The sequence below is a fragment of the Drosophila pseudoobscura genome, chromosome X (assembly GCF_009870125.1).
Source record: "Drosophila pseudoobscura strain MV-25-SWS-2005 chromosome X, UCI_Dpse_MV25, whole genome shotgun sequence".
Taxonomy (NCBI): Eukaryota; Metazoa; Arthropoda; class Insecta; order Diptera; family Drosophilidae; genus Drosophila; species Drosophila pseudoobscura.
The window spans coordinates 32,453,559-32,525,647 of NC_046683.1; the positions used below are offsets into that span (position 1 = coordinate 32,453,559).

Consider the following 72,089-nt stretch of genomic DNA (forward strand, 5'->3'; position numbering starts at 1 on the left):
CAGGAGCAACCATTAGTTGTTTGGGTGGGAGAGCAGCAACCTTTTTAGAACATCACCCAAAATCTCAGAAGTGTTCGGGAACCGTACGCACTGCCAGCAACGAAGCTTGTACCGTAGTGTCCAAATTGGTGGTTCCGATTGAATTCCGTAAAACAGTTAAGGAAGTAGAGTTCTTTATCATCCCAGCTTTAAAACAAGATGTTTATTTAGGAGTTGACTTTTGGAAAGATTTCGGTCTTCTATCCCAATTATTGGCCCGAGAAGGAACTGTGAGCTGTTTGGAGAATAGAGACGACACGGTTATGAAGGAAATGCCTAAAATGCACTCTCTAAATGAAGAACAAAGGAACCAATTAGAGGCGGTAATAAGAACCTTCCCGTCATATGAATGCGACGGACTAGGTCGTACACACCTGATACAACATTCTATGATAATCAATGCCGAAGTACCCGTCAAACAACGACATTGGCCCATATCACCCGCGAAAGAGAAAGTGATGTTCGAAGAAGTAGAGAAGATGATTAAGCTGGGCGTGATAGAACCTTCAAATAGTCCATGGAGTAGCAATTGCGTCCTAGTAAAGAAAGGGAACAAGAATAGGTTATGCCTTGATTCTCGAGAGATCAACAAATATACCCGAAAAGATGCATACCCCCTTCCCCATATAGATGGGATACTCAGTCGATTGCCACCTGCCAAATACATAACGGGACTCGATATGAAGCATGCGTATTGGCAAATTCCTCTAGAGGAGTCTTCACGCCAATACACCGCGTTTACCATACCTAACCGACCGCTGTATCAATACAAAGTTATGCCTTTTGGTCTAACCAATGCCTCACAAACCCTCTGTCGTTTAATGGATAAGGTAATACCTGCTAACTTACGTACGAGAGTGTTTGTTTACCTCGATGACTTACTAATTTTATCCGATGATTTCGAATCCCATTTAATGTTACTGAGAGAAGTTGCAGTACACTTACGAAAGGCTAATCTTACGATAAACATTGCCAAATCGCACTTTTGCATGCGTGAGATTAAGTATCTGGGGTTCATCATTGGATACGGACAGGTAAAAACGGATCCGAGTAAAATTGAAGCTATTAAAGAATTTCCCGTTCCCAAGACAGTGAAACAATTGCGACGATTCCTTGGTCTTGCAGGGTGGTACCGTCGTTTCGTCGACAATTATGCAACGGTAAGTTGCGCCCTCACTGAACTATTAAAGAAACCGAAAGCGTATGCGTGGAACCCTTTGGCCAATCAGGCATTTGAAAAACTTAAACAGTGCTTGACGTCAGCTCCCATTTTGTCTACGCCGGATTTCTCAAAACCCTTTTTGCTGTTATGTGATGCTAGTACTGTAGGAATTGGTTGTGTGTTAGCTCAGAAAAACGAAGAAGGAGAAGAATTACCCGTAGCATTCATGTCCGAGAAGCTATCTAAAGCTCAAAAAAACTACTCAGTTACGGAATTAGAATGTTTAGCGGTGATAAAGGGAATTAAGAAGTTTCGTGCTTATGTAGAAGGTCAAGCATTCGAGGTGATAACCGATCATGCCTCATTACAATGGCTTATGCGTCAGAAGGAGTTGTCTGGTAGATTAGCTCGATGGGCCATAAAACTACAGGGATTCTCTTTTGAAATAACGCACCGGAAGGGTTCACTAAACGTGGTAGCGGACGCCCTATCGCGTAAAGATGAAGTTACTGTTTCTGAAATGGAAGAGCAGGGTCCGATAGTTGATCTATCTGCCGCAGAATTTAAATCACCCGAATATATGACCTTAATTGACAATATTCGCGCTAAGCAAGATAAATTACCAGATTTGAAGATTCTCAATGATTATGTCTACAAAAGAACCGAACCTGATCAGGGAAATAAGGGTGTAGATAATCTATCTTGGAAATTGTGGATTCCTAGAGAACTCACCCAAGGTGTAATCTCGCGGGCCCATGATCCGCCGAATGCCGCTCATAGTGGAGTAGGGAAAACCATCGAAAAGATTAAAAGATATTTGTTTTGGCCAAAAATGAACAAGCAAATACGTGAGTATGTAACTCATTGCGAAGTGTGTCGTCACACCAAGCACCCGAACACCGTGTTGAAACCACCCATGGGAAAACCAATGGTGTCTGATCGTCCGTTTCAAAAACTTTATATGGATTTGCTGGGTCCATATCCCCGATCCAAGAAAAGGCATATTGGTTTACTTATTATCGTAGACCACTTCACAAAATTTCATTTCCTATGCCCCCTTAGGGTGTTTACTTCCAATCGGGTGTGCGAATACCTTGAAAATTATTTGTTCTGTACATTTGGAGTCCCCGAGGTGATATTAACAGATAACGGCTCTCAATTCGTTTCTGGAGCCTTTCAGGCTTTTCTAACCCGCTTTGGAATACAACATGTTCGGACGGCGATATATTCAGCACAGGCGAATGCCAGTGAGAGACTCAATAGATCGGTGTTAGCAGCTATAAGAGCTTACATAAGCCAGGATCATTCCACTTGGGATACCAAATTACCGGAAATCAGTGCTGCTCTCAGATCCAACATTCACCAGAGCACAGGGTACTCGCCCTATTTCCTAACCTTTGGACAAAATATGATTCTGAATGGCAAAGACTATGAGTTGCTTCGCCGCTTAAAACTCTTATCGGAGGATAGCCGCATTAGTTATCCGGAAGCACTACAAATCATTCGCGAATCGGCAAAGAAAAAGGTGAAAGAGTCACATGAACAAAATGCTAGGAGATATAATCTACGCTGTCGAAAAGTTGAGTTTAAGGTTGGAGAGCCAGTACTTGCCCGCAATTTCTGCCAAAGCAATGCTAGTAAAAAGTTTAATGCAAAGTTAGCGCCGGTTTTTAATTCAGCCGTGGTATCTAGACGAGTTGGCTCATCCTATTATCAACTGGAAAACGAACAGGGTAAAAACATAGGAATATTTCACCTCAAAGACATACAAGTTCAACCCTAGGCAACTGTCCTTCTTCTGTTTAGGCCTCGCCAGTTAAAACTAGCGCTTCCTCAACTGTGGTGTAGTGGCCAGTTGTGACTCTAAAACTCCAGCGAACAGTTTGGGAAGTATTGCCCTCGCGTTCAACATTAACTCTTCTTTTTTAAAACAAGATAAGAGATTGATTATAAGAGAGAAGTAGTTAAAGCTTTCACTGAAGAGCTTAAGATATAATTGAGAGAAGCGGCGTGGTTCTGTGGGAGTTATGTTTTAAAGCTTCACTAGAAATCGTACGATTTCTCCGTTAGTCGTGGAAGCTATGTGTAAGCTTTGCTTAGCATCGTACGATTTCTCCGTTAGTCGTGGGAGCTATGTGTAAGCTTGGCTTAGCATCGTATGATTTCCCCGTTGGTTGTGGAAGGTAAAGTTCCGATCGCAAGGGTTAATGCTAGTGATAAAACTTCTAGATGGATCATTGCTTTAGTGAAGCTGTACGAACTCGGAGGTATTTTTCTATGCAAATATATATAGTTAAATATCAGCAACTCGATTTTAAGTTTTTAAGAAAATACTTTTATTTTACAAACTTAAATATCTTTATGTCACAAGATTTAAATGAATTCCCCGACTTGACTTTGGGTCTGCTTGTCTCAAACGGAACTGATCTCTCTGCTGCTGGCTAGTTTCCATGAGCCCTTCTCTTGGAACTCCCGACTCTGGCTTCGGGCGTTGCTTTCCTCGGCTGCATCTTCGTGTCGGTGGCGTACGTGCCTGGATCGATATTTGGGGATGCGTCGGCTTTGATGAAAGGCATCCACTGCTGGCGATCGGTGTTGCATTACATGACGGAGCTAGGAATGTGATACTCCTTGGTTTTATGTCTAGCTTTGATTGGTCCTCATGAGTGGCGTGATTCTAAAGAATCGATTTCTCGAGAGTGGCGTGATTCTAATGTTGCTGAAACAATGTGGTCCATTGTTTATATTATGGGGGGCCCTAGCTTGGAGTATGGGAAGAAACAGTTATTGATTCTTGAGTGGGGTCCTGTTACTTGTGTGGATGGGGTGGATGAATTGTACATAAACATAATGTGTATGGGATGTGGGGAATTATGGATATGTCACTCCCCCAACGTTTGTTATTAGCCTGTCCCTAGGCGATTACCCTCGGGTATAGTGACGGGGTGTCAAGTGCGGTGGCTGAGGTTGGTTCCTCTTCTGCTTCTATTATAGGGTTTATACATTTAACCGTGACTCTTTTAGAAGTTTTCGTAAATTTAACAGCTACATAACTTAGTAGTACTAATATAATTATGACAAATGAAATTAGTAGACTTATTTGTAATAGGTTACTATATGTGGTGTATTGCATAATTATTTCATTAGTTTGGACATACGACAGTGGTTTTATTTTAGTTATGTTGTTGTTGACATAAACATTCTGGGCAAAATCTAACATTGTGTTTGATATTGTAAATTCATTTAATTGGATTGAACAGTTGTAGATTTTTATAATGGTATTTCCTTCCGCTATGATTTCTTGGTTTACACAATTCTGATTTAGCGTTGTTTTTGGAAGATTCCACGTGATTAGTATATTGGGTTCAATAAAGTTTATTTGAAAGTTTTGAAATGTTTTGGAATATGGACATTTAGTGGGAGTTTGCATTAAAATTCCTTTTATACAATTGTCATTGGTTTTCAATCTAGTTTCTTTAACAAATACTTCTTCATTTTTTATGTAGTACTTGTCGTATGTCATATCTGTTAACATGTTATTTAATTCGTCTGGATACGGAACGATTTTATAGATTGGTACTTTTGTAATGTCTTTGGGAATGTTGGAAATTATTAGAATTTCGTTGGTATCGGATTTTAGCCATGTGGAGGTTTTTATATTTAGTATTTTCTCAGAATTTATTTGTTCCAGGTAGTCTTGTTTTAATAATTTTGGATTAAATATACCGAGCCTAGTTAATTGCATACCTAGTTCTATATCTTCGATATATTCTGTGAAATGTTGTAGATTGAATATCAAAATTTCTATTTGCTGATTCCATTAACTTCCTCGGTTTCTCTGGAATTATTATATTTGCTTCTATTAGATTTCTTCTTTTTCTTGAATTTTGATTTATAATGAGTTATTTTCCTACCCCTATTCTTTTCTTCATAATGTTTTTCGTCTACCTGTCTAATTTCACCCGTCCTTTTGAAAGGATTTGTTACCTTAGACTTAACTAGAGGTGATAGTTTATAGCGGGTATCTACTTCATACTCTATGCGGTTTTTATTTAATTGAGTGATTTTATTCACTTTATTTAGTTGTGTGTCATAATCAGGTGAGCCTGCATAAATGAATATATCAGCTGGTGTCCTATTTGTTGTATTATGTTTGGTTTTATGATTATAAGTATAAAGAATTAATTCAAACTTCGTGAATCTATCTTCTGTGTTATCCTCGCTAGATATTATTCTTAATTTTTCATTTACTGTTTTATGAAATCTTTCTACGTCAGATATTCCATTTTTGCTGGAAGTGATCTCTATTTTGACGTTTTCCGCATTCAGCCATGCTTGCAATGCTGTGCACATAAAAGCTGAATCTTTATCGGCTTTGATTTCAATTGGTTTGCCCATCTCGTTAAAAACTTTCATGATGGCTCTTTTTGCTTCTAACCAGTCACGACTTTTTACTTCTACAAGAGTGGCAAACTTCGAGTATACGTCAATACATGATAGGAACTGTTGGTTACCAACCATATAGAAATCCATGACGTATTTCTCTCTGATGTTCAGTATTTCCGGTGTAGTTTCGAATGCCAACTTCGTATTTCTATGCTCTGTTTTGGCAATATTACAAGTAGGACATTCGTTTATGATGTTTTGGATTAGTTTTTGATAATCCGGGTAATAGTATTTTCCCCTAAACCAATTGACGGTTTTCTCTATCCCTGGATGGAGTAAGCCTTTATGATTCTTTAATATGGTTTCTTTAAATTCAGCATAATTCTGAATATCTAGGAGTTTCGTGCTTGATTTAATAGCTTTGGTTATATTGTTAGAATTAATGATTTCTAAATAGGCTTTTTGGAATGGAGGAAAATCTGTTTCGTTATGGAAATATAATGCGCTCTTTTTGGTGCATAGATATTCCTTTATTATATCCTTCGCTAAGGTGTTAGTCATTTCCTTATACGTGATCTTGATGATTAGCTTGTGAAAATAACGAATTGTTTCTACCTTATCTTCATTGCCTTTTATTAGCTCAATTTGCCGATTGTAATAGTTAATTGGTCTTTCCGTGATAGCAATGTGATTTAGATTGTCTTCCTGTGCGCTATGTACAGTTGCACCAACGCTATTGGAAGCTTCTCCCAGGAGATTTTCATTAATCCTTACCCTTGATAAGGCATCAGCTACATGATTTTCTTTGCCTGGTAGATATTTCATTTTAAAATCAAACTCATTCAGTTTTATTTTCCACCTTTGTAATTTCATATTTGGCTCCTTGAGGTTGTTCAACCAAATCAAGGGTTTATGATCGCTTTGTATCTCGAATGTTCTACCGAACAGGTATGAACGGAAATACTTGGTTGCCCATACGATCGCTAATAATTCCTTTTCGATGGCTGAATAGTTTATTTCATGTTCATTTAGGGTTCTGCTAGCGTAGCAGATCGGTTTGTGTTCTTGTGACAAAACCGCTCCCAATGCTATGTTACTAGCGTCGGTTGTTACCGTGAACATTTTGTCAAAGTCTGGGAACGCAAGGATAGGGTCTGAGGTGATGAGTACTTTTAGTCTCTCAAATGCCTCGACGTACTTTTCTTCCTTGGGGTCTATGACAGCTCCTTTCTTTAGTTTGAGTGTCATGGGTTTTGCTATGTTTGCAAAATTAGGAATGAATTTCCTGTAGAACCCGCACAGACCTAAGAATGACTTTATTTGTTTAGTCGTTTCTGGTATTGGAAATTTGACAATGGCAGAGATTTTGCCTGGATTTGGTACTATTCCTTCAGTAGTGACTACATGACCTAGGAATTCAGTTTCCTTTTTCATGAATTCACATTTATCCATTTGTAGCTTCAAGTTGGCGTCTCTCAACTTTCCAAATACTCTCCTTAGTGACAACAAGTGTTCTTCCAATGAAGTGGAAAATATAATGATGTCATCTAAGTATACAAAGCAATCTTTGAAGATTAACTCTTCTAGCAGATTGTTCATACATCTTTGGAAGGTAGCTGGGGCAGTGGTTAGCCCAAAGGGCATACGAGTGAACTCGTAATGTCCATGCTTAGTGGAGAACGCAGTTTTGGGGATTGAGCTAGGTTCCATGGGTATTTGATGGAAACCTTTTGCTAAATCGATTGTCGTAAAATACTGACATTTACCTAGTTTGTCTAGGATTTCATCCATTCTTGGAGTTGGGAATTTGTCCTTAACTGTTATTTCATTTAGACTTCTATAGTCTACTACCATTCGATATTTTTGCTTTCCTGAAGCATCTATCTTCTTCGGAATCATAGATATGGGCGAGCAGTAAGGAGAATTCGACTTTCGAATTATTCCCTGCCTGATCATATCTTTGATTTGCTGGTTTACCTCCTGATCATGTATCTGGGCATATTTGTATGGTCGTCTGTAGACCGGGTCTTCATGTTGAGTTTTGATCTCGTGCTTGATTGTACTTGTGAAAGTCAAATTGTCACCTTCTCTGTACTGCACATCCTTAAACTCATATAAGACCTTCTTTAACTCTTCCCTCTCTTCGTCGTTTAAGTGTTCCAATCTTAATTGATTACATTCCCTTAATTCACTGTCTAGAGCGGAAGCGAAGTATTGATCTCCCTCTGGAGATGGGTCAAGGCACTTAGGTGCGATCTTCTCTTCTTTTGTAGAGGGATCAGTGCACTTCTGTGCGGTCTTGCCGGCTTCAATAGCTTCTCCACTCTGAATGATTGGGTACGACCTAGCTCCTAGTGTTACAGTGTCATTTCTGTAATCGATGACGGCTTTACTTGCCATCAAGTATTCTCTTCCTAATAAAATATCATAATTTTCGGAAAAGTTATGTATGTAGAACTTTTGTTCGGACGGACATGTTTTGTTCGCATTCCTCATTATACTCTTAGTTAAACGGACAGGTCCATTGATGGTATGGACCGTAAGGTTATCGTCTTTTATCTCGGAATCTGTGTAATTTTCTTTCATGATGTTGATCGATGATCCCGAGTCAGCGATACACCTTAATATTCTTTTATTAATGGTAATGTTTATATAGGGTCCTCCTCGGTTTCTTCCGAGGCGGCTTGATGAAAATTTACGTCCATCTTCGTTTGGCCACTCTGGCTCTCCCTCCCTCTTTTAGTAGGTTGGTTGGGTCCACTCCCACTAGCTTGGTTTTGAAATATTTGCTGATTGAATGGATTCTGAGCCCTACCTTGATTCAAGGAATTTTTGAACTCATTGTATAATCCAGGATTTTGGGAATTTTGATTTTGATTTGTTCGATTCGTCTGACCTGTTCCAGATGAACTCTGAGTTTGATTGTGATAGTTAGTAGTATTATAATTTGGATAATAGTTTCCAACATTCTTTCGATTTGATTGAGACGATTTCGATTGATCTTTATTTGTACCTGCATCTGTTGTACTAGATTCGTACAATCCTTCTTCTTGTGCTGCCTTCTTAAGATTAGACAATGTGGTAATATCTTTTCTTGCTAAGGTCATGAACATTCTGTCAGGAAGTTTTCGAGTAATGACATCTTTAATTGTGTTGTTCAAAGCGTTTTTATAAATGACATTATTTTCTGGTATGTTTTCTAAGTTTAGCTTATTGTTTATTAATAATGCTTTTATCTCTAATTCTTCTATAAACTTACGAAGACTGCCGTTGAATCTGGTGGTGTATAGTTGTCGTAAGAGTTCTTCATATGGTGTGTGATTTTTGAACTCGTTGATCAGCGCCGTCTTCAGTTCGAGCCACGTGTTGGGTTGTGTCATTTGCGATATGCGTTGTGCCTCTCCTGACAGTTGGATCTCGGTCGCTCCAAAAAGGATCCTTTGTTGGCGAAGATCTTCAGTTGGATATAATCCGCATACATATTCGATTCGTTTGATAAATGAGCTTAGCTGTCCAGATGAACCGTCATAGGCAGGTATTTGTCGGATCGACAGCAGTGCCTGGTTCAAGTGGATTTCGCTCAATGATAGTGGTGGTAACGCCATGTTGTTGGTGTTGATTGGGTTTTGTTTTGTTGTAGTTTTTAACTTTATTTTGGTTCACTTGTAAGTTTTTTTTGATTTTGTATTAAGTGTTTCACTGTCCTTGGTGATTCACTATCTCCGCTTACTTCAGTTCACTTAAATTAGTTTTGCAAATCGTATGTGCTTGCAGCACATAGGTTCTTTGGCGGATTTCACAATTTTATTAACAATTCCGGGATTACGTGATCACAGTAATTATAAATTACACAAGCTGACCATTACCGAAATATAGGTGTTAATTTTAAACGAAATCCTACCGACTGCGCCAGTTAAATATCAGCAACTCGATTTTAAGTTTTTAAGAAAATACTTTTATTTTACAAACTTAAATATCTTTATGTCACAAGATTTAAATGAATTCCCCGACTTGACTTTGGGTCTGCTTGTCTCAAACGGAACTGATCTCTCTGCTGCTGGCTAGTTTCCATGAGCCCTTCTCTTGGAACTCCCGACTCTGGCTTCGGGCGTTGCTTTCCTCGGCTGCATCTTCGTGTCGGTGGCGTACGTGCCTGGATCGATATTTGGGGATGCGTCGGCTTTGATGAAAGGCATCCACTGCTGGCGATCGGTGTTGCATTACATGACGGAGCTAGGAATGTGATACTCCTTGGTTTTATGTCTAGCTTTGATTGGTCCTCATGAGTGGCGTGATTCTAAAGAATCGATTTCTCGAGAGTGGCGTGATTCTAATGTTGCTGAAACAATGTGGTCCATTGTTTATATTATGGGGGGCCCTAGCTTGGAGTATGGGAAGAAACAGTTATTGATTCTTGAGTGGGGTCCTGTTACTTGTGTGGATGGGGTGGATGAATTGTACATAAACATAATGTGTATGGGATGTGGGGAATTATGGATATGTCACTATATATATATCCAGTGAATTTGAAAACGTTGTGCAATCAAACACGTGCCAATTAAATTGAAGTTCTGGTGGATTGTATTATTCGGTTTGGTTTAAAGAAGACAAGAGGTATTTGAATCGTACAATAGTGAAACAGTTTTAACAGTCTCGTATCCTAGGACTGGAAATCTTACTACGTTCGACATCGGGAAAGAGAAAAAAGTACCAATTGACCCCTCCAATAACGAAGTCGTCAAAGTCCATCGATTTCTTAGTAGTTCTGGGAAAGACCTCGGATTTCCCAGGGACCAGCATCTACATAAACCAACGATAACTACAACCAAATAAACTAGCAAAAGCCGTCCGAAGATATACTAGAGTGAAATTTGAAGTTATGTGGATGCATACTTAAACTGATGTACTTCTTGGAGTAAGACGACAAGAATGGTTTTCTTGCGAATTCGGAGAAACTAATATGCCGCACTCGTCACCCTTCTCGCTTACGAGTTAAGCGCGCGGCTAAAGCTTTCGCACGTAGTTTCTTCGTTGTGTGTGTAGTGATTTCCAAACTGGGGAAATAAAAACATTATTCTGCTGCGATCCACACTGCCGTTTAACAGTCGTCGTATCAAAATGTACCCAAAGTATCAATTTTGAGTCTCTTTATGAGATTTTCCATTTTCTTTGTTTTATTAAAGATTAAATTCCGTACTAGCTATTCATCTTAGTTCTGTATTGTATAGACGTTAAGAGAAAAACAAACAATGTATATAATGACCCATAATTAAAATCTGCGCAAGTGAAAGCCACATAGTTTTAAGATCAGCCGTTAAGTTGCAAATCGTCGTCGAACTGGTATGGAAATGATATAATCGGTGTTTCATCCGAATTAGAAGTGAAGACATGTATATTCATAATTTTTCTCCTTTCCTCAGAATATGTTCCCACGTCGCCCCTTGAGCTCAACGGACACGCCGGATATTTCGTATAAAGTATGAGTGAGTTACGAGCTTCCTTAAACGGAGATCTCGAGTATTTTCGAAGTATATATATACGTCTTGTAAAACTTCTATTGCGGTATGTTGAACAACCATATACATACGTGCGATAATAAAAGCCGATCGGCTAGTAATTTTTCTTTCACGTTTGCCTTCTTTTTATATTATTATCCTATTTTTTTTTATTCTTTCCAATTTAATTTCTTTTACGCCATATTCTCTACACCTAAGTCCTATATACATATACATATACATTTATAACTAGATATAAATTGTTATTATTTCCTCTTTCTTTATCTGATTAAGTTGTATTAAGTTTATGCATATCCAGAAAATCATGAAGTCCAAACCCGTAAATTTTGAATTATTAAATAATAATTAGTAGATAATAATGGAACATTAAACCTTTTGTGTTTGTCCTGAGTAGAGCCTGAGGCAGTCCGATGATCAAATGGAGATACGCTTGATTAGGGTTATGCTGTCGATTAAACGGCATACTAAAGGTAGGGAGGGTAGAGAAGGGGTCAAAGTCATCTGAGTTCCCCGAGAGCGGCGGAATATAGCCTGACTATTTGTCGGTAGTCGGTTAGCCAGTTAGTTAAAATTCCCATTCTTTTCTTTTTTTTTTTGATTTCTTTTATAGAGTTCCTTTTGAACATTAAATCAAGTGTACCTAAAACATCTTTGCGAATGTGTTCGTATGGCAAATAGGAGAGTAGGAAAGATCCCACGACATTCCGGCGAGCTAGTTAGAGCATAGCTAGAGGTACACGTTCCGAAATCTTGCTATACTATTGGTGTCTGACCGTCAAAAAAAGTAGGTACAACCTCCATCCGTACATACAATCTCACACCTCTAAGAATAAGAATTTCTTGCATATTACATAGTGCTATATTGATGCTAGTGCCCAAGATGTCCGATCCTGCCACATTTCCTGGAGCGTGGGTGCTATACAGGTGCGGTGGTTGAATATACGTGCAAGTGCTGGATAGGGAAGGGTTCTATGTAAGTGCAGGTGCCATATATTTGCGGAGGTTGCACGTTTTTGGGGTAATAGTGCCATATTGATGCTAGTGCCCAAGATGTCCGATCCTGCCACATTTCCTGGAGCGTGGGTGCTATACAGGTGCGGTGGTTGAATATACGTGCAAGTGCTGGATAGGGAAGGGTTCTATGTAAGTGCAGGTACCATATATTTGCGGAGGTTGCACGTTTTTGGGGTAATAGTGCCATATTGATGCTAGTGCCCAAGATGTCCGATCCTGCCACATTTCCTGGAGCGTGGGTGCTATACAGGTGCGGTGGTTGAATATACGTTCAAGTGCTGGATAGGGGAGGGTTCTATATAAGTGCAGGTGCCATATAGTTGCGTGGTTCAACTTTTTTTGGGGCTATATTGCCATATTGCTGCATATGCCCAAAATATGCAATCCCGATACAATTCCTGGAGCGTGGGTGCAATATAGGTGCGGTGGCTCAATATATATGCATGTGCTAGATAGGGAAGTCTCCTATATAAGTGCCGGTGCCACATACATAGTTGCGGAGTTCAACTTTTTTTGGGGCTATATTGCCATATTGCTGCTTATGCCCAAAATATGCGATCCTGCCACAAATCCTGGAGCGTGGGTTCCTTATAGTTGCGGTGTTTCAATATACGTGCAAGTGCTGGATAGGGAAGGGATCTATATAAGTGCAGGTGCCATATAGTTGCGGGGTTCAACTTTTTTTGGGGCTATATTGCCATATTGCTGCATATGCCCAAAATATGCGATCCTGATACATTTCCTGGAGCGTGGGTTCCATATAGTTGCGGTGGTTCAATATACATGCAAGTGCTGGATAGGGAAGGGTTCTATATAAGTGCAGGTGCCATATAGTTGCGGGGTTCAACTTTTTTTGGGGCTATATTGCCATATTGCTGCTTATGCCCAAAATATGGGATCCTGCCACAATTCCTGGAGAGTGGGTTCCATATAGTTGCGGTGGTTCAATATACATGCAAGTGCTGGATAGGGAAGGGTTCTATATAAGTGCAGGTGCCATATATTTGCGGAGGTTTGCACGTTTTTGGGGCAATAGTGCCATATTGATGCTAGTGCCCAAGATGTCCGATCCTGCCACAAATTTCTGGAGCGTGGGTACTATACAGGTGCGGTTGCAATATATGTGCAAGTGCTGGATAGGGAAGGGTTCTATATAAGTGCAGGTGCCATATAATTGCGGAGGCTCCACGTTTTTGGGGCTATAGTGCCATATTGATGCTAGTGCCCAAGATGTGTGATCCTGCCACATTTCCTGTAGCGTGGGTGCTATACAGGTGGGGTGGTTCACTATACGTGCAAGTGCTGGATAGGGAAGGGTTCTATATAAGTGCAGGTGCCATATAGTTGCGGGGTTCAACTTTTTTTTGGGCTATAGTGCCATATTGTTGCTAGTGCCCAAGATGTCCGATCCTGCCAAAATTCCTGGAGCGTGGGTGCTATACAGGTGCGGTGGTTCAATATACGTGCAAGTGCTGGATAGGGAAGGGTTCTATATAAGTGCAGGTGTCATATAGTTGCGGGGTTCAACTTTTTTTGGGGCTATAGTGCCATATTGTTGCTAGTGCCCAAGATGTCCGATCCTGCCAAAATTCCTGGAGCGTGGGTGCTATACAGGTGCGGTGGTTCAATATACGTGCAAGTGCTGGATAGGGAAGGGTTCTGTATAAGTGCAGGTGCCATATAGTTGCGGGGTTCAACTTTTTTTGGGTCTATATTGCCATATTGGTGCATATGCCCAAAATATGCGATCCTGATAAATTTCCTGGAGCGTGGGTTCCATATAGTTGCGGTGGTTCAATATACATGCAAGTGCTGGATAGGGAAGGGTTCTATATAAGTACAGGTGCCATATATTTGCGGAGGTTTGCACGTTTTTGGGGCAATAGTGCCATATTGATACTAGTGCCCAAGATGTCCGATCCTGCCACATTTCCTGGAGCGTGGGTGCTATACAGGTACGGTGGTTCAATATACGTGCAAGTGCTGGATAGGGAAGGGTTCTATATAAGTGCAGGTGCCATATAATTGCGGAGGCTCCACGTTTTTGGGGCTATAGTGCCATATTGATGCTAGTGCCCAAGATGTGCGATCCTGCCACATTTCCTGGAGCGTGGGTGCTATACAGGTGCAGTGGTTCAATATACGTGCAAGTGCTGGATAGGGAAGGGTTCTATGTAAGTGCAGGTGCCATATAGTTGCGGGGTTCAACTTTTTTTGGGGCTATATTGCCATATTGGTGCTTATGCCCAAAATATGCGATCCTGCCACAATTCCTGGAGCATGGGTTCCATATAGTTGCGGTGGTTCAATATACGTGCAAGTACTGGATAGGGAAGGGTGTGCAGGTACCATATATTTGCGGAGGTTGCACGTTTTTTCGGTAAAAGTGCCATATTGATGCTAGTGCCCAAGATGTCCGATCCTGCCACATTTCCTGGAGCGTGGGTGCTATACAGGTGCGGTGGTTGAATATACGTTCAAGTGCTGGATAGGGGAGGGTTCTATATAAGTGCAAGTGCCGTATAGTTGCGTGGTTCAACTTTTTTTGGGGCTATATTGCCATATTGGTGCTTATGCCCAAAATATGCGATCCTGCCACAATTCCGAGAGCGTGGGTTCTATATAGTTGCGGTGGTTCAATATACGTGCAAGTGCTGGATAGGGAAGGGATCTATATAAGTGCAGGTGCCATATAGTTGCGGGGTTCAACTTTTTTTGAGGCTATATTGCCATATTGCTGCTTATGCCCAAAATATGCGATCCTGCCACAATTCCTAGAGAGTGGGTTCCATATAGTATCGGTGGTTCAATATACATGCAAGTGCTGGATAGGGAAGTGTTCTATATAAGTGCAGGTGCCATATATTTGCGAAGGTTTGCACGTTTTTGGGGCAATAGTGCCATATTGACGCAAGTGCCAAGATGTCCGATCCTGCCACATTTCCTGGAGCGTGGGTGCTATACAGGTGCGGTGGTTCAATATACGTGCAAGTGCTGGATAGGGAAGGGTTCTATATAAGTGCAGGTGCCATATAGTTGCGGGGTTCAACTTTTTTTGGGTCTATATTGCCATATTGGTGCATATGCCCAAAATATGCGATCCTGATACATTTCCTGGAGCGTGGGTGCAATATAGGTGCGGTGGTTCAATATACGTGCAAGTGCTGGATAGGGAAGGGATCTATATAAGTGCAGGTGCCATATAGTTGCGGGGTTCAACTTTTTCTGGGTCTATATTGCCATATTGGCGCTTATGCCCAAAATATGGGATCCTGCCACAATTCCTGGAGAGTGGGTTCCATTTAGTTGCGGTGGTTCAATATACGTGCAAGTACTGGATAGGGAAGGGTTCTATATAAGTGCAGGTGCCATATAGTTGCGGGGTTCAACTTTTTTTGGGGCAGTAGTGCCATATTGGTGATAGTGCCGAAAATATTCGATCCTGCCACAATTCCTGGAGCGTGGGTTCCATATAGTTGCGGTGGTTCAATATAAGTGCAAGTACTGGATAGGGAAGGGTTCTAAATAAGTGCAGGTGCCATATAGTTGCGGGGTTCAACTTTTTTTGGGGCTATAGTGCCATATTGTTGCTAGTGCCCAAGATGTCCGATCCTGCCAAATTTCCTGGAGCGTGGGTGCAATATAGGAGCGGTGGTTCAATATACGTGCAAGTGCTGGATAGGGAAGGGATCTATATAAGTGCAGGTGCCATATAGTTGCGGGGTTCAACTTTTTTTGAGGCTATATTGCTATATTGCTGCTTATGCCCAAAATATGGGATCCTGCCACAATTCCTGGAGAGTGGGTTCCATATAGTTGCGGTGGTTTAATATACGTGCAAGTACTGGATAGGGAAGTGTTCTAAATAAGTGCAGGTGCCATATAGTTGCGGGGTTCAACTTTTTTTGGGGCTATAGTGCCATATTGTTGCTAGTGCCCAAGATGTCCGATCTTGCCACATTTCCTGGATCGTGGGTGCTATACAGGTGCGGTGGTTCCATATACGTGCAAGTGCTGGATAGGGAAGGGTTCTATGTAAGTGCAGGTGTCATATAGTTGCGGGGTTCAACTTTTTTTGGGGCTATAGTGCCATATTGTTGCTTGTGCCCAAGATGTCCGATCCTGCCAAAATTCCTGGAGCGTGGGTGCTATACAGGTGCGGGGGTTCAATATACGTGCAAGTGCTGGAAAGGGAAGGGTTCTGTATAAGTGCAGGTGCCATATAGTTGCGGGGTTCAACTTTTTTTGGGTCTATATTGCCATATTGGTGCATATGCCCAAAATATGCGATCCTGATACATTTCCTGGAGCGTGGGTGCAATATAGGAGCGGTGGTTCAATATTCGTGCAAGTGCTGGATAGGGAAGGGATCTATATAAGTGCAGGTGCCATATAGTTGCGGGGTTCAACTTTTTTTGAGGCTATATTGCTATATTGCTGCTTATGCCCAAAATATGGGATCCTGCCACAATTCCTGGAGAGTGGGTTCCATATAGTTACGGTGGTTCAATATACGTGCAAGTACTGGATAGGGAAGTGTTCTAAATAAGTGCAGGTGCCATATAGTTGCGGGGTTCAACTTTTTTTGGGGCTATAGTGCCATATTGTTGCTAGTGCCCAAGATGTCCGATCTTGCCACATTTCCTGGATCGTGGGTGCTATACAGGTGCGGTGGTTCAATATACGTGCAAGTGCTGGATAGGGAAGGGTTCTATGTAAGTGCAGGTGTCATATAGTTGCGGGGTTCAACTTTTTTTGGGGCTATAGTGCCATATTGTTGCTTGTGCCCAAGATGTCCGATCCTGCCAAAATTCCTGGAGCGTGGGTGCTATACAGGTGCGGTGGTTCAATATACGTGCAAGTGCTGGAAAGGGAAGGGTTCTGTATAAGTGCAGGTGCCATATAGTTGCGGGGTTCAACTTTTTTTGGGTCTATATTGCCATATTGGTGCATATGCCCAAAATATGCGATACTGATACATTTCCTGGAGCGTGGGTGCAATATAGGAGCGGTGGTTCAATATACGTGCAAGTGCTGGATAGGGAAGGGATCTATAAAGTGCAGGTGCCATATAGTTGCGGGGTTCAACTTTTTTTGAGGCTATATTGCTATATTGCTGCTTATGCCCAAAATATGGGATCCTGCCACAATTCCTGGAGAGTGGGTTCCATATAGTTGCGGTGGTTCAATATACGTGCAAGTACTGGATAGGGAAGTGTTCTAAATAAGTGCAGGTGCCATATAGTTGCGGGGTTCAACTTTTTTTGGGGCTATAGTGCCATATTGTTGCTAGTGCCCAAGATGTCCGATCTTGCCACATTTCCTCGATCGTGGGTGCTATACAGGTGCGGTGGTTCAATATACGTGCAAGTGCTGGATAGGGAAGGGTTCTATATAAGTGCAGGTGTCATATAGTTGCGGGGTTCAACTTTTTTTGAGGCTATATTGCTATATTGCTGCTTATGCCCAAAATATGGGATCCTGCCACAATTCCTGGAGAGTGGGTTCCATATAGTTGCGGTGGTTCAATATACGTGCAAGTACTGGATAGGGAAGTGTTCCAAATAAGTGCAGGTGCCATATAGTTGCGGGGTTCAACTTTTTTTGGGGCTATAGTGCCATATTGTTGCTAGTGCCCAAGATGTCCGATCTTGCCACATTTCCTGGATCGTGGGTGCTATACAGGTGCGGTGGTTCAATATACGTGCAAGTGCTGGATAGGGAAGGGTTCTATGTAAGTGCAGGTGTCATATAGTTGCGGGGTTCAACTTTTTTTGGGGCTATAGTGCCATATTGTTGCTTGTGCCCAAGATGTCCGATCTTGCCAAAATTCCTGGAGCGTGGGTGCTATACAGGTGCGGTGGTTCAATATACGTGCAAGTGCTGGAAAGGGAAGGGTTCTGTATATGTGCAGGTGCCATATAGTTGCGGGGTTCAACTTTTTTTGGGTCTATATTGCCATATTGGTGCATATGCCCAAAATATGCGATCCTGATACATTTCCTGGAGCGTGGGTGCAATATAGGAGCGGTGGTTCAATATACGTGCAAGTGCTGGATAGGGAAGGGATCTATATAAGTGCAGGTGCCATATAGTTGCGGGGTTCAACTTTTTTTGAGGCTATATTGCTATATTGCTGCTTATGCCCAAAATATGGGATCCTGCCACAATTCCTGGAGAGTGGGTTCCATATAGTTGCGGTGGTTCAATATACGTGCAAGTACTGGATAGGGAAGTGTTCTAAATAAGTGCAGGTGCCATATAGTTGCGGGGTTCAACTTTTTTGCGGCTATAGTGCCATATTGTTGCTAGTGCCCAAGATGTCCGATCTTGCCACATTTCCTGGATCGTGGGTGCTATACAGGTGCGGTGGTTCAATATACGTGCAAGTGCTGGATAGGGAAGGGTTCTATATAAGTGCAGGTGTCATATAGTTGCGGGGTTCAACTTTTTTTGGGGCTATAGTGCCATATTGTTGCTAGTGCCCAAGATGTCCGATCCTGCCAAAATTCCTGGAGCGTGGGTGCTATACAGGTGCGGTGGTTCAATATACGTGCAAGTGCTGGAAAGGGAAGGGTTCTGTATAAGTGCAGGTGCCATATAGTTGCGGGGTTCAACTTTTTTTGGGTCTATATTGCCATATTGGTGCATATGCCCAAAATATGCGATCCTGATACATTTCCTGGAGCGTGGGTGCAATATAGGAGCGGTGGTTCAATATACGTGCAAGTGCTGGATAGGGAAGGGATCTATATAAGTGCAGGTGCCATATAGTTGCGGGGTTCAACTTTTTTTGAGGCTATATTGCTATATTGCTGCTTATGCCCAAAATATGGGATCCTGCCACAATTCCTGGAGAGTGGGTTCCATATAGTTGCGGTGGTTCAATATACGTGCAAGTACTGGATAGGGAAGTGTTCTAAATAAGTGCAGGTGCCATATAGTTGCGGGGTTCAACTTTTTTTGGGGCTATAGTGCCATATTGTTGCTAGTGCCCAAGATGTCCGATCTTGCCACATTTCCTGGATCGTGGGTGCTATACAGGTGCGGTGGTTCAATATACGTGCAAGTGCTGGATAGGGAAGGGTTCTGTATAAGTGCAGGTGCCATATAGTTGCGGGGTTCAACTTTTTTTGGGGCTATATTACCATATTGGTGCATATGCCAAAAAAAAAGGCGATCCTGATAAATTTCCTGGAGCGTGGGTGCAATATAGGTGCGGTGGTTCAATATACATGCAAGTGCTGGATAGGGAAGGGTTCTATATAAGTTCACGTGCCATATAGTTGCGGAGGTTCCACTTTTTTGGGGCTATATTGCCATATTGGTGCTAGTGCCCAAAATATGCGATCCTGCCACATTTCTTAGAGCGTGGGTGCTATATAGGTGCGGTGGTTCAGTATACATGCCAGTGCTGGATAGTGAAGGGTTATATATAAGTGCAGGTGCCATATAGTTGCGGAGGTTCCACTTTTTTGGGGCTAGAGTGCCATATTGGTGCTAGTGCCCAAGAAGTGCGATCCTGCCACATTTCCTGGAGCGTGGGTGCTATATAGGTGCGGTGGTTCAGTATACATGCCAGTGCTGGATAGGGAATGGTTCTATATAAGTGCAGGGGCCCTAATAGTTGCGGAGGTTCCACTTTTTTGGGGCTAGAGTGCCATATTGGTGCCAGTGCCCAAGATGTGCGATCCTGCCACATTTCCTGGAGCGTGGGTGCTATATAGGTGCGGTGGTTCAGTATACATGCAAGTGCTGTATAGGGACAGGTTCTATATAAGTGCAGGTGCCATATAGTTGCGGAGGTTCCACTTTTTTGGGGCAATATTGCCATATTGGTGCTTACGCTCAAAAAATGCGATCCCGCCACATTTCTTAGAGCGTGGGTGCTATATAGGTGCGGTGGTTCAGTATACATGCCAGTGCTGGATAGTGAAGGGTTATATATAAGTGCAGGTGCCATATAGTTGCGGAGGTTCCACTTTTTTGGGGCTATATTGCCATATTGGTGCTAGTGCCCAAAATATGCGATCCTGCCACATTTCTTAGAGCGTGGGTGCTATATAGGTGCGGTGGTTCAGTATACATGCCAGTGCTGGATAGGGAATGGTTCTATATAAGTGCAGGGGCCCTAATAGTTGCGGAGGTTCCACTTTTTTGGGGCTAGAGTGCCATATTGGTGCCAGTGCCCAAGATGTGCGATCCTGCCACATTTCCTGGAGCGTGGGTGCTATATAGGTGCGGTGGTTCAGTATACATGCCAGTGCTAGATAGGGAAGGGTTCTATATAAGTGCAGGTGCCATATAGTTGCGGAGGTTCCACTTTTTTGGGGCTATATTGCCATATTGGTGCTTATGCCCAAAATATGCGATCCTGCCACATTTCCTAGAGCGTGGGTTCCATATCGTTGCGGTGATTCAATATACATGCAAGTACTCTATAGGGAAGGTTTCTATATAGGTGCAGGTGCCATATAATTGCGGGGGTTCCACTTTTTTAGGGCTATATTGCCATATTGGTGCTTATGCCCAAAATATGCGATCATGCCACATTTCCTAGAGCGTGGGTTCTATATAGGTGCGGTGGTTCAGTATACATGCCAGTGCTGGATAGTGAAGGGTTATATATAAGTGCAGGTGCCATATAGTTGCGAAGGTTCCACTTTTTTGGTGCTATATTGCCATATTGGTGCTAGTGCCCAAAATATGCGTGGGTGCTATATAGGTGCGGTGGTTCAGTATACATGCCAGTGCTGGATAGTGAAGGGTTATATATAAGAGCAGGTGCCATATAGTTGCGGAGGTTCCACTTTTTTGGGGCTAGAGTGCCATATTGTTGCTAGTGCCCAAAATATGCGATCCTGCCACATTTCCTGGAGCGTGGGTGCTATATAGGTGCGGTGGTTCAGTATACATGACAGTGCTGGATAGTGAAGGGTTATATATAAGTGCAGGTGCCATATAGTTGCGGAGGTTCCACTTTTTTGCGGCTAGAATGCCATATTGTTGCTAGTGCCCAAGAAGTGCGATCCTACCATATTTCTTAGAGCGTGGGTGCTATATAGGTGCGGTGGTTCAGTATACATGCCAGTGCTGGATAGTGAAGGGTTATCTATAAGTGCAGGTGCCATATAGTTGCGGAGGTTCCACTTTTTTGGGGCTAGATTGCCATATTGTTGCTAGTGCCCAAAATATGCGATCCTGCCACATTTCCTAGAGCGTGGGTGCTATATAGGTGCGGTGGTTCAGTATACATGCCAGTGCTGGATAGTGAAGGGTTATCTATAAGTGCAGGTGCCATATAGTTGCGGAGGTTCCACTTTTTTGGGGCTAGATTGCCATATTGTTGCTAGTGCCCAAAATATGCGATCATGCCACATTTCCTAGAGCGTGGGTTCTATATAGGTGCGGTGGTTCAGTATACATGCCAGTGCTGGATAGTGAAGGGTTATATATAAGTGCAGGTGCCATATAGTTGCGAAGGTTCCACTTTTTTGGTGCTATATTGCCATATTGGTGCTAGTGCCCAAAATATGCGTGGGTGCTATATAGGTGCGGTGGTTCAGTATACATGCCAGTGCTGGATAGTGAAGGGTTATATATAAGAGCAGGTGCCATATAGTTGCGGAGGTTCCACTTTTTTGGGGCTAGAGTGCCATATTGTTGCTAGTGCCCAAAATATGCGATCCTGCCACATTTCCTGGAGCGTGGGTGCTATATAGGTGCGGTGGTTCAGTATACATGCCAGTGCTGGATAGTGAAGGGTTATCTATAAGTGCAGGTGCCATATAGTTGCGGAGGTTCCACTTTTTTGGGGCTAGATTGCCATATTGTTGCTAGTGCCCAAAATATGCGATCCTGCCACATTTCCTAGAGCGTGGGTGCTATATAGGTGCGGTGGTTCAGCATACATGCCAGTGCTGGATAGGGAAGGGTTTTATATAAGTGCAGGTGTCATATAGTTGCGGAGTTCCACTTTTTTGAGGCTAGAGTTGTAGCGTGCAGGTGTGGGATAGCTGTCGTTTACCCATACTAGTATGAAGAGATTTCGTATGCACCTCTAGCTATGCTCTGACTAAGCTCGCCGGATTGTCGGGGTTCGTTCTACTCTCTCCTATCACATACTGACACACACTCGCATAATGTTTTAGGTGCACATTTAAAAATAAAAAAAAATAATAAAAAAAAAGAAGAAACAAACATAAAACTAACAACAGAATCCAGGTTTAACCGGAGCCAGGAATTGGTTATGGGACTAACAAGTTGGTTGTGGAAAGTGTGGACATAATTATCAATTACTCTACTCAAATGATGAGAAACTTCGGTGTTAGTGAGTATCTCCATCTTCTCTACCCTCCCGACCTATGCTATACAGGTAACCTGACCGTATAGACCCTTGAATAACGTTAAACAGTTATCATCCCACCACTTCGATCATGCCTTTCTGAGGGCGGAGTCCTAGATTTATAACATATTAGGGTTGTACTTCAAAATCAATATCATTATATATATATTTCAATAAATCCCTAATCATATAATTAAATTCTTGGGGGGGGTATTCTTAACTTATAATTAAATCCATTTTTGTTGTGTCTCGATAGCTTAATATATTAGTAAGGAATTGCGAAGAAAAATTAAGAAAAATAAAGATTTAAAAATGACCATCATATATGGGTAACAGATTCTAAAGGGGTGAGAGGTACCAATACATTATGGTTACGGATTTATAAAGGTGATATCAATAGAAAATTACATGTAACACGCAGGTTACTTCCCAGCTCAGGGCATATATGTACTTGTTCTTATTTACAAACTCACAGCGCTTTTGGTAGGCTAGTACTGCTTATTCCATCCGTGATCGTTGAGCTCAATGATGACGTTGGTGCATAATTCTAAGGAAAAGAAAAGATATTTAACACGAGTATATATGCACATGAGCGTACTAGAGTGTACTGCTTTGTAATCTCAAGGAAAATTAATGTTGCTCTCATACCCATTAGTTTCCAAAAACCATTATGTTGGCTCTGTTACATAACTAACTATAAAACTGTATACATCGTGTGACGAAAGAGAATGGTTTTAGCCTGGCACATGAAATCTAGAGGAAAAAGGGGCGTGTGTTACATCCACGAGTAACTATGGTCCTCTATTGCCGTGTGTAGCGTGCAGGTGTGGGATAGCTGTCGTTTACCCATACTAGTATGAAGAGATTTCGTGTGAACCTCTAGCTATGCTCTGACTAAGCTCGCCGGATTGTCGGGGTTCGTTCTACTCTCTCCTATCACATACTGACACACACTCGCATAATGTTTTAGGTGCACATTTAAAAATAAAAAAAAATAATAAAAAAAAAGAAGAAACAAACATAAAACTAACAACAGAATCCAGGTTTAACCGGAGCCAGGAATTGGTTATGGGACTAACAAGTTGGTTGTGGAAAGTGGGGACATACTTATCAATTACTCTACTCAAATGATGAGAAACTCCGGTGTTAGTGAGTATCTCTATCTTCTCTACCCTCCCGACCTATGCTATACAGGTAACCTGACCGTATAGACCCTTGAATAACGTTAAACAGTTATCATCCCACCACTTCGATCATGCCTTTCTGAGGGCGGAGTCCTGAATTTAGAACATATTAGGGTTGTACTTCAAAATCAATATCATTATATATATATTTCAATAAATCCCTAATCATATAATTAAATTCTTGGGCGGGGTTTTCTTGGGGGTGTCTCGATAGCTTAATATATTAGTAAGGAATTGCGAAGAAATATTAAGAAAAATAAAGATTTAAAAATGACCATCATATATGGGTAACAGATTCTAAAGGGGTGAGAGGTACCAATACATTATGGTTACGGATTTATAAAGGTGATATCAATAGAAAATTACATGTAACACGCAGGTTACTTCCCAGCTCAGGGCATATATGTACTTGTTCTTATTTACAAACTCACAGCGCTTTTGGTAGGCTAGTACCGCTTATTCCATCCGTGATCGTTGAGCTCAATGATGACATTGGTGCATAATTCTAAGGAAAAGAAAAGATATTTAACACGAGTATATATGCACATGAGCGTACTAGAGTGTACTGCTTTGTAATCTCAAGGAAAATTAATGTTGCTCTCATACCCATTAGTTTCCAAAAACCATTATGTTGGCTGTGTTACATAACTAACTATAAAACTGTATACATCGTGTGACGAAAGAGAATGGTTTTAGCCTGGCACATGAAATCTAGAGGAAAAAGGGGTTTGTGTTACATCCACGAGTAACTATGGTCCTCTATTGCCGTGATCGAGAGACATGTCAGCCAGGCTGAGTAGGACTGCGCCTCCGGAAGAATCCAACAATAATGTAATCAATTCGAGTTCATTATTGGGTGTCGCTGGCGCAGCTAAATCAGTTGACGATGGGGTAAATTAACTCCTTAGCTGGGCTTCAGGTTTCCGATCCGATTCGACGTCGGTCTGCGGACTACACTTTCATTGGAGGCTCGATAAACGGGTGGCGTCAATGACGCCAAAAATAAGGGTCCGGAGGCGCCTATTGGTTTTCGCCGTGCATCCACACGGTTGTTGAGGCTTTCGACGGACAACGTCAAGCTGCAGGTTTCGCTGCTCGGTGCCTCCCGCGGGTTTACTACTTGTCTTATCAATCCACCGGCAACACACCTCTCATAGACCACACCGTATATGCACTCCTATGCGACTGATGATCGCACGAGCGGTACCGTGGCTACGGGCCGCCGTCCTATAACACAAATTCTTATATATATATTTTACCACGAACACTTTCCAAATTAATCACGGACATACCAGCTATGTTTTCTTTTCTTTACACTGCTTTCCTGGTTAATTACTCCTGATTCTGGGTCTTAATTGAAACTCGGTTCACGAGGTATGGCGTAGGTGCCAGAACTGTTCGTTGGCTAAATATATATATATATATATATTTATTTATTCCCGAGTATAGCACAAACACGTCCGCTTTAATCAATCGATTCTTTGTCAATACTCCAGCCCAACTTCTGCAAGTTCAGCCAAGCGGTACCGAACCAAAAGCTCGAAGATCGGATGATATTTGGGGAATTTTAACTGCATAATCGGATGATCTTAGGAATTTTAACTGCATAATCGGATGATCTTGGGAACTTTAACTGCATAATCGGATGATCTTTCGCCCATTTGAGCGAAATTTTGGTCAAGCTTTTAATCTATGCTCTCCCTACGCTACGCTACTCTCTTGGGTCAAGGTAAACGTGACGTCTTTCGCTTAAATGCGTGCGCTGCGCGCCGACTCTCTTTAGAAAGCTTTTCGGAAAGCTTGCAGCTTACGATCCACTTTCGGAGTTACTATGGCTCTGCACTTTTAAGCATTACCAAAAGAAAACTATGCTTATCCGTGATGTTCTATACTCGTTCCCTAAATTCGGCCACTACACCACAGTTGAAGACGTAATTGTTCTTACAATGAGACTTAAACTGAAGAAGGCCATTTAAGAAGAAGGTTTAAGCTGAATATCTTTCAAGTGATAGACTCCAAAGTTTTTCTTATCTTCGCTAGCTAATTGGTAATACATTGTCCCCACTCGGCGAATAACCTTGGCTGATATAAACACAGGCGCCAGCTTAGCGCTGAACTTTTTTAAAGCGTTGCTCTGACAAAAATTCCGGGCATACACGACGTCTCCGACTTTAAGTTGACGGACCCGGCTACGTAAGTTGTATGTCCTCGCATTCTGCTCGTGTGATTCAGCTACCTTTTGTTGGGCGGCTTGTCGACATACTTGTACTACATCTGGATATTCGACTCTGGTGTCATCCGATAGGAGATTTAGTCGTCTAAGTAGTTCACAATCCTTTCCGTAAGGAATCATATTCTGCCCAAAAGCAAGAAAATATGGCGAATACCCTGTGCTTCTATGGATATTGGCTCGTAACGCTGCACTAATTTCAGGTAACTTTTTGTCCCAATTAGTATGATCTTTGCCGACGTACGCTCTTATAGCCGCTAACACGGATCGGTTTAACCGTTCACTGGCATTGGCTTGCGGTGAGTATATTGCAGTGCAGCGGTGGGTTACCCCGAATCTGGTAAGAAATGACTTGAAATTCCCAGAGACAAACTGCGAACCATTATCGGTAAGTATAGTCTCAGGGACCCCGAAAGTACTAAATAACATATTTTCTAGGAAGTCACACACCTTACTTGAGGTAAACTTCTTGAGCGGACATAAGAAGTGAAATTTGGTGTTGTGATCTACAATTATTAAGATACCAATATTCCCTTGCTTGGAACGCGGATACGGGCCCAACAAATCTAGATAAAGCTTTTGAAAAGGTCTTTCTGAAATCATTGGCTTACCCATTGGTGGTCTTAGCACGACATTAGCACTTTTGGTCTGGCGACAAACGTCGCATTGTGATACATAGGCTCGTATTTGTGTAACCATTTTTGGCCAAAACAAGTACCTTTTCACTTTTTCAACGGTTTTCCCAATACCACTGTGGGAAGCGTCTGGGGGGTCATGAGCCCTGGAAATTATATCGCTGGTAAGGCCTGATGGGATCCAAAGCTTCCAAGTTTGTTTATCTGCTATCGCGTCCCCTGAAGATGGTTCGGTTCTTTTATACACCAAATTATCGTCAATTTTCAAATCGGGTAACTTAAGTTGATTAAGCCTTATGTGTTCTATTAGATCCATGTATTCGTTCGATTTAAACTCTGTAGAAGTAAGGTCGACTATGGGTCCGTTGCCGTTCAGCTCTCTTACCTCGGGTTCATCTTGGCGTGACAACGCGTCAGCCACTACGTTTTCGGACCCTTTACGATGTGATATTTGAAAATTAAATCCCTGTAATTTTATAGCCCAGCGGGCCAAGCGACCTGACAAATCTTTTTGCCTCATAAGCCATTGTAGGGACGCATGGTCCGTTATAACTTGGAAATCCTGTCCTTCTACGTAAGCTCTAAACTTCTTTATTCCTTTAATCACTGCCAAGCACTCGAGTTCAGTGACCGAATAGTTTCGTTGCGCCTTGGAAAGTTTCTCGGACATAAACGCTATAGGTAACTCTATCTCTTCCTCGTTTAATTGAGCTAGTACGCAGCCCAAACCAAAGGTGCTTGCGTCACATACGAACAAAAAGGGTTTCTTAAAATCAGGGGTGGCTAGGGTTGGAGCAGATGTTAAGCAGGATTTGAGTTTATTGAAAGCTTCTTCAGCTGATGCGTTCCACTTAAGTGGTTGATGCTTTTTTAGTAGTTCCGTTAAGGGGTAGCTGACGGTGGCATAGTTATCGACAAAGCGTCTGTACCATCCAGCAAGTCCTAGAAATCTCCTTATCTGTTTCACCGTTTTTGGGATCGGGAACTCCATTATGGATTTTATTTTCCCCGGATCTGTCTTTAACTGACCATAACCTATTATGAACCCCAGATATTTAATCTCCCGTATACAAAAGTTTGACTTGGCTATATTAATCGTGAGATTTGCCTTACGCAAATGCATCGCTACCTCTTGTAACAGCACCAAGTGTGAATCAAAGTCATCTGAGAGCACCAGTAAATCGTCCAAATAGACAAAAACCCGATTCCTGAGGTGTGCAGGTATCACCTGATCCATAAGTCGGCACAACGTCTGAGCGGCATTAGTTAAGCCAAACGGCATTACCTTATACTAGTAAAGCGGCCTATTGGGAATGGTAAAAGCTGTATAGTGCCGAGACTTTTCTTCCAAAGGAATCTGCCAGTATGCGTGTTTCATGTCAAGTCCCGTTATGTATTTGGCTGGTGGTAATCTACTAAGAATGCCATCAATATGTGGTAAAGGGTAGGCATCTTTGCGAGTGTTCTTATTAATTTCTCGAGAATCTAAACATAATCGATTTTTCGTACCTTTCTTAACTAAAACGCAATTGCTACTCCAGAAGCTATTCGATTCCTCGATCACGTCTAATGCCAGCATTTTCTCCACTTCGTCAAACATTAACTTTTCCTTCGCGGGTGAAATCGGCCAATGGCGTTGTTTGACTGGTCTATCGGGTACCATTTCAATCGTGTGTTGGATAGCTTTCGTACGTTCTAATCCTTCCCTTTCAAACGAAGGAAACGAATGGATCACGGATTCTAGTCTAACCTTTTGGTCTTTGCTTAGATCGTGTACTGGCGGTGATTCCGAAGCCCTGGTTTCATTTCCTACGTCTAATTCTTGTACCACAGATCTATCCGTTAAAAGTCTTGCTACAAGACCGAATTCTATCCAGAAATCAATCCCTAAATACACATTTTGTTTCAAGGCGGGTATTATGAAAAATTCTTTCTCCTTAGTATGATCGCGAAAAGTTATGGGAACTGTAATTTTCGCTACTACTTTACAAGATTCATTATTGGCCGTTCGAATATTTCCGGAGCATTTCTTTGCCTTGGCGTGTTGCGCGAACGACTTAGCGGCTTCACTTCCAAGACAGCTTATCGTCGCCCCCGAATCTAGCAAGGCCATGAAGTTTTGTTCTTCTAAGCTTAGTTCTATAAATAATCTGTTATCGGAGCTCAAAAGGACCGACGAGACAAGTCTTTTTCGCACCTTCTTTACCTTGGTCCAGAATTGCCTTAATCGTATGGTCGAACGTTTTGGTTTGTTGGTTAATTCTAGCTTATCTGAGCGGGAACATTCACCATCTATATCTATCTCCTCCGTCTGGGTTTGTGCCTCTACAAGGGACCTATTAGATCGAATTTTTGGACAATCCGGGTTGGAGGTGTTTTCTTGGAAAGTTTTCTCTTTCATTCTGTCATCATTGCCGGATGCGTCAGAATGGTGTTGGTTTGCGCATCCCGCTTGCGGTTTTCCGATGGGTTACATTTTTCGCACTTTGGCTTAAAAGTATTTTTCGCCCCGCAGCCATAACAGAAGACTCGGCGTTCTGCTACGCAATCTTCAAACCGATGACCTGTTTTATCGCAATTCCAGCAAACAAACCGCTTGCGGCGTATCTCGGAGATACTCTCTTCTTCGAGTTCTTCTTCCTTACTCTGAATTTCTGATACGTGGGGTCTAGTTACCCTGTTTCTCTGTAGAAAGTTGTAGAAGTATTCATGCTTTTTAACTTCCTCCCTTAACTCACTTCTATTCTGTATTTTTAAATGCAAAAGCTCATACCGCAGAGCACTTTTCGCATTCCGCTTAAGAATATCGATCAGCTTGATTTCGCTTATCTCGTGTGAAAGTCGTGCCACTAACTTCTCAATGGCTGACTGAAAATCTTCGAAGGATTCGTTGTCCTTCTGTTGACGTTTCCGTATCATTTCCCAAAGGTCAAAATCATCTTTCTGATCGTCGAATCTTTGCCTAAACGCTGTACAGAACGATGGCCAGGAGTATTGGTGGTTTCTTCGATGAAAATCCCAGAACCAATCGCTGGCTTTACCTGTGAAAAGCAGATGCAGATTGTCGCAAAGTAACTGGTCATCATTCTCCAGAGTCTGTCCTGTAAGAGCACGAACGCGATATAGAAATTCTTCTACGTGCATTGCGTCTCGAGAACCATCAAATTTAAGACGCCAGCTTAGTAGGATATTTGCCGCTTTTGCAGGTGCTACATTTCCGGCTGTTTGACTACTCCTAGGAGTTATTCCTTGGGAATCGCCTCTAACCATGTAACTATCATTGTCTACCTCTCGTCTAAAATTACTGTGTGACTCTGAGGGACCTCCGTTACCCGTAGCAGCCGCTGCGGCTAAATTCATATTGGAAAACTGGGCCTGTATAGTTTGTTCGATGGAAGTTTTTATGAACGAACTAAGGTTTTCCATCATAGATTTCTCCTGGTTTTGCATGACCGAATGGATGTAATTCGTAAGGTTTTCAGGTTGAGCGTTACTAAGTGACCTATTTCCGTTGCTACTAACCGACTGCCGACTCTCGGATAAATATTGATCTAAACTAGCTTGATACCTTGTTTGCATTCCTCGTTTAGGGGTTGCTCCTTGCCCTCGACCTCTGCTGTTTGTTCTCCCTTTTCTACGTAATAAGGTTGGATCTAGTTGTACCGTCCCATTGTCTTCGTTTCCCCGAACATTAGGTGGTATGGAGCCAGAGCTTAGGTGTAATTCTGCTGCTAGAGTATTATTTTCGTAACGCAGTCTACCAGGTTCGCATTCCGCCTTGCACACTGGACACGACTTTTCGCTTTTCAAATGTTCGCATACGCACGTATTATGAAATCGGTGGTGACAAGGCGTGGTAGCTATTAACTGATCTTGCCGCAAATTTCCCTGGCAAATAATGCAAAACGAGTCTGGATTGATCAATGCCGAAGCTAAATTTTCATTACTTCGGTGTACCGCCATGATTTGTATGAATTTCTTAATAAAAAAAATAATAATGAAACTAATATTCAAATATGAGTTAACGAATATGCAACTTTTTTTTTTTTTTTTATTTCTGCCGGTAATTACTTAATATGTTCGCCCTCTCCAGGCATGATCTAGGTGGTCTACCACTAACTGTACGTTTCGATTTGAATAGTTGAGTAATTAAGTTGTGTATGTTGGCCAGTTCTATTACCAGTTTTGAAGGTATAAGTCCGGATAATGGACAGTCTCTACTTATCATAAGTAGAAGATCGTGATTCCTAAAATATGCGACTTTTTCCTAACCCAACTAGAATTTGATAAAGGAATCTCTACAGCCAAGCTCAAGATAATTTAATGAATATAACTTTGAGTCGGGGTATCCGTCTTTTGAATAACTCCCGCAGTTCCCTAAATCAACATCTTTAGCTATCTCGTTAGTGGAGTCCTATATCGTGATATCAGTATATTGTAACTACCTATATAAGCTAGTCCATCCGGAGGAAGAGACAACAGATTATACACAGGTCGACTTTTCCAACCATGAAAAATAGTCGTAGGTTCCGTATGCAACAGCTGTCGTACTCCCACCCGAAGAGATCTTTCAGTATAGTATTACCAGAGAATTATTGTTTTGGATGGAATATAGAGCTATGGTGGAGCCTAGCCCCAGAATGACATGCCTCTGGTACTAAAGTTAAGTACCAACTTTACGAGAGATCATGTCCCTTCGGGCCCCACGTTGGGCGCCAATTATGTAGCGTGCAGGTGTGGGATAGCTGTCGTTTACCCATACTAGTATGAAGAGATTTCGTGTGCACCTCTAGCTATGCTCTGACTAAGCTCGCCGGATTGTCGGGGTTCGTTCTACTCTCTCCTATCACATACTGACACACACTCGCATAATGTTTTAGGTGCACATTTAAAAATAAAAAAAAATAATAAAAAAAAAAGAAGAAACAAACATAAAACTAACAACAGAATCCAGGTTTAACCGGAGCCAGGAATTGGTTATGGGACTAACAAGTTGGTTGTGGAAAGTGGGGACATACTTATCAATTACTCTACTCAAATGATGAGAAACTCCGGTGTTAGTGAGTATCTCTATCTTCTCTACCCTCCCGACCTATGCTATACAGGTAACCTGACCGTATAGACCCTTGAATAACGTTAAACAGTTATCATCCCACCACTTCGATCATGCCTTTCTGAGGGCGGAGTCCTGAATTTAGAACATATTAGGGTTGTACTTCAAAATCAATATCATTATATATATATTTCAATAAATCCCTAATCATATAATTAAATTCTTGGGGGGGGGGGGTTTTCTTAACTTATAATTAAATCCATTTTTGTTGTGTCTCGATAGCTTAATATATTAGTAAGGAATTGCGAAGAAAAATTAAGAAAAATAAAGATTTAAAAATGACCATCATATATGGGTAACAGATTCTAAAGGGGTGAGAGGTACCAATACATTATGGTTACGGATTTATAAAGGTGATATCAATAGAAAATTACATGTAACACGCAGGTTACTTCCCAGCTCAGGGCATATATGTACTTGTTCTTATTTACAAACTCACAGCGCTTTTGGTAGGCTAGTACCGCTTTTTCCATCCGTGATCGTTGAGCTCAATGATGACGTTGGTGCATAATTCTAAGGAAAAGAAAAGATATTTAACACGAGTATATATGCACATGAGCGTACTAGAGTGTACTGCTTTGTAATCTCAAGGAAAATTAATGTTGCTCTCATACCCATTAGTTTCCAAAAACCATTATGTTGGCTCTGTTACATAACTAACTATAAAACTGTATACATCGAGTGACGAAAGAGAATGGTTTTAGCCTGGCACATGAAATCTAGAAGTCTGAAATCTGAAGCTGGGCTTCAGGTTGCCGATCCGATTCGACGTCGGTCTGCGGACTACACTCTCATTGGAGGCTCGATAAACGGGTGGCGTCAATGACGCCAAAAATAAGGGTCCGGAGGCGCCTCTTGGTTTTCGCCGTGCATCCACACGGTTGTTGAGGCTTTCGACGGACAACGTCAAGCTGCAGGTTTCGCTGCTCGGTGCTTCGCGCGGGTTTACTACTTGTCTTATCAATCCACCGGCAACACACCTCTCATAGACCACACCGTATATGCACTCCTATGCGACTGATGATCGCACGAGCGGTACCGTGGCTACGGGCCGCCGTCCTATAACACAAATTCATATATATATATTTTACCACGAACACTATTTTAATCACGGACATACCAGCTATGTTTTCTTTTCTTTACACTGCTTTCCTGGTTAATTACTCCTGATTCTGGGTCTTAATTGAACTCGGTTCACGAGGTATGGCGTAGGTGCCAGAACTGTTCGTTGGCTAAATATATATATATATATATTTATTTATTTCCGAGTATAGCACAAACACGTCCGCTTTAATCAATCGATTCTTTGTCAATACTCCAGCCCAACTTCTGCAAGTTCAGCCAAGCGGTACCGAACCAAAAGCTCGAAGATCGGATGATATTTGGGGAATTTTAACTGCATAATCGGATGATCTTAGGAATTTTAACTGCATAATCGGATGATCTTGGGAACTTTAACTGCATAATCGGATGATCTTTCGTAATTGTTCTTACAATGAGACTTAAACTGAAGAAGGCCATTTAAGAAGAAGGTTTAAGCTGAATATCTTTCAAGTGATAGACTCCTAAGTTTTTCTTATCTTCGCTAGCTAATTGGTAATACATTGTCCCCACTCGGCGAATAACCTTGGCTGATATAAACACAGGCGCCAGCTTAGCGCTGAACTTTTTTAAAGCGTTGCTCTGACAAAAATTCCGGACATACACGACGTCTCCGACTTTAAGTTGACGGACCCGGCTACGTAAGTTGTATGTCCTCGCATTCTGCTCGTGTGATTCAGCTACCTTTTGTTGGGCGGCTTGTCGACATACTTGTACTACATCTGGATATTCGACTCTGGTGTCATCCGATAGGAGATTTAGTCGTCTAAGTAGTTCACAATCCTTTCCGTTAGGAATCATATTCTGCCCAAAAGCAAGAAAATATGGCGAATACCCTGTGCTTCTATGGATATTGGCTCGTAACGCTGCACTAATTTCAGGTAACTTTTTGTCCCAATTAGTATGATCTTTGCCGACGTACGCTCTTATAGCCGCTAACACGGATCGGTTTAACCGTTCACTGGCATTGGCTTGCGGTGAGTATATTGCAGTGCAGCGGTGGGTTACCCCGAATCTGGTAAGAAATGACTTGAAATTCCCAGAGACAAACTGCGAACCATTATCGGTAAGTATAGTCTCAGGGACCCCGAAAGTACTAAATAACATATTTTCTAGGAAGTCACACACCTTACTTGAGGTAAACTTCTTGAGCGGACATAAGAAGTGAAATTTGGTGTTGTGATCTACAATTATTAATTAATTTTGATACATATTACATATGATACGTATTTGTGTAACCATTTTTGGCCAAAACAAGTACCTTTTCACTTTTTCAACGGTTTTCCCAATACCACTGTGGGAAGCGTCTGGGGGGTCATGAGCCCTGGAAATTATATCGCTGGTAAGGCCTGATGGAATCCAAAGCTTCCAAGTTTGTTTATCTGCTATCGCGTCCCCTGAAGATGGTTCGGTTCTTTTATACACCAAATTATCGTCAATTTTCAAATCGGGTAACTTAAGTTGATTAAGCCTTATGTGTTCTATTAGATCCATGTATTCGTTCGATTTAAACTCTGTAGAAGTAAGGTCGACTATGGGTCCGTTGCCGTTCAGCTCTCTTACCTCGGGTTCATCTTGGCGTGACAACGCGTCAGCCACTACGTTTTCGGACCCTTTACGATGTGATATTTGAAAATTAAATCCCTGTAATTTTATAGCCCAGCGGGCCAAGCGACCTGACAAATCTTTTTGCCTCATAAGCCATTGTAGGGACGCATGGTCCGTTATAACTTGGAAATCCTGTCCTTCTACGTAAGCTCTAAACTTCTTTATTCCTTTAATCACTGCCAAGCACTCGAGTTCAGTGACCGAATAGTTTCGTTGCGCCTTGGAAAGTTTCTCGGACATAAACGCTATAGGTAACTCTATCCCTTCCTCGTTTAATTGAGCTAGTACGCAGCCCAAACCAAAGGTGCTTGCGTCACATATTAACAAAAAGGGTTTCTTAAAATCTGTAATGTGCAAGAAATTCTTATTCTTAGAGGTGTGAGATTGTATGTACGGATGGAGGTTGTACCTACATTTTTTGACGGTCAGACACCAATAGTATAGCAGGTTTTCGGAACGTGTACCTCTAGCTATGCTCTAACTAGCTCGCCGGAATGTCGTGGGATCTTTCCTACTCTCCTATTTGCCATACGAACACATTCGCAAAGATGTTTTAGGTACACTTGATTTAATGTTCAAAAGGAACTCTATAAAAGAAATCAAACAAAAGAAAAGAATGGGAATTTTAACTAACTGGCTAACCGACTACCGACAAATAGTCAGACTATATTCCGCCGCTCTCGGGGAACTCAGATGACTTTGACCCCTTCTCTACCCTCCCTACCTTTAGTATGCCGTTTAATCGACATAACGACGGCATAACCCTGATCAAGCGTATCTCTATTTGATCAGCGGACTGCCTCAGGCTCTACTCAGGACAAACAAAAAAGGTTTAATGTTCCATTATTATCAGCTAATTATTATTTAACAATTCAAAATTTACGGGTTTGGACTTCATGATTTCCTGGATATGCATAAACTTAATACAACTTAATCAGATAAAGAAAGAGGAAATAATAACAATTTATATCTAGTTATAAATGTATATGTATATGTATATAGGACTTATGTATGTGTAGAGAATATGGCGTAAAAGAAATTAAATTGGAAAGAATAGACAAAAATATGATAATAATATAAAAAGAAGGCAAGCGTGAAAGAAAAATTACTAGCCGATCGGCTTTAATTATCGCACGTATGTATATGGTTGTTCAACATACCGCAATAGAAGTTTTACAAGACGTATATATATACTTTGAAAATACCCGAGATCTCCGTTTAAGGAAGCTCGTAACTCACTCATACTTTATACGAAATATCCGGCGTGTCCGTTGAGCTCAAGGGGCGACGTGGAAACATATTCTGAGGAAAGGAGAAAAATTATAAATATACATGTCTTCACTTCTAATTCGGATGAAACACCGATTTTATCATTTCCATACCAGTTCGACGACGATTTGCAACTTAACGGCTGATCTTAAAACTATGTGGCTTTCACTTGCGCTGATTTTAATTATGGGTCATTATATACATTGTTTGTTTTTCTCTTAACGTCTATACAATACAGAACTAAGATGAATAGCTAGTACGGAATTTAATCTTTAATAAAACAAAGAAAATGGAAAATCTCATAAAGAGACTCAAAATTGATACTTTGGTACATTTTGATACGACGACTGTTAAACGGCAGTGTGGATCGCAGCAGAATAATGTTTTTTTATTTCCCCAGTTTGGAAATCACTACACACACAACGAAGAAACTACGTGCGAAAGCTTTAGCCGCGCGCTTAACTCGTAAGCGAGAAGGGTGACGAGTGTGGCATATTAGTTTCTCCGAATTCGCAAGAAGACCATTCTTGTCGTCTTATTTCAAGAAGTACATCAGTTTAAGTATGCATCCACATAACTTCAAATTTCACTCTAGTATATCTTCGGACGGCTTTTGCTAGTTTATTTGGTTGTAGTTATCGTGGGTTTATGTAGATGCTGGTTCCTGGGAAATCCGAGGCCTTTCCCAGATCTACTAAGAAATCGATGGACTTTGACGACTTCGTTATTGGAGGGGTCAGTTGGTACTTTTTCTCTTTCCCGATGTCGAACGTAGTAAGATTCCCAGTCCTAGGATACGAGACTGTTAAAACTGTTTCACTATTGTACGATTCAAATACCTCTTGTCTTCTTTAAACCAAACCGAATAATACAATCCACCAGAACTTCAATTTAATTGGCACGTGTTTGATTGCACGACGTTTTCAAATTCACTGGATATATATATATATTTGCATAGAAAAATACCTCCGAGTTCGTACAGCTTCACTAAAGCAATGATCCATCTAGAAGTTTTATCACTAGCATTAGCCCTTGCGATCGGAACTTTACCTTCCACAACCAACGGGGAAATCATACGATGCTAAGCCAAGCTTACACATAGCTCCCACGACTAACGGAGAAATCGTACGATGCTAAGCAAAGCTTACACATAGCTTCCACGACTAACGGAGAAATCGTACGATTTCTAGTGAAGCTTTAAAACATAACTCCCACAGAACCACGCTGCTTCTCTCAATTAGATCTTAAGCTCTTCAGTGAAAGCTTTAACTACTTCTCTCTTATAATCAATCTCTTATCTTTTTTTAAAAAAGAAGAGTTAATGTTGAACGCGAGGGCAATACTTCCCAAACTGTTCGCTGGAGTTTTAGAGTCACAACTGGCCACTACACCACAGTTGAGGAAGCGCTAGTTTTAACTGGCGAGGCCTAAACAGAAGAAGGACAGTTGCCTAGGGTTGAACTTGTATGTCTTTGAGGTGAAATATTCCTATGTTTTTACCCTGTTCGTTTTCCAGTTTATAATAGGATGAGCCAACTCGTCTAGGTACCACGGCTGAATCAAAAACCGGCGCTAACTTTGCATTAAACTTTTTACTAGCATTGCTTTGGCAGAAATTGCGGGCAAGTACTGGCTCTCCAACCTTAAACTCAACTTTTCGACAGCGTAGATTATATCTCCTAGCATTTTGTTCATGTGACTCTTTCACCTTTTTCTTTGCCGATTCGCGAATGATTTGTAGTGCTTCCGGATAACTAATGCGGCTATCCTCCGATAAGAGTTTTAAGCGGCGAAGCAACTCATAGTCTTTGCCATTCAGAATCATATTTTGTCCCAAGGTTAGGAAATAGGGCGAGTACCCTGTGCTTTGGTGAATGTTGAATCTGAGAGCAGCACTGATTTCCGGTAATTTGGTATCCCAAGTGGAATGATCCTGGCCTATGTAAGCTCTTATAGCTGCTAACACCGATCTATTGAGTCTCTCACTGGCATTCGCCTGTGCTGAATATATCGCCGTCCGAACATGTTGTATTCCAAAGCGGGTTAGAAAAGCCTGAAAGGCTCCAGAAACGAATTGAGATCCGTTATCTGTTAATATCACCTCGGGGACTCCAAATGTACAGAACAAATAATTTTCAAGGTATTCGCACACCCGATTGGAAGTAAACACCCTGAGGGGGCATAGGAAATGAAATTTTGTGAAGTGATCTACGATAATAAGTACCCCAATATGCCCTTTCTTGGTTCGGGGATATGGACCCAGCAAATCTATATAAAGTTTTTTTTTTTTTTTTTTGAAACGGACGATCAGAAACCATTGGTTTTCCCATGGGTGGTTTCAACACGGTGTTCGGGTGTTTGGTGTGACGACACACTTCACAATGAGTTACATACTCACGTATTTGCTTGTTCATTTTTGGCCAAAACAAATATCTTTTAATCTTTTCGATGGTTTTTCCCTACTCCACTATGAGCGGCATTCGGCGGATCATGGGCCCGCGCGATTACACCTTGGGTGAGTTCTCTAGGAATCCACAATTTCCAAGATAGATTATCTACACCCTTATTTCCCCGATCAGGTTCGGTTCTTTTGTAGACATAATCATTGAGAATCTTCATTGTCCGTAAGTATTTCTGCTTCATTCGGTTTGCCGAATTTACCTCGTGGAAAAGGGTTATGGTTGTCTTTACAGAAGTTTTCATGCTTGCGAACTTCTTCTCTCAGGCCAGTTCGATCGCTGATTTTGAGATGCAAGAGTTCATATCTGAGGGCTGTTTTTGCGTTACGTTTTAAAATGTCTACTAACTTATTTTCGCTAACCTCGTGTGAGAGCCTGGACACTAATTCTTCGACGGCCGTCTGATAATCGTCAAACGATTCACCCTCTCTCTGACGGCGTTTTCTAATCAACTCCCACAAGTCGAAATCATCTTTAGCATCATCGAATCGTTGTCTAAACGAGGCAGAAAAAGTTTGCCAAGAAAACTGTGGGTTCTTTCTATGGAAGTTCCAAAACCAATCGCTGGCTTTAGCCGAGAAAAGCAGATGCATATTGTCACAGAGTAATTCGTAATCGTTATTTAAAGTGGAGGATGTAAGTGAACGAACCCTGTACAGGAATTCGTCGACGTGCATAGCGTCTTTGGATCCGTCAAACTTTAGTCGCCAGCTGGCTAAGATATTAGCGGCCTTCCCAGGAGCTATCGCCCTGTTAGCGGCATTTGGATGTGGTAATACCCTTTCCCTTCCGTTTTCTGAAGACAACGAGTTTCCTGATATATTAGGCTCATGATTTTGCCTTGTCGCTTGCACAGGCGTGTTATCTGCAGCTATTGTCATCCTACCTAATTGTTCGCGTAGATTTTCCTCGATCAAAGTCTTCACGAATGAACCTAGCTCCGCCATCATATCTTTCTGTTGACCTTTTATCAAGGCTTGCATTACCTCAATGGTTCTTTCCGGCATATCTCCTTCGGCCGACCTATGGCTGATACTGCCCAAAGAGTTATCCCGAAACTGTTGAGACTGCAACCTAGTATGCATCCCTCTGCGCGATGTAGTTTCCTGTCACCCGACGCCTTGCCCCCCGGGGTACGTTGTACTGGTGACATGTTAAGGTAACCCAATAATACGAGTTCTGATCACTAAATGTGGAAATCCCTAATTATAGGACCAAAACTTCAATAAACTTTACAAAATTTTCCTAAATACCCAATATTTGTCCTTTTCGAGCCTGACTCCGTCCGATATACGCTTTCTCTTGTCGCCGGAATATAACCTCAATGAAATTTAAATTGGTCTATTGTATGTTTATGTGGTCAGTACTCTGGCAATGGCTAATTTCCAAATCTATATCTAGAAAATTAGACTTCCGAAAGCCATCGATACTCTTCCTTCATAAACTCTTTTGGGGTTACCCTATCATAATTTTGCCGACCTATCCGCCTTTGTGAATAGCTGTCGTATATTCGCAAATTGATTCTGGTAACCTTAAACAAAAATATAACAATTTTCCATCCCTTGCTACCTGGCGGATTCTATTTGGTTAGGTGTTCCGAAACTCAGAATCTTAAACCCAAAATTCCATCAATATCCTCCGTTACGGTAGTTGGACTGGACTTATTAATTTTAATGTGGAATTTAAAATTGCAACGAGCTAAGTTTTTTTGGGGGTTTTAACCAGTAGTAACTAGTACTCGGGCCCCACGTTGGGCGCCAATCTATGTAATGTGCAAGAAATTCTTATTCTTAGAGGTGTGAGATTGTATGTACGGATGGAGGTTGTACCTACATTTTTTGACGGTCAGACACCAATAGTATAGCAGGATTTCGGAACGTGTACATCTAGCTATGCTCTAACTAGCTCGCCGGAATGTCGTGGGATCTTTCCTACTCTCCTATTTGCCATACGAACACATTCGCAAAGATGTTTTAGGTACACTTGATTTAATGTTCAAAAGGAACTCTATAAAAGAAATCAAACAAAAGAAAAGAATGGGAATTTTAACTAACTGGCTAACCGACTACCGACAAATAGTCAGACTATATTCCGCCGCTCTCGGGGAACTCAGATGACTTTGACCCCTTCTCTACCCTCCCTACCTTTAGTATGCCGTTTAATCGACATAACGACGGCATAACCCTGATCAAGCGTATCTCTATTTGATCAGCGGACTGCCTCAGGCTCTACTCAGGACAAACACAAAAGGTTTAATGTTCCATTATTATCAGCTAATTATTATTTAACAATTCAAAATTTACGGGTTTGGACTTCATGATTTCCTGGATATGCATAAACTTAATACAACTTAATCAGATAAAGAAAGAGGAAATAATAACAATTTATATCTAGTTATAAATGTATATGTATATGTATATAGGACTTATGTATGTGTAGAGAATATGGCGTAAAAGAAATTAAATTGGAAAGAATAGAAAAAAATATGATAATAATATAAAAAGAAGGCAAGCGTGAAAGAAAAATTACTAGCCGATCGGCTTTAATTATCGCACGTATGTATATGGTTGTTCAACATACCGCAATAGAAGTTTTACAAGACGTATATATATACTTTGAAAATACCCGAGATCTCCGTTTAAGGAAGCTCGTAACTCACTCATACTTTATACGAAATATCCGGCGTGTCCGTTGAGCTCAAGGGGCGACGTGGAAACATATTCTGAGGAAAGGAGGAAAATTATAAATATACATGTCTTCACTTCTAATTCGGATGAAACACCGATTTTATCATTTCCATACCAGTTCGACGACGATTTGCAACTTAACGGCTGATCTTAAAACTATGTGGCTTTCACTTGCGCTGATTTTAATTATGGGTCATTATATACATTGTTTGTTTTTCTCTTAACGTCTATACAATACAGAACTAAGATGAATAGCTAGTACGGAATTTAATCTTTAATAAAACAAAGAAAATGGAAAATCTCATAAAGAGACTCAAAATTGATACTTTGGTACATTTTGATACGACGACTGTTAAACGGCAGTGTGGATCGCAGCAGAATAATGTTTTTTTATTTCCCCAGTTTGGAAATCACTACACACACAACGAAGAAACTACGTGCGAAAGCTTTAGCCGCGCGCTTAACTCGTAAGCGAGAAGGGTGACGAGTGTGGCATATTAGTTTCTCCGAATTCGCAAGAAGACCATTCTTGTCGTCTTATTTCAAGAAGTACATCAGTTTAAGTATGCATCCACATAACTTCAAATTTCACTCTAGTATATCTTCGGACGGCTTTTGCTAGTTTATTTGGTTGTAGTTATCGTGGGTTTATGTAGATGCTGGTTCCTGGGAAATCCGAGGCCTTTCCCAGATCTACTAAGAAATCGATGGACTTTGACGACTTCGTTATTGGAGGGGTCAGTTGGTACTTTTTCTCTTTCCCGATGTCGAACGTAGTAAGATTCCCAGTCCTAGGATACGAGACTGTTAAAACTGTTTCACTATTGTACGATTCAAATACCTCTTGTCTTCTTTAAACCAAACCGAATAATACAATCCACCAGAACTTCAATTTAATTGGCACGTGTTTGATTGCACGACGTTTTCAAATTCACTGGATATATATATATATATTTGCATAGAAAAATACCTCCGAGTTCGTACAGCTTCACTAAAGCAATGATCCATCTAGAAGTTTTATCACTAGCATTAGCCCTTGCGATCGGAACTTTACCTTCCACAACCAACGGGGAAATCATACGATGCTAAGCCAAGCTTACACATAGCTCCCACGACTAACGGAGAAATCGTACGATGCTAAGCAAAGCTTACACATAGCTTCCACGACTAACGGAGAAATCGTACGATTTCTAGTGAAGCTTTAAAACATAACTCCCACAGAACCACGCTGCTTCTCTCAATTAGATCTTAAGCTCTTCAGTGAAAGCTTTAACTACTTCTCTCTTATAATCAATCTCTTATCTTGTTTTAAAAAAGAAGAGTTAATGTTGAACGCGAGGGCAATACTTCCCAAACTGTTCGCTGGAGTTTTAGAGTCACAACTGGCCACTACACCACAGTTGAGGAAGCGCTAGTTTTAACTGGCGAGGCCTAAACAGAAGAAGGACAGTTGCCTAGGGTTGAACTTGTATGTCTTTGAGGTGAAATATTCCTATGTTTTTACCCTGTTCGTTTTCCAGTTTATAATAGGATGAGCCAACTCGTCTAGGTACCACGGCTGAATCAAAAACCGGCGCTAACTTTGCATTAAACTTTTTACTAGCATTGCTTTGGCAGAAATTGCGGGCAAGTACTGGCTCTCCAACCTTAAACTCAACTTTTCGACAGCGTAGATTATATCTCCTAGCATTTTGTTCATGTGACTCTTTCACCTTTTTCTTTGCCGATTCGCGAATGATTTGTAGTGCTTCCGGATAACTAATGCGGCTATCCTCCGATAAGAGTTTTAAGCGGCGAAGCAACTCATAGTCTTTGCCATTCAGAATCATATTTTGTCCCAAGGTTAGGAAATAGGGCGAGTACCCTGTGCTTTGGTGAATGTTGGATCTGAGAGCAGCACTGATTTCCGGTAATTTGGTATCCCAAGTGGAATGATCCTGGCCTATGTAAGCTCTTATAGCTGCTAACACCGATCTATTGAGTCTCTCACTGGCATTCGCCTGTGCTGAATATATCGCCGTCCGAACATGTTGTATTCCAAAGCGGGTTAGAAAAGCCTGAAAGGCTCCAGAAACGAATTGAGATCCGTTATCTGTTAATATCACCTCGGGGACTCCAAATGTACAGAACAAATAATTTTCAAGGTATTCGCACACCCGATTGGAAGTAAACACCCTGAGGGGGCATAGGAAATGAAATTTTGTGAAGTGATCTACGATAATAAGTACCCCAATATGCCCTTTCTTGGTTCGGGGATATGGACCCAGCAAATCTATATAAAGTTTTTTTTTTTTTTTTTGAAACGGACGATCAGAAACCATTGGTTTTCCCATGGGTGGTTTCAACACGGTGTTCGGGTGTTTGGTGTGACGACACACTTCACAATGAGTTACATACTCACGTATTTGCTTGTTCATTTTTGGCCAAAACAAATATCTTTTAATCTTTTCGATGGTTTTTCCCTACTCCACTATGAGCGGCATTCGGCGGATCATGGGCCCGCGCGATTACACCTTGGGTGAGTTCTCTAGGAATCCACAATTTCCAAGATAGATTATCTACACCCTTATTTCCCCGATCAGGTTCGGTTCTTTTGTAGACATAATCATTGAGAATCTTCATTGTCCGTAAGTATTTCTGCTTCATTCGGTTTGCCGAATTTACCTCGTGGAAAAGGGTTATGGTTGTCTTTACAGAAGTTTTCATGCTTGCGAACTTCTTCTCTCAGGCCAGTTCGATCGCTGATTTTGAGATGCAAGAGTTCATATCTGAGGGCTGTTTTTGCGTTACGTTTTAAAATGTCTACTAACTTATTTTCGCTAACCTCGTGTGAGAGCCTGGACACTAATTCTTCGACGGCCGTCTGATAATCGTCAAACGATTCACCCTCTCTCTGACGGCGTTTTCTAATCAACTCCCACAAGTCGAAATCATCTTTAGCATCATCGAATCGTTGTCTAAACGAGGCAGAAAAAGTTTGCCAAGAAAACTGTGGGTTCTTTCTATGGAAGTTCCAAAACCAATCGCTGGCTTTAGCCGAGAAAAGCAGATGCATATTGTCACAGAGTAATTCGTAATCGTTATTTAAAGTGGAGGATGTAAGTGAACGAACCCTGTACAGGAATTCGTCGACGTGCATAGCGTCTTTGGATCCGTCAAACTTTAGTCGCCAGCTGGCTAAGATATTAGCGGCCTTCCCAGGAGCTATCGCCCTGTTAGCGGCATTTGGATGTGGTAATACCCTTTCCCTTCCGTTTTCTGAAGACAACGAGTTTCCTGATATATTAGGCTCATGATTTTGCCTTGTCGCTTGCACAGGCGTGTTATCTGCAGCTATTGTCATCCTACCTAATTGTTCGCGTAGATTTTCCTCGATCAAAGTCTTCACGAATGAACCTAGCTCCGCCATCATATCTTTCTGTTGACCTTTTATCAAGGCTTGCATTACCTCAATGGTTCTTTCCGGCATATCTCCTTCGGCCGACCTATGGCTGATACTGCCCAAAGAGTTATCCCGAAACTGTTGAGACTGCAACCTAGTATGCATCCCTCTGCGCGATGTAGTTTCCTGTCACCCGACGCCTTGCCCCCCGGGGTACGTTGTACTGGTGACATGTTAAGGTAACCCAATAATACGAGTTCTGATCACTAAATGTGGAAATCCCTAATTATAGGACCAAAACTTCAATAAACTTTACAAAATTTTCCTAAATACCCAATATTTGTCCTTTTCGAGCCTGACTCCGTCCGATATACGCTTTCTCTTGTCGCCGGAATATAACCTCAATGAAATTTAAATTGGTCTATTGTATGTTTATGTGGTCAGTACTCTGGCAATGGCTAATTTCCAAATCTATATCTAGAAAATTAGACTTCCGAAAGCCATCGATACTCTTCCTTCATAAACTCTTTTGGGGTTATCCTATCATAATTTTGCCGACCTATCCGCCTTTGTGAATAGCTGTCGTATATTCGCAAATTGATTCTGGTAACCTTAAACAAAAATATAACAATTTTCCATCCCTTGCTACCTGGCGGATTCTATTTGGTTAGGTGTTCCGAAACTCAGAATCTTAAACCCAAAATTCCATCAATATCCTCCGTTACGGTAGTTGGACTGGACTTATTAATTTTAATGTGGAATTTAAAATTGCAACGAGCTAAGTTTTTTTGGGGGTTTTAACCAGTAGTAACTAGTACTCGGGCCCCACGTTGGGCGCCAATCTATGTAATGTGCAAGAAATTCTTATTCTTAGAGGTGTGAGATTGTATGTACGGATGGAGGTTGTACCTACATTTTTTGACGGTCAGACACCAATAGTATAGCAGGATTTCGGAACGTGTACATCTAGCTATGCTCTAACTAGCTCGCCGGAATGTGTGGGAATGTGTCGTGGGATCTTTCCTACTCTCCTATTTGCCATACGAACACATTCGCAAAGATGTTTTAGGTACACTTGATTTAATGTTCAAAAGGAACTCTATAAAAGAAATCAAACAAAAGAAAAGAATGGGAATTTTAACTAACTGGCTAACCGACTACCGACAAATAGTCAGACTATATTCCGCCGCTCTCGGGGAACTCAGATGACTTTGACCCCTTCTCTACCCTCCCTACCTTTAGTATGCCGTTTAATCGACATAACGACGGCATAACCCTGATCAAGCGTATCTCTATTTGATCAGCGGACTGCCTCAGGCTCTACTCAGGACAAACACAAAAGGTTTAATGTTCCATTATTATCAGCTAATTATTATTTAACAATTCAAAATTTACGGGTTTGGACTTCATGATTTCCTGGATATGCATAAACTTAATACAACTTAATCAGATAAAGAAAGAGGAAATAATAACAATTTATATCTAGTTATAAATGTATATGTATATGTATATAGGACTTATGTATGTGTAGAGAATATGGCGTAAAAGAAATTAAATTGGAAAGAATAGAAAAAAATATGATAATAATATAAAAAGAAGGCAAGCGTGAAAGAAAAATTACTAGCCGATCGGCTTTAATTATCGCACGTATGTATATGGTTGTTCAACATACCGCAATAGAAGTTTTACAAGACGTATATATATACTTTGAAAATACCCGAGATCTCCGTTTAAGGAAGCTCGTAACTCACTCATACTTTATACGAAATATCCGGCGTGTCCGTTGAGCTCAAGGGGCGACGTGGAAACATATTCTGCGGAAAGGAGAAAAATTATAAATATACATGTCTTCACTTCTAATTCGGATGAAACACCGATTTTATCATTTCCATACCAGTTCGACGACGATTTGCAACTTAACGGCTGATCTTAAAACTATGTGGCTTTCACTTGCGCTGATTTTAATTATGGGTCATTATATACATTGTTTGTTTTTCTCTTAACGTCTATACAATACAGAACTAAGATGAATAGCTAGTACGGAATTTAATCTTTAATAAAACAAAGAAAATGGAAAATCTCATAAAGAGACTCAAAATTGATACTTTGGTACATTTTGATACGACGACTGTTAAACGGCAGTGTGGATCGCAGCAGAATAATGTTTTTTTATTTCCCCAGTTTGGAAATCACTACACACACAACGAAGAAACTACGTGCGAAAGCTTTAGCCGCGCGCTTAACTCGTAAGCGAGATGGGTGACGAGTGTGGCATATTAGTTTCTCCGAATTCGCAAGAAGACCATTCTTGTCGTCTTATTTCAAGAAGTACATCAGTTTAAGTATGCATCCACATAACTTCAAATTTCACTCTAGTATATCTTCGGACGGCTTTTGCTAGTTTATTTGGTTGTAGTTATCGTGGGTTTATGTAGATGCTGGTTCCTGGGAAATCCGAGGCCTTTCCCAGATCTACTAAGAAATCGATGGACTTTGACGACTTCGTTATTGGAGGGGTCAGTTGGTACTTTTTCTCTTTCCCGATGTCGAACGTAGTAAGATTCCCAGTCCTAGGATACGAGACTGTTAAAACTGTTTCACTATTGTACGATTCAAATACCTCTTGTCTTCTTTAAACCAAACCGAATAATACAATCCACCAGAACTTCAATTTAATTGGCACGTGTTTGATTGCACGACGTTTTCAAATTCACTGGATATATATGTAAGATATTATTTGAAGTATTGTTTATTCGTATTATTATCGCGATGGCCTGGTATGTGTGCTTACAAAAGTTCTTAATATTACGGCTTATTTCTGCTGATTTTCTGCTGCTGCTTGAGTCGCGTCCGTATGCTGCTGTTCTCTCCTTTTCACTGCTTCGCTCTGTTCCTCTTCTTCTCTGTCTGCTGTTACTACTGCTGTTGCTACTGCTGTTGCTGCTGCTGTTACTGCTCATCAGCTGTTCCTCTGCTGCTGTTATTACTGCTGTTGCTGCTCCCCGCTGCCCCTTCAATAGGCCAGCTGGCCCACTCCTTCTTACACTCGGTCATCCTGATTAGTCATCAGTCCCTGATGACAATGCGTCCTCGTTTTCTACATAAAAGCTCCATAGTTTCATGTTATCATTGCTTGTGGTCGTGTTGCTTGGTCCTTCGACGTCTGCTGCCTTCCGAACATTATAGCGTCCGCCTCGTTTCACGTTGGTTATTTCGTATGGCCCTAAGAATTCGCTGGCCATCTTTCTTCCGGTTACAAATTGTGTTCTACGTATGGCTACGAGATCTCCGACCTTGTATCCGTATTCGCATTTCCGCTTTTTATCGAACTGTTCCTTGTATCTGTCCTGGGCCTGCTGAATATTTTCTTTTGCCTCTTGTCGCATCTTTTGCCTCTCGTCTTCAAAATTATCAACCATCTCTTTTTCTAATGACTTCGGTATTGCCAGCAAGTCCGTGCCTTGCACCACTTTGTATACGAGACCAGCTTTCAACTTAAAGTTGTCATATGGTTTACTTTTCAAAATTTCGGAAACTGCTTTGATCATCGTATCCTCCTGCTGGGCTTTCTTAATTCTTGCTGTGACTTCCGAAGATACCATCATGACATCAATAGGGTACCTACTCAGGCAATCCACATGCTTCAGCCGTTCTCCTGGTCTGTGTTCCACTTCAAAGTCGTAGTCCTGCAAGTACAGGACCCATTGGGCTACCTCCCGCGGAACGTCCTTCTTGCTTAACGTTTGCTTGAAAGCGGCGCAATCCGTTACGAGCTTAAAGTTGGTTCCAAGTATGTACTGACGAAATTTTTTGCACGCTAGGAAAATTGCTTTGGCTTCCTGTATATAGCTATGCTGTCGTGCTTCAGACTCCGAGGTTTTCTTACTCCAGAATAAGATCGGATGCAATTGTCCTTCGTGCCATTGTAACAACGCCGCTGCAAACCCGTCCTTTGACGCATCAGTGTGTATCTCGGTTTTTGCATTCCTGCGATAAAGTTTCAAGACCGGCTCTTTCACCAATGCTTCCTTTAATGTAGCGAACGCCTGCTGCTCCTCCAGACTCATTTTAAATGGAACATCTTTTCGCAGCAGATTGGTCAGTGGTTTGGCGATTAGCGAATAGTTTCTTATGAATTTACGGAAAAACCCAGTTAATCCTAAAAACGACTGCACAGCCTTTATGTTTTTCGGCATCGGGAACTTGCTGACGGCTTTGGTTTTCTCCAATCCAGGCCTAATTTCACCTCCTCCAACTTGGTGGCCCAAAAATGTAATGGTCGACTGCAGAAATCGGCACTTCTTCCACTTCATCTTCAGCCCGTATTCAGCTGCAACATCAAAAACCTTCTTCAGCTTTCCCAGGCATTCGTCGGCGGTTTCAGCGTGTTTAACGATATCGTCCATGTACAGGTCAAGAATGTTTTCATTTATAAGGTTTTGAAATACAAAACTTATAAAACGGATGAAAACTGCTGGCGAATTGCAAAAACCGAAAGGCGCACGGTTGAACTCAAAGAGGCCTTCCTTCGTTATAAACGCCGTATATTTTTTGCTGCTTTCTTCCACAGGAACGTGGAAAAACCCATTTTCTAAGTCCATGATGGTGAACACCTTAGCATTTTCCAGTTTTTCCAGCACCTCTTCAACGATTGGAACGGGAAAGCAATCTTTCAAGACCATCTTGTTCAACTGACGATAGTCCACGCAGACCCGGCTGCTCCCATCCTTTTTCTTGACAATTACAGTCCGACTGGCGAAATTTGATGATGAGCGTCGTATTATCCCAGCGTTGGCCCATTCATCGATCTGCTGCTTGACAACGTCGGCTTCGCTGATGGCCACTCGACTTGGCGAATGTCGAAACGGCGCTATTTTCTCGTCCGGTACGATCTTCAGCATGATCGGGCACACTGCAGTCTGCTTCTTTTCAGTAAAGTCCTGAATCATTGATTGGACGGCATCTCTGAACTGCGACGGAATGTTTATGTCAGTATTTTCTTCGACCACGTTGTAAATACTTATCTGTTTGATGTCCTCAGTTTCCTCCCCCGGCAGCGGAGAAAACTTATATCCTCCTTGCGTTGATGTCATTGTGAACTTGGATATAAAGTCGTGTCCAAGCAACAATTCGCATCCGACGGCATGATCGGCCACCACAAGGAATTTGTGTGCCAGTCGCATTCCGTCGATCTCCACTTCTGCCGTAAACTGCCCAGCGGAGCGTGTGATGTTGTTTCCAAGTCCCCTCAAAGTTGACGAACTGGCTTGCAGATGGATACCACTCATTTTGCCGATCACTGACATCTTTAATAGGGAAACATCTGCACCGGTGTCTATGAGCCCCTTGACTTGCACGTCGTTAATTTTAAGAGACTTCAGGCGTTTTTCCTCGTATGCAACGTTTACGGCAGCAGCACTCGGGCAATCCTTAGACATGTGTCCAGTCTGATTGCAGTGGAAACACTTTAATGCAGCTCGGCAATCCTTGCGTAGATGCGTAGATCCACAATTGTAGCAGTGTTGCTTCCTTTCATATTTAGTAAAATTGGACTTCTTTCCGAACGGCTGTGAGTCTTTTTGTTTCGGGGCAAAACCCCCATCAACCGCGAGCGTTCTTTCGTAGATTTCGTACTTCTCTCGCAGCTGCTTGTATGAGCTGCATCCATACAAGGTGTACTTATAATCCGTTTTTAACTTCAGTCCGTCGACAATGTATCGAATCACCGACTCCGTGTCTGTTGTCCCACGTGCAGCAATGCGTTTCATCTGTAGTATATATTCGTGAAAACTTTCGCCGGCAATCTTCATTCGCATAGACAATTGATTGTGAATTTGCGCACTGCATAAACGCTCACACTCAAACTCCTGTAGAAGTTGATGACGCAATTGGCCGTACTCATACACTGCTGTGGACTCGAGAAAAAGAGCGGCTGTACCTGTCATTTTTGCTCGGGCTTGCACGTATTTTTGTTTGTCATTTAGTCCGTATGCTTCAGCGTTTAGCTCGAAGTTAATAAACCACTGCTGTACCGATATATTTTCTCCGTTGAATTCCGGAATAATTTTGGCAAAATTTTCCACTACCAGCTTTGCATCATTTTTCTTGTCTATTTCATCTGCATTTATTTTCATCGAGAGCAGTTGAACCAGCTGTTGGAGCGTCTGTGTGTTTTCTTCTAGGAGTGTTGACCTCATCGCTTCCTCGTTCGCGCTTTGCTGGCGATTGATCCTGTTTTCTTCTGCTCCACTTGGGTCTTCGTTTTTCTGCATATTCCCGGCTGGTGGTCCACTTGTATTTTCCATTATAATTCTACTGCGCAATACTCTTGTGGGCAGCCGGCTTGAAACAACCCCTTTTTCTCGGTTCTTCTTTTCACCCACTCGCTGTCTCGCTTCCTCTGCTTGCGGCTTCTGAGAGTCAAATGCGCCGTTTTTTTGCACCGAATTTTTTCTTTTCCGTCTCGCTTCGTCTGCTGCCGGCTTCTGAGACATGAGACACACAATTTTTGATTTTTTTCCACTTTACACAGGCAGTACGCGACCGGTTGAGCCCCCAAATGTAAGATATTATTTAAAGTATTGTTTATTCGTATTATTATCGCGATGGCCTGGTATGTGTGCTTACAAAAGTTCTTAATATTACGGCTTATTTCTGCTGATTTTCTGCTGCTGCTTGAGTCGCGTCCGTATGCTGCTGTTCTCTCCTTTTCACTGCTTCGCTCTGTTCCTCTTCTTCTCTGTCTGCTGTTACTACTGCTGTTGCTACTGCTGTTGCTGCTGCTGTTACTGCTCATCAGCTGTTCCTCTGCTGCTGTTATTACTGCTGTTGCTGCTCCCCGCTGCCCCTTCAATAGGCCAGCTGGCCCACTCCTTCTTACATATATATATATTTGCATAGAAAAATACCTCCGAGTTCGTACAGCTTCACTAAAGCAATGATCCATCTAGAAGTTTTATCACTAGCATTAGCCCTTGCGATCGGAACTTTACCTTCCACAACCAACGGGGAAATCATACGATGCTAAGCCAAGCTTACACATAGCTCCCACGACTAACGGAGAAATCGTACGATGCTAAGCAAAGCTTACACATAGCTTCCACGACTAACGGAGAAATCGTACGATTTCTAGTGAAGCTTTAAAACATAACTCCCACAGAACCACGCTGCTTCTCTCAATTAGATCTTAAGCTCTTCAGTGAAAGCTTTAACTACTTCTCTCTTATAATCAATCTCTTATCTTGTTTTAAAAAAGAAGAGTTAATGTTGAACGCGAGGGCAATACTTCCCAAACTGTTCGCTGGAGTTTTAGAGTCACAACTGGCCACTACAAATTGGGGGTGGCTAGGATTGGAGCAGATGTTAAGCAGGATTTGAGTTTATTGAAAGCTTCTTCAGCTGATGCGTTCCACTTAAGTGGTTGATGTTTTTTTAGTAGTTCCGTTAAGGTGTAGCTGACGGTGGCATAGTTATCGACAAAGCGTCTGTACCATCCAGCAAGTCCTAGAAATCTCCTTATCTGTTTCACCGTTTTTGGGATCGGGAACTCCATTATGGATTTTATTTTCCCCGGATCTGTCTTTAACTGACCATAACCTATTATGAACCCCAGATATTTAATCTCCCGTATACAAAAGATTGACTTGGCTATATTAATCGTGAGATTTGCCTTACGCAAATGCATCGCTACCTCTTGTAACAGCACCAAGTGTGAATCAAAGTCATCTGAGAGCACCAGTAAATCGTCCAAATAGACAAAAACCCGATTCCTGAGGTGTGCAGGTATCACCTGATCCATAAGACGGCACAACGTCTGAGCGGCATTAGTTAAGCCAAACGGCATTACCTTATACTGGTAAAGCGGCCTATTGGGAATGGTAAAAGCTGTATAGTGCCGAGACTTTTCTTCCAAAGGAATCTGCCAGTATGCGTGTTTCATGTCAAGTCCCGTTATGTATTTGGCTGGTGGTAATCTACTAAGAATGCCATCAATATGTGGTAAAGGGTAGGCATCTTTGCGAGTGTTCTTATTAATTTCTCGAGAATCTAAACATAATCGATTTTTCTTTCTTAACTAAAACGCAATTGCTACTCCAGGAGCTATTCGATTCCTCGATCACGTCTAATGCCAGCATTTTCTCCACTTCGTCAAACATTAACTTTTCCTTCGCGGGTGAAATCGGCCAATGGCGTTGTTTGACTGGTCTATCGGGTACCATTTCGATCGTGTGTTGGATAGCTTTCGTACGTCCTAATCCTTCCCTTTCAAACGAAGGAAACGAATGGATCACGGATTCTTGTCTAACCTTTTTTAGATCGTGTACTGGCGGGGATTCCGAAGCCCTGGTTTCATTTCCTACGTCTAATTCTTGTACCACAGATCTATCCGTTAAAACTCTTGCTACAAGACCGAATTCTATCCAGAAATCAATCCCTAAATACACATTTTGTTTCAAGGCGGGTATTATGAAAAATTCTATCTCCTTAGTATGATCGCGAAAAGTTATGGGAACTGTAATTTTCGCTACTACTTTACAAGATTCATTATTGGCCGTTCGAATATTTCCGGAGCATTTCTTTGCCTTGGCGTGTTGCGCGAACGACTTAGCGGCTTCACTTCCCAGACAGCTTATCGTCGCCCCAGAATCTAGCAAGGCCATGAAGTTTTGTCCTTCTATGCTTAGTTCTATAAATAATCTGTTATCGGAGCTCAAAAGGACCGACGAGACAAGTCTTTTTCGCACCTTCTTTACCTTGGTCCAGAATTGCCTTAATCGTATGGTCGAACGTTTTGGTTGATACTTTAATTCTAGCTTATCTGAACGGGAACTTTCACCATCTATATCTATCTCCTCCGTCTGGGTTTGTGCCTCTACAAGGGACCTATTAGATCGAATTTTTGGACAATCCGGGCTGGAGGTGTTTTCTTGGAAAGTTTGCTCTTTCATTCTGTCATCATTGCCGGATGCGTCAGAATGGTGTTGATTTGCGCATCCCGCTTGCGGTTTTCCGATGGGTTACATTTTTCGCACTTTGGCTTAAAAGTATTTTTCGCCCCGCAGCCATAACAGAAGACTCGGCGTTCTGCTACGCAATCTTCAAACCGATGACCTGTTTTGTCGCAATTCCAGCAAACAAACCGCTTGCGGCGTAGCTCGGAGATACTCTCTTCTTCGAGTTCTTCTTCCTCACTCTGAATTTCTGATACGTGAGGTCTAGTTACCCTGTTTCTCTGTAGAAAGTTGCCAGCATCTTTACAGAAGTGTTCATGCTTTTTAACTTCCTCCCTCAACTCACTTCTATTCTGTATTTTTAAATGCAAAAGCTCATATCGCAGAGCACTTTTCGCATTCCGCTTAAGAATATCGATCAGCTTGAGTTCGCTTATCTCGTGTGAAAGTCGTGCCACTAACTTCTCAATGGCTGACTGAAAATCTTCGAAGGATTCGTTGTCCTTCTGTTGACGTTTCCGTATCATTTCCCAAAGGTCAAAATCATCTTTCTGATCGTCGAATCTTTGCCTAAACGCTGTAAAGAACGATGGCCAGGAGTATTGGTGGTTTCTTCGATGAAAATCCCAGAACCAATCGCTGGCTTTACCTGTGAAAAGCAGATGCAGATTGTCGCAAAGTAACTGGTCATCATTCTCCAGAGTCTGTCCTGTAAGAGCACGAACGCGATATAGAAATTCTTCTACGTGCATTGCGTCTCGAGAACCATCAAATTTAAGACGCCAGCTTAGTAGGATATTTGCCGCTTTTGCCGGTGCTACATTTCCGGCTGTTTGACTACTCCTAGGAGTTCTTCCTTGGGAATCGCCTCTAACCATGTAACTATCATTGTCTACCTCTCGTCTAAAATTACTGTGTGACTCTGAGGGACCTCCGTTACCCGTAGCAGCCGCTGCGGCTAAATTCATATTGGAAAACTGGGCCTGTATAGTTTGTTCGATGGAAGTTTTTATGAACGAACTAAGGTTTTCCATCATAGATTTCTCCTGGTTTTGCATGACCGAATGGATGTAATTCGTAAGGTTTTCAGGTTGAGCGTTACTAAGTGACCTATTTCCGTTGCTACTAACCGACTGTCGACTCTCGGATAAATATTGATCTAAACTAGCTTGATACCTTGTTTGCATTCCTCGTTTAGGGGTTGCTCCTCGCCCTCGACCTCGGCTGTTTGTTCTCCCTTTTCTACGTAATAAGGTTGGATCTAGTTGTACCGTCCCATTGTCTTCGTTTCCCCGAACATTAGGTGGTATGGAGCCAGAGCTTAGGTGTAATTCTGCTGCTAGAGTATTATTTTCGTAACGCAGTCTACCAGGTTCGCATTCCGCCTTGCACACTGGACACGACTTTTCGCTTTTCAAATGTTCGCATACGCACGTATTATGAAATCGGTGGTGACAAGGCGTGGTAGCTATTAACTGATCTTGCCGCAAATTTCCCTGGCAAATAATGCAAAACGAGTCTGGATTGATCAATGCCGAAGCTAAATTTTCATTACTTCGGCGGACCGCCATGATTTGTATGAATTTCTTAATAAAAAAAATAATTATGAAAATAAAATTATGAAACTAATATGCAAATATGAGTTAACGAATATGAAATTTACTTAATATGTTCGCCCTCTCCAGGCATGATCTAGGTGGTCTACCACTAACTGTACGTTTCGATTTGAATAGTTGAGTAATTAAGTTGTGTATGTTGGCCAGTTCTATTACCAGTTTTGAAGGTATAAGTCCGGATAATGGACAGTCTCTACTTATCATAAGTAGAAGATCGTGATTCCTAAAATATGCGACTTTTTCCTAACCCAACTAGAATTTGATAAAGGAATCTCTACAGCCAAGCTCAAGATAATTTAATGAATATAACTTTGAGTCGGGGTATCCGTCTTTTGAATAACTCCCGCAGTTCCCTAAATCAACATCTTTAGCTATCTCGTTGGTGGAGTCCTATATCGTGATATCAGTATATTGTAACTACCTATATAAGCTAGTCCATCCGGAGGAAGAGACAACAGATTAAACACAGGTCGACTTTTCCAACCATGAAAAATAGTCGTAGGTTCCGTATGCAACAGCTGTCGTACTCCCACCCGAAGAGATCTATCAGTATAGTATTACCAGAGAATTATTGTTTTGGATGGAATATAGAGCTATGGTGGAGCCTAGCCCCAGAATGACATGCCTCTGGTACTAAAGTTAAGTACCAACTTTACGAGAGATCATGTCCCTTCGGGCCCCACGTTGGGCGCCAATTATGTAGCGTGCAGGTGTGGGATAGCTGTCGTTTACCCATACTAGTATGAAGAGATTTCGTGTGCACCTCTAGCTATGCTCTGACTAAGCTCGCCGGATTGTCGGGGTTCGTTCTACTCTCTCCTATCACATACTGACACACACTCGCATAATGTTTTAGGTGCACATTTAAAAATAAAAAAAAAATAATAAAAAAAAAAGAAGAAACAAACATAAAACTAACAACAGAATCCAGGTTTAACCGGAGCCAGGAATTGGTTATGGGACTATCAAGTTGGTTGTGGAAAGTGGGGACATACTTATCAATTACTCTACTCAAATGATGAGAAACTCCGGTGTTAGTGAGTATCTCTATCTTCTCTACCCTCCCGACCTATGCTATACAGGTAACCTGACCGTATAGACCCTTGAATAACGTTAAACAGTTATCATCCCACCACTTCGATCATGCCTTTCTGAGGGCGGAGTCCTGAATTTAGAACATATTAGGGTTGTACTTCAAAATCAATATCATTATATATATATTTCAATAAATCCCTAATCATATAACTAAATTCTTGGGGGGGGGGGGGTTTTCTTAACTTATAATTAAATCCATTTTTGTTGTGTCTCGATAGCTTAATATATTAGTAAGGAATTGCGAAGAAATATTAAGAAAAATAAAGATTTAAAAATGACCATCATATATGGGTAACAGATTCTAAAGGGGTGAGAGGTACCAATACATTATGGTTACGGATTTATAAAGGGAATATCAATAGAAAATTACATGTAACACGCAGGTTACTTCCCAGCTCAGTGCATATATGTACTTGTTCTTATTTACAAACTCACAGCGCTTTTGGTAGGCTAGTACCGCTTTTTCCATCCGTGATCGTTGAGCTCAATGATGACGTTGGTGCATAATTCTAAGGAAAAGAAAAGATATTTAATACGAGTAAATGTGCACATAAGCGTACTAGAGTGTACTGCTTTGTAATCTCGAGGAAAATTAATGTTGCTCTCATACCCATTAGTTTCCAAAACCCCTTATGTTGGCTGTGTTACATAACTAACTATAAAACTGTATACATCGGGTGACGAAAGAGAATGGTTTTAGCCTGGCACATGAAATCTAGAGGAAAAAGGGGCTTGTGTTACATCCACGAGTAACTATGGTCCTCTATTGCCGTGATCGAGAGACATGTCAGCCAGGCTGAGTAGGACTGCGCCTCCGGAAGAATCCAACAATAATGCAATCAATTCGAGTTCATTATTGGGTGTCGCTGGCGCAGCTAAATCACTTGAAGATGGGGTAAATTAACTCCTTAGCTGGGCTTCAGGTTTCCGATCCGATTCGACGTCGGTCTGCGGACTACACTCTCATTGGAGGCTCGATAAACGGGTGGCGTCAATGACGCCAAAAATAAGGGTCCGGAGGCGCCTCTTGGTTTTCGCCGTGCATCCACACGGTTGTTGAGGCTTTCGACGGACAACATCAAGCTGCAGGTTTCGCTGCTCGGTGCCTCCCGCGGGTTTACTACTTGTCTTATCAATCCACCGGCAACACACCTCTCATAGACCACACCGTATATGCACTCCTATGCGACTGATGATCGCACGAGCGGTACCGTGGCTACGGGCCGCCGTCCTATAACACAAATTCATATATATATATTTTACCACGAACACTTTCCAAATTAATCACGGACATACCAGCTATGTTTTCTTTTCTTTGCACTGCTTTCCTGGTTAATTACTCCTGATTCTGGGTCTTAATTGAAACTCGGTTCACGAGGTATGGCGTAGGTGCCAGAACTGTTCGTTGGCTAAATATATATATATATATATATATTTATTTATTCCCGAGTATAGCACAAACACGTCCGCTTTAATCAATCGATTCTTTGTCAATACTCCAGCCCAACTTCTGCAAGTTCAGCCAAGCGGTACCGAACCAAAAGCTCGAAGATCGGATGATATTTGGGGAATTTTAACTGCATAATCGGATGATCTTAGGAATTTTAACTGCATAATCGGATGATCTTGGGAACTTTAACTGCATAATCGGATGATCTTTCGCCCATTTGAGCGAAATTTTGGTCAAGCTTTTAATCTATGCTCTCCCTACGCTACGCTACTCTCTTGGGTCAAGGTAAACGTGACGTCTTTCGCTTAAATGCGTGCGCTGCGCGCCGACTCTCTTTAGAAAGCTTTTCGGAAAGCTTGCAGCTTACGATCCACTTTCGGAGTTACTATGGCTCTGCACTTTTAAGCATTACCAAAAGAAAACTATGCTTATCCGTGATGTTCTATACTCGTTCCCTAAATTCGGCCACTACAGAGTGCCATATTGTTGCTAATGCCCAAGATGTGCGATCTTGCCACATTTCCTGGAGCGTGGGTGCTATATAGGTGCGGTGGTTCAGTGTACATGCCAGTGCTGGATAGTGAAGGGTTATGTATAAGTGCAGGTGCCATATAGTTGCGGAGGTTCCACTTTTTTGGGGCTAGAGTGCCATATTGTTGCTAGTGCCCAAGAAGTGCGATCCTGCCACATTTCCTGGAGCGTGGGTGCTATATAGGTGCGGTGGTTCAGTATACATGCCAGTGCTGGATAGGGAAGGGTTTTATATAAGTGCAGGTGCCATATAGTTGCGGAGCTCCACTTTTTTCAGGCCAGAGTGCCATATTGTTGCTAATGCCCAAGATGTGCCATCTTGCCACATTTCCTAGAGCGTGGGTGCTATATAGGTGCGGTGGTTCAGTATACATGCCAGTGCTGGATAGTGAAGGGTTATATATAAGTGCAGGTGCCATATAGTTGCGGTGGTTCCACTTTTTTGGGGCTAGAGTGCCATATTGTTGCTAGTGCTCAAGAAGTGCGATCCTGCCACATTTCCTAGAGCGTGGGTGCTATATAGCTGCGGTGGTTCAGTATACATGCCAGTGCTGGATAGGGAGGTGTTCAATATAAGTGCAGGTGCCATATAGTTGCGGAGGTTCCAGTTTGTTGGGGCTAGAGTGCCATATTGTTGCTAGTGCCCAAAATATGCGATCCTGCCACATTTCCTAGAGCGTGGGTGCTATATAGGTGCGGTGGTTCAGTATACATGACAGTGCTGGATAGTTTTTTGTTTTTTTTTTTTTTTATTAAGCGTTGAATCCGTACATTGCATATAACGTATCTTAACATCACTGGTAAATAATATTGGGGTAGCCAAACCTAATGCTTAATGCGAGAGGACTTAAAAAATATAATATTATACTTTTACTGCTGACATTTGCATGCTGCGTGTCTCAATGACCCTTTGTGGAAAATGACGAAGCGAAAATTATTCCGCGATGGCTTGAAGGTTGGATAGAAGGCATATCCATGTATTTTTACAGCTGCCCCTCTTTTAATTCTGATCTCCGTCAAAAGAAGAATGTCAACGCTATTCTTGTGCGCAAAGAGCTCAACTTCTTTTGCTTTCCCTGAAATGCCGTTAGCATTCCAGATGAGAACCTTTAGTGGGTTCATTGAGATGCTGAAACGTTGTTCTGGAGCTGAAGATTAGATCCAGCCCACTGTTTATTCGTGTTGGCCAATTCAAAAACCATTTTTTCGAGTTTTTCAAGGCGTTGATTGGCTTGACTATTATGCTGCTGCTATTCTTGCTGCTGTTGCTGTATACATAAGAAACTGCTGCTGCTGCTGCTGTTGGAGCTGTTGTTGCCATTGTTGAAATTGTGTCTGCTGTTGTTGTAGCAGTGCCTGAACTTCATATGAATTCTGTTGCTGGTTATTCAATCCTTGTGGCTGATGCGCTTGTAGACTATGAAAACGACGCTGAGCAGGTGTAGCAGGTATTGCATTTGAATTACCATTTGCTACGGCAGCATAGGAGGCTCCTGTATTACTTCTAATGCCTACCAAAGGTTGGTGCTGAGCAATATTTTGCTGGTGCTGCTGTATTGTTGGTCTATTAGCCCCCTTTTTGTGACTAGACTGCAAGGTAGGAAACTGTTGCTGGTCTCCAGGAAGTGTGGTAGAGTAAGCATATGCCACTTGATTATTTAAGGGGACATGACCCGTCCTCTTCGTATTAATTGCCTTCTTTGCGGAGCCCATTGATCGGCGTAGAAACTCCTGATACCATTGGCATCCTTTGTAACTGGCCATATGGCTTCCAGAGCAGTGAATGCAGGTTGGCTGTGCATCTAGGGGGCGTGTGCATTGTGAGGTTTGGTGATTTTCACCGCATCTGGCACAGTTGTGATGTCGGCGGCAGTATTTGGCTGTGTGGCCGAAATCCTGGCATCGACGACATTGAGCAATCTCTGTGGATTTTCGCAATCTTTCAATCCTTATTTTTTGGCGGCAAAGGGTCTTGACTTGCTAAATTTCGTTAATTTTTGCACAATGCTGAATATTAATGAAAAAAATATTAAGTTTTTCGTCCTTGTTAGTCCTTGAGCTTGGATTATGGATGTGAAGGACCTCGAAGCCCAACATTTTAAAATCGGCGGTAATATCATTGTTTAGGGTGCTATGATGTAGGTCTCTTACAACAATTCTATGAGGCTTTTCAGTCTGCAATTGGTATGTGTGGAATTCTATTCCAATGGCATCGAAACAATCCACAATTGCTCTATAGGTATCACTGTCTTTGGGGAGGATTCTGACCGTTTCCCCCTGGTTAGCTTTGACGACAACGTTATTCAAATTTGCAACGTCCTTTATGACATCAAATAAGTCATTTAAGTTGCTAATATTGACAACTATTTGCGGTGGTTTTGGAGGGCCTTTAAGCTGATTACCAGAGCTCGTTGATTCTCCTTGAAGACACTGGTCTGCATTAACTGCTTCATAAAGGTGTTCATCCATTTGGTCATTTCCAGCGTCTGCATCTACATTCATCCGAACTTCCTCATTATTACTATCACTTGGGATGTTCGTGTCAAGAATGGCAAATCTGTTGTTGGTGTTTGCCTGTTGGCTTGTAGTGGGGGGCAAGCCCAGGCCCCGGCCGCCGCTCCCTCGTTTAGATTTAGAATAGGATGACAAAGTCTGATCGTTTTTTCTTTTGCCCGTTCTCCGTTTTTGAGCATCGAGAAGTCGTTCGGCGGCAGTGCGAAGTGTTTTTGCCTCAGTGTCGTCGGGGCATGTGGATATGGAGTTTTCTTGGCTATCAAAGCTGTGTTGTGGTTTCTGTGCATGTAGAGCGTTCAGCCTCTGAACGGTACTCAGAACGAATCTCAGAAGGTAATTTGCCTGATATTAGAAGCATTCTCTCATGATCAGTCCGCTTATTTTTAAGCCGAGAGTCAGATGAACTATTCGCATTCATTATACCGTAGCTGAAAAGCGAAGTTTTTATTGCCCCTCTTGTGCGGCTGTGAGCAGACTGAGGGAAATGTCTTGCCCGAAGGGCGGTGAATACAGTTGTAAAAACGTTCACAAATGTGTTTTTTGTTTTTGTCCAATTGCCGACACCGCACAAAGCAGCACCCGAATTTATGATGTATGCTATTTTTAGCACACAAGAGAATGCTCCGCTAAAGCAGAATAAAGAAAACAACTTTGCACAAGCGCGACACAACCGATCTCTATGAAAGTTGATTCGAGACTAGTGCTGGATAGTGAAGGGTTATATATAAGAGCAGGTGCCATATAGTTGCGGAGGTTCCACTTTTTTGGGGCTAGAGTGCCATATTGTTTCTAGTGCCCAAGAAGTGCGATCCTGCCACATTTCCTGGAGCGTGGGTGCTATATAGGTGCGGTGGTTAGGTATACATGCCAGTGCTGGATAGGGAAGGGTTCTATATAAGTGCAGGTGCCATATAGTTGCGGAGTTCCGCAAGTTTTTTGGGGCTATATTGCCATATTGGTGCTTATGCCCAAAATATGCGATCCTGCCACATTTCCTGGAGCGTGGGTGCTATATAGGTGCGGTGGTTCAGTATACATGCCAGTGCTGGATAGGGAAGGGTTCTATATAAGTGCAGGTGCCATATAGTTGCGGAGGTTCCACTTTTTTGGGGCTATATTGCCATATTGGTGCTTATGCCCAAAATATGCGATCCTGCCACATTTCCTAGAGCGTGGGTTCCATATCGTTGCGGTGATTCAATATACATGCAAGTGCTGCATAGGGAAGGTTTCTATATAAGTGCAGGTGCCATATAATTGCGGAGGTTTCAATTTGGCTATATTGCCATATTGGTGCTTAAGCCCAAAATGTGCGTTGCGGAGGTTCCACTTTTTTGGGGCTAGAGTGCCATATTGTTGCTAGTGCCTAAAATATGCGATCCTGCCACATTTCCTAGAGCGTGGGTGCTATGTAGGTGCGGTGGTTCAGTATACATGACAGTGCTGGGTAGTGAAGGGTTATATATAAGTGCAGGTGCCATATAGTGGCGGAGGTTCCACTTTTTTGGGGCTAGAGTGCCATATTGTTGCTAGTGCTCAAGAAGTGCGATCCTGCCACATTTCCTAGAGCGTGGGTGCTATATAGCTGCGGTGGTTCAGTATACATGCCAGTGCTGGATAGGGAGGTGTTCAATATAAGTGCAGGTGCCATATAGTTGCGGAGGTTCCAGTTTGTTGGGGCTAGAGTGCCATATTGTTGCTAGTGCCCAAAATATGCGATCCTGCCACATTTCCTGGAGCGTGGGTGCTATATAGGTGCGGTGGTTCAGTATACATGCCAGTGCTGGATAGGGAAGGGTTTTATATAAGTGCAGGTGCCATATAGTTGCGGAGCTCCACTTTTTTCAGGCCAGAGTGCCATATTGTTGCTAATGCCCAAGATGTGCCATCTTGCCACATTTCCTAGAGCGTGGGTGCTATATAGGTGCGGTGGTTCAGTATACATGCCAGTGCTGGATAGTGAAGGGTTATATATAAGTGCAGGTGCCATATAGTTGCGGTGGTTCCACTTTTTTGGGGCTAGAGTGCCATATTGTTGCTAGTGCTCAAGAAGTGCGATCCTGCCACATTTCCTAGAGCGTGGGTGCTATATAGCTGCGGTGGTTCAGTATACATGCCAGTGCTGGATAGGGAGGTGTTCAATATAAGTGCAGGTGCCATATAGTTGCGGAGGTTCCAGTTTGTTGGGGCTAGAGTGCCATATTGTTGCTAGTGCCCAAAATATGCGATCCTGCCACATTTCCTAGAGCGTGGGTGCTATATAGGTGCGGTGGTTCAGTATACATGACAGTGCTGGATAGTTTTTTGTTTTTTTTTTTTTTTATTAAGCGTTGAATCCGTACATTGCATATAACGTATCTTAACATCACTGGTAAATAATATTGGGGTAGCCAAACCTAATGCTTAATGCGAGAGGACTTAAAAAATATAATATTATACTTTTACTGCTGACATTTGCATGCTGCGTGTCTCAATGACCCTTTGTGGAAAATGACGAAGCGAAAATTATTCCGCGATGGCTTGAAGGTTGGATAGAAGGCATATCCATGTATTTTTACAGCTGCCCCTCTTTTAATTCTGATCTCCGTCAAAAGAAGAATGTCAACGCTATTCTTGTGCGCAAAGAGCTCAACTTCTTTTGCTTTCCCTGAAATGCCGTTAGCATTCCAGATGAGAACCTTTAGTGGGTTCATTGAGATGCTGAAACGTTGTTCTGGAGCTGAAGATTAGATCCAGCCCACTGTTTATTCGTGTTGGCCAATTCAAAAACCATTTTTTCGAGTTTTTCAAGGCGTTGATTGGCTTGACTATTATGCTGCTGCTATTCTTGCTGCTGTTGCTGTATACATAAGAAACTGCTGCTGCTGCTGCTGTTGGAGCTGTTGTTGCCATTGTTGAAATTGTGTCTGCTGTTGTTGTAGCAGTGCCTGAACTTCATATGAATTCTGTTGCTGGTTATTCAATCCTTGTGGCTGATGCGCTTGTAGACTATGAAAACGACGCTGAGCAGGTGTAGCAGGTATTGCATTTGAATTACCATTTGCTACGGCAGCATAGGAGGCTCCTGTATTACTTCTAATGCCTACCAAAGGTTGGTGCTGAGCAATATTTTGCTGGTGCTGCTGTATTGTTGGTCTATTAGCCCCCTTTTTGTGACTAGACTGCAAGGTAGGAAACTGTTGCTGGTCTCCAGGAAGTGTGGTAGAGTAAGCATATGCCACTTGATTATTTAAGGGGACATGACCCGTCCTCTTCGTATTAATTGCCTTCTTTGCGGAGCCCATTGATCGGCGTAGAAACTCCTGATACCATTGGCATCCTTTGTAACTGGCCATATGGCTTCCAGAGCAGTGAATGCAGGTTGGCTGTGCATCTAGGGGGCGTGTGCATTGTGAGGTTTAGTGATTTTCACCGCATCTGGCACAGTTGTGATGTCGGCGGCAGTATTTGGCTGTGTGGCCGAAATCCTGGCATCGACGACATTGAGCAATCTCTGTGGATTTTCGCAATCTTTCAATCCTTATTTTTTGGCGGCAAAGGGTCTTGACTTGCTAAATTTCGTTAATTTTTGCACAATGCTGAATATTAATGAAAAAAATATTAAGTTTTTCGTCCTTGTTAGTCCTTGAGCTTGGATTATGGATGTGAAGGACCTCGAAGCCCAACATTTTAAAATCGGCGGTAATATCATTGTTTAGGGTGCTATGATGTAGGTCTCTTACAACAATTCTATGAGGCTTTTCAGTCTGCAATTGGTATGTGTGGAATTCTATTCCAATGGCATCGAAACAATCCACAATTGCTCTATAGGTATCACTGTCTTTGGGGAGGATTCTGACCGTTTCCCCCTGGTTAGCTTTGACGACAACGTTATTCAAATTTGCAACGTCCTTTATGACATCAAATAAGTCATTTAAGTTGCTAATATTGACAACTATTTGCGGTGGTTTTGGAGGGCCTTTAAGCTGATTACCAGAGCTCGTTGATTCTCCTTGAAGACACTGGTCTGCATTAACTGCTTCATAAAGGTGTTCATCCATTTGGTCATTTCCAGCGTCTGCATCTACATTCATCCGAACTTCCTCATTATTACTATCACTTGGGATGTTCGTGTCAAGAATGGCAAATCTGTTGTTGGTGTTTGCCTGTTGGCTTGTAGTGGGGGGCAAGCCCAGGCCCCGGCCGCCGCTCCCTCGTTTAGATTTAGAATAGGATGACAAAGTCTGATCGTTTTTTCTTTTGCCCGTTCTCCGTTTTTGAGCATCGAGAAGTCGTTCGGCGGCAGTGCGAAGTGTTTTTGCCTCAGTGTCGTCGGGGCATGTGGATATGGAGTTTTCTTGGCTATCAAAGCTGTGTTGTGGTTTCTGTGCATGTAGAGCGTTCAGCCTCTGAACGGTACTCAGAACGAATCTCAGAAGGTAATTTGCCTGATATTAGAAGCATTCTCTCATGATCAGTCCGCTTATTTTTAAGCCGAGAGTCAGATGAACTATTCGCATTCATTATACCGTAGCTGAAAAGCGAAGTTTTTATTGCCCCTCTTGTGCGGCTGTGAGCAGACTAAGGGAAATGTCTTGCCCGAAGGGCGGTGAATACAGTTGTAAAAACGTTCACAAATGTGTTTTTTGTTTTTGTCCAATTGCCGACACCGCACAAAGCAGCACCCGAATTTATGATGTATGCTATTTTTAGCACACAAGAGAATGCTCCGCTAAAGCAGAATAAAGAAAACAACTTTGCACAAGCGCGACACAACCGATCTCTATGAAAGTTGATTCGAGACTAGTGCTGGATAGTGAAGGGTTATATATAAGAGCAGGTGCCATATAGTTGCGGAGGTTCCACTTTTTTGGGGCTAGAGTGCCATATTGTTTCTAGTGCCCAAGAAGTGCGATCCTGCCACATTTCCTGGAGCGTGGGTGCTATATAGGTGCGGTGGTTCAGTATACATGCCAGTGCTGGATAGGGAAGGGTTCTATATAAGTGCAGGTGCCATATAGTTGCGGAGTTCCGCAAGTTTTTTGGGGCTATATTGCCATATTGGTGCTTATGCCCAAAATATGCGATCCTGCCACATTTCCTGGAGCGTGGGTGCTATATAGGTGCGGTGGTTCAGTATACATGCCAGTGCTGGATAGGGAAGGGTTCTATATAAGTGCAGGTGCCATATAGTTGCGGAGGTTCCACTTTTTTGGGGCTATATTGCCATATTGGTGCTTATGCCCAAAATATGCGATCCTGCCACATTTCCTAGAGCGTGGGTTCCATATCGTTGCGGTGATTCAATATACATGCAAGTGCTGCATAGGGAAGGTTTCTATATAAGTGCAGGTGCCATATAATTGCGGAGGTTTCAATTTGGCTATATTGCCATATTGGTGCTTAAGCCCAAAATGTGCGTTGCGGAGGTTCCACTTTTTTGGGGCTAGAGTGCCATATTATTGCTAGTGCCTAAAATATGCGATCCTGCCACATTTCCTAGAGCGTGGGTGCTATGTAGGTGCGGTGGTTCAGTATACATGACAGTGCTGGGTAGTGAAGGGTTATATATAAGTGCAGGTGCCATATAGTGGCGGAGGTTCCACTTTTTTGGGGCTAGAGTGCCATATTGTTGCTAGTGGCCAAGAAGTGAGATCCTGCCACATTTTCTGGAGCGTGGGTGCTATATAGGTGCGGTGGTTCAGTATACATGAAAGCGCTGGATAGGGAAGGGTTCTATATAAGCGCAGGTGCCATATAGTTGCGGAGGTTCCACTTTTTTGGGGCTATATTGCCATATTGGTGCTTATGCCCAAAATATGCGATCCTGCCACATTTCCTGGAGCGTGGATGCTGTATAGGTGCGGTGGTTCAGTATACATTCCAGTGCTGGATAGGGACGGGTTCTATATAAGTGCAGGTGCCATATAGTTGCGGAGGTTCCACTTTTTTGGGGCTAGAGTGCCATATTGGTGCTAGTGCCCAAGATGTGCGATCCTGCCACATTTCCTGGAGCGTGGGTGCTATATAGGTGCGGTGGTTCAGTATACATGCCAGTGCTGGATAGGGAGGTGTTCTATATAAGTGCAGGTGCCATATAGTTGCGGAGGCTCCACTTTTTTGGGGCTATATTGCCATATTGGTGCTTATGCCCAAAATATGCGATCCTGCCACATTTCCTGGAGCGTGGGTGCTATATAGGTGCGGTGGTTCAGTATACATGCAAGTGCTGTATAGGGAAGGTTTCTATATAAGTGCGGGCGCCATATAATTGCGGAGGTTCCACTTTTTTGGGGCTAGAGTGCCATATTGTTGCTAGTGCCCAAAATATGCGATCCTGCCACATTTCCTAGAGCGTGGGTGCTATATAGGTGCGGTGGTTCAGTATACATGCCAGTGCTAGATAGGGAAGGGTTCTATATAAGTGCAGGTGCCATATAGTTGCGGAGCTTCCACTTTTTTGGGGCTATTTTGCCATATTGGTGTTTATGCCCAAAATATGCGATCCTGCCACATTTCCTGGAGCGTCGATGCTGTATAGGTGCGGTGGTTCAGTATACATGCCAGTGCTGGATAGGGAAGGGTTCTATATAAGTGCAGGTGCCATATAGTTGCGGAGGTTCCACTTTTTTGGGGCTATATTGCCATATTGTTGCTTATGTCAAAATATGCGATCCTGCCACATTGCCTGGGGCGTGGATGCTATATAGGTGCGGTGGTTCAGTATAAATGCCAGTGCTGGATAGGGAAGGGTTCTATATAAGTGCAGATGCCATATAGTTGCGGAGGTTCCACTTTTTTGGGGCTGTATTGCCATATTGGTGCTTATGCCCAAAATATGCGATCCTGTCACATTTCCTGGAGCGTGGATGCTATATAGGTGCGGTGGTTCAGTATACATGCCAGTTCTGGATAGGGAAGGGTTCTATATAAGTGCAGGTGCCATATAGTTGCGGAGGTTCCACTTTTTTGGGGCTATATTGCCATATTGGTGCTTATGCCCAAAATATGCGATCCTGCCACATTTCCTGGAGCGTGGATACTATATAGGTGCGGTGGTTCAGTATACATGCCAGTGCTGGATAGGGAAGGGTTCTATATAAGTGCAGGTGCCATATAGTTGCGGAGCTTCCACTTTTTTGGGGCTATATTGCCATATTGGTGCTTATGCCCAAAATATGCGATCCTGCCACATTTCCTGGAGCGTGGATGCTATATAGGTGCGGTGGTTCAGTATACATGCCAGTGCTGGATAGGGAAGGGTTCTATATAAATGCAGGTGCCATATAGTTGCGGAGGTTCCACTTTTTTGGGGCTATATTGCCATATTGGTGCTCATGCCCAAAATATGCGATCCTGCCACATTTCTTGGAGCGTGGATGCTATATAGGTGCGGTGGTTCAGTATACATGCCAGTGCTGGATAGGGAAGGGTTCTATATAAGTGCAGGTGCCATATAGTTGCGGAGGTTCCACTTTTTTGGGGCTATATTGCCATATTGGTGCTTATGCCCAAGATGTGCGATCCTGCCACATTTCCTGGAGCGTGGATGCTATATAGGTGCGGTGGTTCAGTATACATGCCAGAGCTGGATAAGGATAGGTTCTATATAATTGCAGGTGCCATATAGTTGCGGAGGTTCCAGTTTTTTGGGGCTATATTGCCATATTGGTGCTTATGCCCAAAATATGCTATCCTGCCACATTTCTTGGAGCGTGGATGCTATGTAGGTGCGGTGGTTCAGTATACATGCCAGTGCTGGATAGGGAAGGGTTAGATATAAGTGCAGGTGCCATATTTAAAAGTTTTCTTAGTTTAATCATTTGGATCCTTAAATAATTTTGACTGGATTAGAACCATTGATTAGTATATTAAACAGAAACTTATTCAAAATCGCCTTGAACTCTTGGGTCTTATAGATGCATCTTGTACATTTTCATAATCTTTATCATTGTTTTTGAAATATCCATCATATTTGCTAACTTCTCTAGCTACACCAGAAGATGATACCATCGATGGAAGAGCTCTCAAAAACCCATGCAAGCCGGACGGAATCGGTGGCGTAGGTGGCACTGATAATCCACAGCGATTATACAGAAAGGGCATAATTCCAGTAACATTAGTATGAAGAGTGAGGACTGCTTCTAAATCGGACTCTTGAGCGTGCGTCAAAAATTGATGATAAGCACTAGATGGTATCATTCCAAAATGATCAAATGAGTCCACATATGCTTCTGTGTCTCTTTTATAATTTTCCAGAAAATCTCCAAGGAGCTTTGCTACCATTGCTGAACGGGCTTTACTTATAACTTTTATGCTTTGAGTATTTCGAAATAATACTGGCGGTTTAACGGATCCTCCAAATTTGTTTAAAAACTTTAGTATAATTTTTTCATGATTGTCTCTGGGATCTTGTGTTATGCGTTTTAAAACAGATTCCAGGTACAAGCTGAAAGTTTGCCGCGCTTGAAACTGAGTTAGTTCAGAGCCAGTTCCAATTTTTTTAAGCATCAGTTTTCGTTGCCTTCTACCTTCTTCTTCGGATTTTTCCACTGCAGGCTTCTTTGCAAATGGAATTTCAGATCCATTCTCCAAAGCTCGTTCGTATTGTTTAATACGATTTTTTTCTAAACTATCATCTATAGTATAACTCGTATCCTGGCAGTATAAATTTGAGTGAAGCATTTGGTTATAGTTATGCTGCATAATTAATGTTTGGAATGTCTGGCCTTGTACGTTTGGGGTAGAGATCGGAATACCATTTGTAGAATCTAAAAAGTTACCATACCGCTGCATTAAGTCAGCTGTAGGAAATATGCGTTCAAATCCTCCTCGACGGGAATATTGTAAACGAGCATTTCGTAATATGCGCTGTTCTTCACCAGTCAGATGATCAGTGCTGACGGACCCTTTTTTCTTATTCTTTTTGATTTTATATGAGACACTTGTAACATTAATACTCCTTTGACAACTAGAGCTGCGGAATCGCGACCATTTGCTATCGTAATGTGATCTCACTTCTGGACTATATGCTGGTATACCAACGCAAGTCAATAAATCAGCAATTAGGCATGCCTTTACTTTAGTATCTAAGGGACTATCTACTCCCATAGATGGCGAAAGATTCACTTCTAGTAACCAAGGCTTAAGTGAATTGTCGATTAGAATATCAAATCCATATAACTCAAAACAGTTATTTCCATTTGGAACGAACATTCTACATGCGGAAATAATGGTTTGAGCACAGGCCAGAATAGCTTTTATTATTAAATCTTCTATATTCAGCATTAACTGATGAGTATCACAGCCCTGAATTTTCAGGTGCCTTAAGAGAGCCGATAATGTCCATTTATGGCCCACATCCTCATCTTGGGCATCTGAGGATCTGATGTAGTCGGAATGGTATTTGTTGATGCTGTAATTGCAAAGATGCATACACGGGTTCCATAGATTATCAGCATTTCTATCGTATCTGACTGTGGCTAATCTTACTATTCCCTCTTTGTAAAGGTAAATTATAAGAGGATCAAAAGATGTAACTAATACATATACTCGTAAATCACACTTGTGTCCATCAATACAAAGCGGGTCAACAATATACTTTGATACAAGAACTTGTTCATCCTGAGGAATTTGATCTGGCGAATTTACAATGAATATTCCTCTTCCTCTACTTGATGCTGCTGGTTTTACTATCCATGGGCCACGATGTTTGTTATGTGCTATTATTAGGTCTCGTGATTCCAAGGGAAGAATAAACGATTGGGGTACAATGTCAAAATGTTTCATTCCACGAAGATGTTGCATACGCTCGATATTTTTATAGAGTCTATCTTTTCGGGTTAACTCGTAGGACCTAGGAAAATGATTGACTCTTTGATACGGTGCTAAATTTCTCAGTATATCCAATTTCATATGAACCCCAGTCCATAGTAAATTAAAATTATTATCACCCTCAACTTCTCTAAGGCCATGCACATCAAATATCTTTCTGAGCAATTTTGTTTCAGTTTGAATAAACTTATAGGTGATTTTCAGCTTATATGCCGGCATAGCAATACCACATTCTTCGTCGTCCTCTGTAACACATTCATCTTCCTCACTTGCGCTGATGTTCGTTGTTGATTTGGCAGGTGTTGTGGAATCGTAGCAACTTTCCTTTGATACATCTTCTACTAAGTTAGTGTGTATATCATTCGGATTCTTTTTTAGGGTTCGAAATTTATTTTTTATATTTCGTGTAGGTTCTTCTCCTTCGCTTGACATAGACGTATCGCTTGAGGAATACTGCTTATTCATCTTTTTTGCAGTGCTTTGAAAGTCTGAATTTTCAGTTTGATTAATATTGACCGAATTTCTAATTGATACATAGATTTTTCGCTGTTTTGAACCACTCAAGTCTTCGTTACTGCATAGTGGTAGGGATAAAGAACTTATGTCATTTTCACCATTTCGGCACAAAAGAGTTGCCTCCATATTAGATCTGCTCTCTGGCAGTACTGGCGACGAGTTGGTTTCCGTGCCATATAGTTGCGGAGGTTCCACTTTTTTGGGGCTATATTGCCATATTGGTGCTTATGCCCAAAATATGCGATCCTGCCACATTTCCTGGAGCGTGGATGCTATATAGGTGCGGTGGTTCAGTATACATGCCAGAGCTGGATAAGGAAAGGTTCTATATAAGTGCAGGTGCCATATAGTTGCGGAGGTTCCACTTTTTTGGGGCTATATTGCCATATTGGTGCTTATGCCCAAAATATGCTATCCTGCCACATTTCTTGGAGCGTGGATGCTATATAGGTGCGGTGGTTCAGTATACATGCCAGTGCTGGATAGGGAAGGGTTCTATATAAGTGCAGAAGCCATATAGTTGCGGAGGTTCCACTTTTTTGGGGTTATATAGCCATATTGGTGCTTATGCCCACGATGTGCGATCCTGCCACATTTCCTGGAGCGTGGGTGCTATATAGGTGCGGTGGTTCAGTATACATGCCAGTGCTGGATAGGGAAGGGTTCTATATAAGTGCAGGTGCCATATAGTTGCGGAGGTTCCACTTTTTTTGGGCTATATTGCCATATTGGTGCTCATGCCCAAAATATGCGATCCTGCCACATTTCTTGGAGCGTGGATGCTATATGGGTGCGGTGGTTCAGTATACATGCCAGTGCTGGATAGGGAAGGGTTCTATATAACTGCAGAAGCCATATAGTTGCGGAGGTTCCTTTTTTTGGGGCTATATTGCCATATTGGTGCTTATGCCCAAGATGTGCGATCCTGCCAAATTTCCTAGAGCGTGGGTGCTATATAGGTGCGGTGGTTCAGTATACATGCCAGTGCTGGATAGGGAAGGGTTCTATATAAGTGCAAGTGCCCTAACCCATATGCACAGGGTGCAGAAGCCATATAGTTGCGGAGGTTCCACTTTTTTCGGGCTATATTGCCATATTGGTGCTAGTGCCCAAGATGTGCGATCCTGCCACATTTCCTGGAGCGTGGGGGCTATATAGGTGCGGTGATTCAATATACATGCAAGTGCTGTATAGGGAAGGTTTCTATATAAGTGCAGGTGTCATATAATTTCGGAGGTTCCACTTTTTTAGGGCTATATTGCCATATTGGTGCTTATGCCCAAAATATGCGATCCTGCCAAATTTCCTAGAGCGTGGGTGCTATATAGGTGCGGTGGTTCAGTATACATGCCAGTGCTGGATAGGGAAGGGTTCTATATAAGTGCGGGCGCCATATAATTGCGGAGGTTCCACTTTTTTGGGGCTAGAGTGCCATATTGTTGCTAGTGCCCAAAATATGCGATCCTGCCACAT

The 72,089-nt window shown here is 42.1% G+C and overlaps 1 protein-coding gene and 3 long non-coding RNA genes across 4 annotated transcripts; 1 reads left to right on the plus strand and 3 right to left on the minus strand.

The window, feature by feature from the left end:
* Positions 1-10,369: 10,369 nt before the first annotated feature.
* Positions 10,370-11,474, plus strand: LOC117184932 (uncharacterized). The gene is made up of 2 exons (XR_004470403.1): positions 10,370-10,927; positions 11,008-11,474. It is a non-coding gene; the product is annotated as an uncharacterized lncRNA (long non-coding RNA).
* Positions 11,475-36,197: 24,723 nt separating this feature from the next.
* On the minus strand, positions 36,198-36,684 carry LOC117184767 (uncharacterized). The gene is made up of 2 exons (XR_004470214.1): positions 36,442-36,684; positions 36,198-36,391 (listed from the first exon to the last, which is right to left on the minus strand). It is a non-coding gene; the product is annotated as an uncharacterized lncRNA (long non-coding RNA).
* A 9,822-nt stretch (positions 36,685-46,506) lies between these two features.
* LOC117184768 (uncharacterized) lies at positions 46,507-46,845 on the minus strand. Its single transcript, XR_004470215.1, has 2 exons — positions 46,751-46,845; positions 46,507-46,700 (listed from the first exon to the last, which is right to left on the minus strand). It is a non-coding gene; the product is annotated as an uncharacterized lncRNA (long non-coding RNA).
* A 21,217-nt stretch (positions 46,846-68,062) lies between these two features.
* LOC117184592 (tubulin polyglutamylase TTLL5-like) lies at positions 68,063-70,780 on the minus strand. The gene has a single exon (XM_033382945.1). It carries the CDS (start codon positions 70,740-70,742, stop codon positions 68,154-68,156), a length of 2,589 nt encoding a protein of 862 aa, XP_033238836.1. The 5' UTR covers positions 70,743-70,780; the 3' UTR covers positions 68,063-68,153.
* Positions 70,781-72,089: the final 1,309 nt, after the last annotated feature.

Coding starts and splice junctions, on each gene's coding strand:
- LOC117184592 (XM_033382945.1), bottom strand. CDS start 70,742: ATGGAGGCAACTCTTTTGTGCCGAAATGGTGAAAATGACATAAGTTCT.